The sequence below is a fragment of the Equus asinus genome, chromosome 25 (assembly GCF_041296235.1).
Source record: "Equus asinus isolate D_3611 breed Donkey chromosome 25, EquAss-T2T_v2, whole genome shotgun sequence".
Classification (NCBI taxonomy): domain Eukaryota; kingdom Metazoa; phylum Chordata; class Mammalia; order Perissodactyla; family Equidae; genus Equus; species Equus asinus.
The window spans coordinates 8228138-8299138 of NC_091814.1; positions in this window are offsets into that span (position 1 = coordinate 8228138).

Consider the following 71001-nt stretch of genomic DNA (forward strand, 5'->3'; position numbering starts at 1 on the left):
TCTCTTTTCCATAGGAGAATCGTCATGGTATTTCTCGGCTATCCCCCTTAGACATGCTTATCAGTCCGTTCCCCTTCATTCCAAGTGATTCATTTGGCATTTCTGGAATCACCGTATGTTCTCTAGGCCGAGGTGTGAGTGCTTTCGTGACTCTTGGTTGTTGTCTTTGAATTTGCACCGGTCACTTGAAGGAGTCTTTGCTGTCCTAGCCTGGGTCAAACTAAGCACTGGGAACACGTGGTCATCTGGGTTGGTTTGACATCCTGAGGTCAGAAACTCCAAACTCGAGGTGGTCCTGGCATCCCCCTTCACGGACACAATGTTTCCAAGACAAATTAGACGAATCTGATGAATCCCTCTCTCCAGGAAAGATATTTTTCTGTCTCCTTTCCAGATTTGGGAAGTTTCGAACTTCACCCCTGATCCTGGAACGTTCCCCCAGGTGCCGTCTAGATACGGGCTTACTTTATTTCTATAGGCTGTGCCATTTGTTTGCCTTACATCCTCAGCCCTGGCCTGTTTCTTTTTCTTGAAACAGAATTGTAATGTTCTCATTTTCAGCCCACTTCCTTACATGTGGTGTCAAAACACATAATCCATAATCCTTCTACGGCAAGAGGTAGGGGGAGAGAATTTCGATGGAGGCAAACTGAGCACACTAGCCTGGGAGGGCAGCCTTCACGAAGGAACGAAGCCCTGTGGAAAAGGGTGCTTTTCAGCAACCTTGTAGAGCACTTCCAAACAAAGAGACGTAGCCCAAGCGTGACGGGGCTCCATTCCTTCAAGGCTTCCAAGACATCTCTTGGGACACATTAGCATGTACCCGGTGGGCCCCCGTGACGCCAGAGCTATGGGAAGTGAGACTGATCTGCAAAGAATGCCAGGGGCCTAGGAAAGGAGGCATCGAGTCTTCTCTTCAACGTCCTCAAGACCTCATTCTTGACTTTGGCTTATGCTTAAGGCAGAAGGACCACGTAGGTCTGATAAGGCCCAAGTCCGGCCTCTTGCTTCCAATCAAGTTGCAAGCTTGAATCAGCATGGCCTCCCCATAGACTTGAATAGATGACAACGTTCTCCTCTCGGGGCTTGTCCCTCTATTCTCGCTTCTTGCCAAGGATTCCTTTCTTACCCCTCGAATCAGCGTCTGTTTTATGTCTTCCAGTTTCTGTGTCCGCTTTCTGTTTCTCAAAGCTGTTTCTGGGTATCCCTCCCTGTAATAGCCTAGCCTAGGCCAATCCTCAGTCTGTAACCGTGCGGCCATCTTGGCGGACGTGATCCTCGTGATGTCATAAACAACCTCAAAATTCGAAGTTGTCCTGACAACCTGCGTGCACACAGAGTTTCAGAGCCATCTCAGGCCAGTCCGACTCCTCACCCTTTCCTGGTAGGATAGTTTTCCTTTTTCTCGATTTCTTGTCGGTTTCTGTCTTGCTCCTCGAACTTTGGAAGGCCTGCTACATTCTCTCTAGACACTGGTTTCTGTCCTGTAAGATTATCCTGGGTTTTACCTCTTACATTTTATGTAGATGGCCAAGTGGGTGGACGTTCCCCAGAGAAAGTCCTGGACTCCCTCCCAAGTTGAAGTTGCCCGGGCAGTCCTCTGACGCGCAATGATCGTGCCATCTCCTAGCACTCTGCCGATTCCACCTTGGCAGGTCCCATGTTTTCCTTCCTTCTTCCTCTGGGGAAGTGTACCAGATGCGTTCATGGATTGTAAAAGCCTCACGGTTCTTTTTCTGGTGCATATTGATAACGTGACCTCACCATTGCTACTTAGTTTATGATCCCTGTCCGCACCGTACCATGAAATCTGTATGTCCTAACACTGCTAATGTGATCTGCACCCGTGATGTGAAACAGTGAGGCCTGGGCCGGCCAAGCGGAACGTGGGCACTTACCCGCTCCGCCACAGGGCCGGCCCTGAAGTGGACTTTTGGACCAACCTTTTGCCTGAGCTTGGGAACACGTGGGCCTGTTTGGATTATTCGTGAAGGTGATTAGTAGTAACATCCTGGACGGTAACCTTTTCCGTGGGTGCATGGGTTTAGCAGGCAGCATGTTCTGTGGGTAGTATTCCTCTTCATCTATTTGGAAGGGTCTCCCTTTCTGTAGCATCAGTACGCATTTTGAGGTGATTTTCCAGCCTTGGAAGTTCACCTTCTCTAATCTCTTTCAGCCCCAAAGCTTTATGCCGTCATTCTGGACCCCATTTTGGATTCTTTTTGCTTTTAGGTGAATTTATTGCCGCAACCCTGCATTAGAACATCCTATATCTTTCCGATTTGCATCCTCATCGATGTAGACTTCCGTGTGGCTTACATCATCTTCCCCTGCGTAAGCCTAATAGCAGGCCCTCAGCACACACTTGTGCCTCATCATCTGTTTCACCCTCTCACACCTCCCCGCTTTGTCTCTGGGAACCCCCAATCAAATGTCCCGTGCCACCTGTTCCTGACCGCTTGTTTTTCCTTCTCCTCTTAAGTGAGGTCCTACGGTACTTGCCTTGCTCCCTGGGGCTTGTTTCACTTCCCTAAAACCCTCACAGCCATTCTGGTGGTCACAAGTGGCTGGATTGCATCCTTGGTTCCGGCTGACTGGTATGCCATTGCGTGGCTATAGCCCATCTTCCTTCTGCACTCGTCCCTTGCTGGGCTCCAGGGAGGCTTCCAAGTCTTGGGTAGTGGGAGCGACGCTGTGGTGAACTCAGCGGTGCACATGTCTTTAGGCAGGAGTGTTTCCGAGTTCTTTGGATCAACACGCCGCAGAGGAATAGCTGGATCATATGGGACATGGATTCTTAAAGTTCTGAGGCAGTTCCACACCGCTTGGCGTAGTGGCTGCACCGGTCTGCACTCCCACCAACGGTGCAGGAGGCTTCCCTTCTCTCCACCTCCTCTCTGACACTTGTGGCTTCCTGTCTGCTTCCTTCTAGCCATTCTGACCACAGTGAGCTGCTGTGCCCTTGCAGTTTGCATTTGCATTGGCCTGAGACTTCATGACGGTGAACAAGTGTTCATGCACCCGTTGGCCCTCTTTCGATCTTCTTGGCAGAAATCCCTGTTTCCATCTTCTGCCCAGGTTTTCATTGGCTTGTTGTTTTTTTTTTTTCTTGTGGGGACGTGCGAGTTGATTGCATCTTTGGGCTTTTCACCCCTTGTCCGATGTGTGGTTTGCAAACATCCTCCCCCAGTCGTTGTGCTATCTTTGCATTCAGTCGATGGTTTCCTTCACTGGGCAGAAGCGTCCGCATTTGACGTGGTCCCGTTGGTTTCTTGTTGCCTTGGTTGCCCTGGCCCAGTCGGACTTGCTTCTTCCAAACAGGCGGCTCAGACCGATGGCAAAGAGCACTCTGCCTAGGTCTTCTGCTCCAAGGTTCACGGTTTCAAGTCTGCCATTCAAGGCTTTGATCCATTTCAGGTGGTGTGTGTGCCAGGTGTAACATCATGGTGTACTCTCGTTGTGTTCCATGTGGCTGTGCAGGCTTCCCAGCACCGTTTATGGTAGAGACTCTCCTTTCTCCGCTGTCTCCTCTTGGCTCCCTGGTCGAAAATGGGCTGTCCATGTACGTTTGAGTTGGGCTCTGGGTTCTCGATTCTGTTGCATGGGTCTGTGTGCCTGTTTTGGGGCCCAGACTGTGCCGTCTCGGTACCTAGTGCTTCGTCCTATATGTTGAAATCGGAAAATGTGCCACGTCCTGCTTTTTTCGTTTTCCTGAGGATTCCTTTGCCTAGTCAGGGTCTCTTGTTGCTGGCTGGAAACTTTAGGATGCCCTCTTCTGTCTCTGTGGGAAACATTGCTGCAACTTTGACTGGGATTGCATGGAATCCAGAGATTCCTTGCTCCGGTAGGGACGTTTCCAGTGTGTTGATGCTTCCACTCCTAGATCCTGGAATCTCCTTCTTTCTCCTTGTGTCTTCTTGAACTTCTGTCCCCCAACGTTTGTTAGTGTTCCATTGCCATGGCTTTCACCTGTTTTGCTAAGTTTCTTCATAGAGATCTCATCCTTCTCACTGGCATGCAGTTGTTCACTTTTTCTTTTCAGCTTCAGTTTCTCTATGCTTTGCAACTTTGAATCGGTTTTGTTCTGGCAGAAGTGCATCGCTGAGCTCACATCTGCTGGCAATGCTCCTGTATTTGCTGTGGAAGTCTGGCCCTGTCTAACGTCACTTCCCATCTGCCTCTACACTACCTCGGACGCCTGCCCCAGAATGCCTGAAGCAGTGGTGAGCAGGCTCACCCGAGGGTCCACCCGGCCCACCCCGGGCCACCGACCCAGAAGGTGCGGACCTCACCGCTGCACCACCGGCCGGCCCCTTTCATGTTCCGTTGGCAACCTGCAGTTGAGGGCAATGGGACTTGAATATGCTACTTGAGCCCAACTCTGGCACTGTGTAGATGAGGCCAGGTTGTTTTTCGGGTCCACTGCGATGTCAGAGGATTGGTCATAATCGTGTCTCTGCTGTCCCGGCAAGCTCCACGGACACACGGTTTCCTGGCCCGCTTGGAGCAGTCTCATAACTCCCCCTTCCCACTTAGCCCAGCCTTGACCTTCGCTGCCGTCTTTTGGCTTGTGAATTTCTCTGCCTTTCAAACGTTCCAGCAGAGTCTGTCTAAAGACGGACATCATCTTTCATTGTGGATTATCCAGGGGTGATTTCTGTTCGCCTTCCATTTTCTGGGAGCTTTGTCTCTTTTCCATAGGAGAATCGTCATGGTATTTCTCGGCTATCCCCCTTAGACATGCTTATCAGTCCGTTCCCCTTCATTCCAAGTGATTCATTTGGCATTTCTGGAATCACCGTATGTTCTCTAGGCCGAGGTGTGAGTGCTTTCGTGACTCTTGGTTGTTGTCTTTGAATTTGCACCGGTCACTTGAAGGAGTCTTTGCTGTCCTAGCCTGGGTCAAACTAAGCACTGGGAACACGTGGTCATCTGGGTTGGTTTGACATCCTGAGGTCAGAAACTCCAAACTCGAGGTGGTCCTGGCATCCCCCTTCACGGACACAATGTTTCCAAGACAAATTAGACGAATCTGATGAATCCCTCTCTCCAGGAAAGATATTTTTCTGTCTCCTTTCCGGATTTGGGAAGTTTCGAACTTCACCCCTGATCCTGGAACGTTCCCCCAGGTGCCGTCTAGATACGGGCTTACTTTATTTCTATAGGCTGTGCCATTTGTTTGCCTTACATCCTCAGCCCTGGCCTGTTTCTTTTTCTTGAAACAGAATTGTAATGTTCTCATTTTCAGCCCACTTCCTTACATGTGGTGTCAAAACACATAATCCATAATCCTTCTACGGCAAGAGGTAGGGGGAGAGAATTTCGATGGAGGCAAACTGAGCACACTAGCCTGGGAGGGCAGCCTTCACGAAGGAACGAAGCCCTGTGGAAAAGGGTGCTTTTCAGCAGCCTTGTAGAGCACTTCCAAACAAAGAGACGTAGCCCAAGCGTGACGGGGCTCCATTCCTTCAAGGCTTCCAAGACATCTCTTGGGACACATTAGCATGTACCCGGTGGGCCCCCGTGACGCCAGAGCTATGGGAAGTGAGACTGATCTGCAAAGAATGCCAGGGGCCTAGGAAAGGAGGCATCGAGTCTTCTCTTCAACGTCCTCAAGACCTCATTCTTGACTTTGGCTTATGCTTAAGGCAGAAGGACCACGTAGGTCTGATAAGGCCCAAGTCCGGCCTCTTGCTTCCAATCAAGTTGCAAGCTTGAATCAGCATGGCCTCCCCATAGACTTGAATAGATGACAACGTTCTCCTCTCGGGGCTTGTCCCTCTATTCTCGCTTCTTGCCAAGGATTCCTTTCTTACCCCTCGAATCAGCGTCTGTTTTATGTCTTCCAGTTTCTGTGTCCGCTTTCTGTTTCTCAAAGCTGTTTCTGGGTATCCCTCCCTGTAATAGCCTAGCCTAGGCCAATCCTCAGTCTGTAACCGTGCGGCCATCTTGGCGGACGTGATCCTCGTGATGTCATAAACAACCTCAAAATTCGAAGTTGTCCTGACAACCTGCGTGCACACAGAGTTTCAGAGCCATCTCAGGCCAGTCCGACTCCTCACCCTTTCCTGGTAGGATAGTTTTCCTTTTTCTCGATTTCTTGTCGGTTTCTGTCTTGCTCCTCGAACTTTGGAAGGCCTGCTACATTCTCTCTAGACACTGGTTTCTGTCCTGTAAGATTATCCTGGGTTTTACCTCTTACATTTTATGTAGATGGCCAAGTGGGTGGACGTTCCCCAGAGAAAGTCCTGGACTCCCTCCCAAGTTGAAGTTGCCCGGGCAGTCCTCTGACGCGCAATGATCGTGCCATCTCCTAGCGCTCTGCCGATTCCACCTTGGCAGGTCCCATGTTTTCCTTCCTTCTTCCTCTGGGGAAGTGTACCAGATGCGTTCATGGATTGTAAAAGCCTCACGGTTCTTTTTCTGGTGCGTATTGATAACGTGACCTCACCATTGCTACTTAGTTTACGATCCCTGTCCGCACCGTACCATGAAATCTGTATGTCCTAACACTGCTAATGTGATCTGCACCCGTGATGTGAAACAGTGAGGCCTGGGCCGGCCAAGCGGAACGTGGGCACTTACCCGCTCCGCCACAGGGCCGGCCCTGAAGTGGACTTTTGGACCAACCTTTTGCCTGAGCTTGGGAACACGTGGGCCTGTTTGGATTATTCGTGAAGGTGATTAGTAGTAACATCCTGGACGGTAACCTTTTCCGTGGGTGCATGGGTTTAGCAGGCAGCATGTTCTGTGGGTAGTATTCCTCTTCATCTATTTGGAAGGGTCTCCCTTTCTGTAGCATCAGTACGCATTTTGAGGTGATTTTCCAGCCTTGGAAGTTCACCTTCTCTAATCTCTTTCAGCCCCAAAGCTTTATGCCGTCATTCTGGACCCCATTTTGGATTCTTTTTGCTTTTAGGTGAATTTATTGCCGCAACCCTGCATTAGAACATCCTATATCTTTCCGATTTGCATCCTCATCGATGTAGACTTCCGTGTGGCTTACATCATCTTCCCCTGCGTAAGCCTAATAGCAGGCCCTCAGCACACACTTGTGCCTCATCATCTGTTTCACCCTCTCACACCTCCCCGCTTTGTCTCTGGGAACCCCCAATCAAATGTCCCGTGCCACCTGTTCCTGACCGCTTGTTTTTCCTTCTCCTCTTAAGTGAGGTCCTACGGTACTTGCCTTGCTCCCTGGGGCTTGTTTCACTTCCCTAAAACCCTCACAGCCATTCTGGTGGTCACAAGTGGCTGGATTGCATCCTTGGTTCCGGCTGACTGGTATGCCATTGCGTGGCTATAGCCCATCTTCCTTCTGCACTCGTCCCTTGCTGGGCTCCAGGGAGGCTTCCAAGTCTTGGGTAGTGGGAGCGACGCTGTGGTGAACTCAGCGGTGCACATGTCTTTAGGCAGGAGTGTTTCCGAGTTCTTTGGATCAACACGCCGCAGAGGAATAGCTGGATCATATGGGACATGGATTCTTAAAGTTCTGAGGCAGTTCCACACCGCTTGGCGTAGTGGCTGCACCGGTCTGCACTCCCACCAACGGTGCAGGAGGCTTCCCTTCTCTCCACCTCCTCTCTGACACTTGTGGCTTCCTGTCTGCTTCCTTCTAGCCATTCTGACCACAGTGAGCTGCTGTGCCCTTGCAGTTTGCATTTGCATTGGCCTGAGACTTCATGACGGTGAACAAGTGTTCATGCACCCGTTGGCCCTCTTTCGATCTTCTTGGCAGAAATCTCTGTTTCCATCTTCTGCCCAGGTTTTCATTGGCTTGTTGTTTTTTTTTTTTTCTTGTGGGGACGTGCGAGTTGATTGCATCTTTGGGCTTTTCACCCCTTGTCCGATGTGTGGTTTGCAAGCATCCTCCCCCAGTCGTTGTGCTATCTTTGCATTCAGTCGATGGTTTCCTTCACTGGGCAGAAGCGTCCGCATTTGACGTGGTCCCGTTGGTTTCTTGTTGCCTTGGTTGCCCTGGCCCAGTCGGACTTGCTTCTTCCAAACAGGCGGCTCAGACCGATGGCAAAGAGCACTCTGCCTAGGTCTTCTGCTACAAGGTTCACGGTTTCAAGTCTGCCATTCAAGGCTTTGATCCATTTCAGGTGGTGTGTGTGCCAGGTGTAACATCATGGTGTACTCTCGTTGTGTTCCATGTGGCTGTGCAGGCTTCCCAGCACCGTTTATGGTAGAGACTCTCCTTTCTTCGCTGTCTCCTCTTGGCTCCCTGGTCGAAAATGGGCTGTCCATGTACGTTTGAGTTGGGCTCTGGGTTCTCGATTCTGTTGCATGGGTCTGTGTGCCTGTTTTGGGGCCCAGACTGTGCCGTCTCGGTACCTAGTGCTTCGTCCTATATGTTGAAATCGGAAAATGTGCCACGTCCTGCTTTTTTCGTTTTCCTGAGGATTCCTTTGCCTAGTCAGGGTCTCTTGTTGCTGGCTAGAAACTTTAGGATGCCCTCTTCTGTCTCTGTGGGAAACATTGCTGCAACTTTGACTGGGATTGCATGGAATCCAGAGATTCCTTGCTCCGGTAGGGACGTTTCCAGTGTGTTGATGCTTCCACTCCTAGATCCTGGAATCTCCTTCTTTCTCCTTGTGTCTTCTTGAACTTCTGTCCCCCAACGTTTGTTAGTGTTCCATTGCCATGGCTTTCACCTGTTTTGCTAAGTTTCTTCATAGAGATCTCATCCTTCTCACTGGCATGCAGTTGTTCACTTTTTCTTTTCAGCTTCAGTTTCTCTATGCTTTGCAACTTTGAATCGGTTTTGTTCTGGCAGAAGTGCATCGCTGAGCTCACATCTGCTGGCAATGCTCCTGTATTTGCTGTGGAAGTCTGGCCCTGTCTAACGTCACTTCCCATCTGCCTCTACACTAGCTCGGACGCCTGCCCCAGAATGCCTGAAGCAGTGGTGAGCAGGCTCACCCGAGGGTCCACCCGGCCCACCCCGGGCCACCGACCCAGAAGGTGCGGACCTCACCGCTGCACCACCGGCCGGCCCCTTTCATGTTCCGTTGGCAACCTGCAGTTGAGGGCAATGGGACTTGAATATGCTACTTGAGCCCAACTCTGGCACTGTGTAGATGAGGCCAGGTTGTTTTTCGGGTCCACTGCGATGTCAGAGGATTGGCCATAATCGTGTCTCTGCTGTCCCGGCAAGCTCCACGGACACACGGTTTCCTGGCCCGCTTGGAGCAGTCTCATAACTCCCCCTTCCCACTTAGCCCAGCCTTGACCTTCGCTGCCGTCTTTTGGCTTGTGAATTTCTCTGCCTTTCAAACGTTCCAGCAGAGTCTGTCTAAAGACGGACATCATCTTTCATTGTGGATTATCCAGGGGTGATTTCTGTTCGCCTTCCATTTTCTGGGAGCTTTGTCTCTTTTCCATAGGAGAATCGTCATGGTATTTCTCGGCTATCCCCCTTAGACATGCTTATCAGTCCGTTCCCCTTCATTCCAAGTGATTCATTTGGCATTTCTGGAATCACCGTATGTTCTCTAGGCCGAGGTGTGAGTGCTTTCGTGACTCTTGGTTGTTGTCTTTGAATTTGCACCGGTCACTTGAAGGAGTCTTTGCTGTCCTAGCCTGGGTCAAACTCAGCACTGGGAACACGTGGTCATCTGGGTTGGTTTGACATCCTGAGGTCAGAAACTCCAAACTCGAGGTGGTCCTGGCATCCCCCTTCACGGACACAATGTTTCCAAGACAAATTAGACGAATCTGATGAATCCCTCTCTCCAGGAAAGATATTTTTCTGTCTCCTTTCCGGATTTGGGAAGTTTCGAACTTCACCCCTGATCCTGGAACGTTCCCCCAGGTGCCGTCTAGATACGGGCTTACTTTATTTCTATAGGCTGTGCCATTTGTTTGCCTTACATCCTCAGCCCTGGCCTGTTTCTTTTTCTTGCAACAGAATTGTAATGTTCTCATTTTCAGCCCACTTCCTTACATGTGGTGTCAAAACACATAATCCATAATCCTTCTACGGCAAGAGGTAGGGGGAGAGAATTTCGATGGAGGCAAACTGAGCACACTAGCCTGGGAGGGCAGCCTTCACGAAGGAACGAAGCCCTGTGGAAAAGGGTGCTTTTCAGCAACCTTGTAGAGCACTTCCAAACAAAGAGACGTAGCCCAAGCGTGACGGGGCTCCATTCCTTCAAGGCTTCCAAGACATCTCTTGGGACACATTAGCATGTACCCGGTGGGCCCCCGTGACGCCAGAGCTATGGGAAGTGAGACTGATCTGCAAAGAATGCCAGGGGCCTAGGAAAGGAGGCATCGAGTCTTCTCTTCAACGTCCTCAAGACCTCATTCTTGACTTTGGCTTATGCTTAAGGCAGAAGGACCACGCAGGTCTGATAAGGCCCAAGTCCGGCCTCTTGCTTCCAATCAAGTTGCAAGCTTGAATCAGCATGGCCTCCCCATAGACTTGAATAGATGACAACGTTCTCCTCTCGGGGCTTGTCCCTCTATTCTCGCTTCTTGCCAAGGATTCCTTTCTTACCCCTCGAATCAGCGTCTGTTTTATGTCTTCCAGTTTCTGTGTCCGCTTTCTGTTTCTCAAAGCTGTTTCTGGGTATCCCTCCCTGTAATAGCCTAGCCTAGGCCAATCCTCAGTCTGTAACCGTGCGGCCATCTTGGCGGACGTGATCCTCGTGATGTCATAAACAACCTCAAAATTCGAAGTTGTCCTGACAACCTGCGTGCACACAGAGTTTCAGAGCCATCTCAGGCCAGTCCGACTCCTCACCCTTTCCTGGTAGGATAGTTTTCCTTTTTCTCGATTTCTTGTCGGTTTCTGTCTTGCTCCTCGAACTTTGGAAGGCCTGCTACATTCTCTCTAGACACTGGTTTCTGTCCTGTAAGATTATCCTGGGTTTTACCTCTTACATTTTATGTAGATGGCCAAGTGGGTGGACGTTCCCCAGAGAAAGTCCTGGACTCCCTCCCAAGTTGAAGTTGCCCGGGCAGTCCTCTGACGCGCAATGATCGTGCCATCTCCTAGCGCTCTGCCGATTCCACCTTGGCAGGTCCCATGTTTTCCTTCCTTCTTCCTCTGGGGAAGTGTACCAGATGCGTTCATGGATTGTAAAAGCCTCACGGTTCTTTTTCGGGTGCGTATTGATAACGTGACCTCACCATTGCTACTTAGTTTATGATCCCTGTCCGCACCGTACCATGAAATCTGTATGTCCTAACACTGCTACTGTGATCTGCACCCGTGATGTGAAACAGTGAGGCCTGGGCCGGCCAAGCAGAACGTGGGCACTTACCCGCTCCGCCACAGGGCCGGCCCTGAAGTGGACTTTTGGACCAACCTTTTGCCTGAGCTTGGGAACACGTGGGCCTGTTTGGATTATTCGTGAAGGTGATTAGTAGTAACATCCTGGACGGTAACCTTTTCCGTGGGTGCATGGGTTTAGCAGGCAGCATGTTCTGTGGGTAGTATTCCTCTTCATCTATTTGGAAGGGTCTCCCTTTCTGTAGCATCAGTACGCATTTTGAGGTGATTTTCCAGCCTTGGAAGTTCACCTTCTCTAATCTCTTTCAGCCCCAAAGCTTTATGCCGTCATTCTGGACCCCATTTTGGATTCTTTTTGCTTTTAGGTGAATTTATTGCCGCAACCCTGCATTAGAACATCCTATATCTTTCCGATTTGCATCCTCATCGATGTAGACTTCCGTGTGGCTTACATCATCTTCCCCTGCGTAAGCCTAATAGCAGGCCCTCACCACACACTTGTGCCTCATCATCTGTTTCACCCTCTCACACCTCCCCGCTTTGTCTCTGGGAACCCCCAATCAAATGTCCCGTGCCACCTGTTCCTGACCGCTTGTTTTTCCTTCTCCTCTTAAGTGAGGTCCTACGGTACTTGCCTTGCTCCCTGGGGCTTGTTTCACTTCCCTAAAACCCTCACAGCCATTCTGGTGGTCACAAGTGGCTGGATTGCATCCTTGGTTCCGGCTGACTGGTATGCCATTGCGTGGCTATAGCCCATCTTCCTTCTGCACTCGTCCCTTGCTGGGCTCCAGGGAGGCTTCCAAGTCTTGGGTAGTGGGAGCGACGCTGTGGTGAACTCAGCGGTGCACATGTCTTTAGGCAGGAGTGTTTCCGAGTTCTTTGGATCAACACGCTGCAGAGGAATAGCTGGATCATATGGGACATGGATTCTTAAAGTTCTGAGGCAGTTCCACACCGCTTGGCGTAGTGGCTGCACCGGTCTGCACTCCCACCAACGGTGCAGGAGGCTTCCCTTCTCTCCACCTCCTCTCTGACACTTGTGGCTTCCTGTCTGCTTCCTTCTAGCCATTCTGACCACAGTGAGCTGCTGTGCCCTTGCAGTTTGCATTTGCATTGGCCTGAGACTTCATGACGGTGAACAAGTGTTCATGCACCCGTTGGCCCTCTTTCGATCTTCTTGGCAGAAATCTCTGTTTCCATCTTCTGCCCAGGTTTTCATTGGCTTGTTGTTTTTTTTTTTCTTGTGGGGACGTGCGAGTTGATTGCATCTTTGGGCTTTTCACCCCTTGTCCGATGTGTGGTTTGCAAACATCCTCCCCCAGTCGTTGTGCTATCTTTGCATTCAGTCGATGGTTTCCTTCAGTGGGCAGAAGCGTCCACATTTGACGTGGTCCCGTTGGTTTCTTGTTGCCTTGGTTGCCCTGGCCCAGTCGGACTTGCTTCTTCCAAACAGGCGGCTCAGACCGATGGCAAAGAGCACTCTGCCTAGGTCTTCTGCTACAAGGTTCACGGTTTCAAGTCTGCCATTCAAGGCTTTGATCCATTTCAGGTGGTGTGTGTGCCAGGTGTAACATCATGGTGTACTCTCGTTGTGTTCCATGTGGCTGTGCAGGCTTCCCAGCACCGTTTATGGTAGAGACTCTCCTTTCTCCGCTGTCTCCTCTTGGCTCCCTGGTCGAAAATGGGCTGTCCATGTACGTTTGAGTTGGGCTCTGGGTTCTCGATTCTGTTGCATGGGTCTGTGTGCCTGTTTTGGGGCCCAGACTGTGCCGTCTCGGTACCTAGTGCTTCGTCCTATATGTTGAAATCGGAAAGTGTGCCACGTCCTGCTTTTTTCGTTTTCCTGAGGATTCCTTTGCCTAGTCAGGGTCTCTTGTTGCTGGCTAGAAACTTTAGGATGCCCTCTTCTGTCTCTGTGGGAAACATTGCTGCAACTTTGACTGGGATTGCATGGAATCCAGAGATTCCTTGCTCCGGTAGGGACGTTTCCAGTGTGTTGATGCTTCCACTCCTAGATCCTGGAATCTCCTTCTTTCTCCTTGTGTCTTCTTGAACTTCTGTCCCCCAACGTTTGTTAGTGTTCCATTGCCATGGCTTTCACCTGTTTTGCTAAGTTTCTTCATAGAGATCTCATCCTTCTCACTGGCATGCAGTTGTTCACTTTTTCTTTTCAGCTTCAGTTTCTCTATGCTTTGCAACTTTGAATCGGTTTTGTTCTGGCAGAAGTGCATCGCTGAGCTCACATCTGCTGGCAATGCTCCTGTATTTGCTGTGGAAGTCTGGCCCTGTCTAACGTCACTTCCCATCTGCCTCTACACTAGCTCGGACGCCTGCCCCAGAATGCCTGAAGCAGTGGTGAGCAGGCTCACCCGAGGGTCCACCCGGCCCACCCCGGGCCACCGACCCAGAAGGTGCGGACCTCACCGCTGCACCACCGGCCGGCCCCTTTCATGTTCCGTTGGCAACCTGCAGTTGAGGGCAATGGGACTTGAATATGCTACTTGAGCCCAACTCTGGCACTGTGTAGATGAGGCCAGGTTGTTTTTCGGGTCCACTGCGATGTCAGAGGATTGGTCATAATCGTGTCTCTGCTGTCCCGGCAAGCTCCACGGACACACGGTTTCCTGGCCCGCTTGGAGCAGTCTCATAACTCCCCCTTCCCACTTAGCCCAGCCTTGACCTTCGCTGCCGTCTTTTGGCTTGTGAATTTCTCTGCCTTTCAAACGTTCCAGCAGAGTCTGTCTAAAGACGGACATCATCTTTCATTGTGGATTATCCAGGGGTGATTTCTGTTCGCCTTCCATTTTCTGGGAGCTTTGTCTCTTTTCCATAGGAGAATCGTCATGGTATTTCTCGGCTATCCCCCTTAGACATGCTTATCAGTCCGTTCCCCTTCATTCCAAGTGATTCATTTGGCATTTCTGGAATCACCGTATGTTCTCTAGGCCGAGGTGTGAGTGCTTTCGTGACTCTTGGTTGTTGTCTTTGAATTTGCACCGGTCACTTGAAGGAGTCTTTGCTGTCCTAGCCTGGGTCAAACTAAGCACTGGGAACACGTGGTCATCTGGGTTGGTTTGACATCCTGAGGTCAGAAACTCCAAACTCGAGGTGGTCCTGGCATCCCCCTTCATGGACACAATGTTTCCAAGACAAATTAGACGAATCTGATGAATCCCTCTCTCCAGGAAAGATATTTTTCTGTCTCCTTTCCGGATTTGGGAAGTTTCGAACTTCACCCCTGATCCTGGAACGTTCCCCCAGGTGCCGTCTAGATACGGGCTTACTTTATTTCTATAGGCTGTGCCATTTGTTTGCCTTACATCCTCAGCCCTGGCCTGTTTCTTTTTCTTGAAACAGAATTGTAATGTTCTCATTTTCAGCCCACTTCCTTACATGTGGTGTCAAAACACATAATCCATAATCCTTCTACGGCAAGAGGTAGGGGGAGAGAATTTCGATGGAGGCAAACTGAGCACACTAGCCTGGGAGGGCAGCCTTCACGAAGGAACGAAGCCCTGTGGAAAAGGGTGCTTTTCAGCAACCTTGTAGAGCACTTCCAAACAAAGAGACGTAGCCCAAGCGTGACGGGGCTCCATTCCTTCAAGGCTTCCAAGACATCTCTTGGGACACATTAGCATGTACCCGGTGGGCCCCCGTGACGCCAGAGCTATGGGAAGTGAGACTGATCTGCAAAGAATGCCAGGGGCCTAGGAAAGGAGGCATCGAGTCTTCTCTTCAACGTCCTCAAGACCTCATTCTTGACTTTGGCTTATGCTTAAGGCAGAAGGACCACGTAGGTCTGATAAGGCCCAAGTCCGGCCTCTTGCTTCCAATCAAGTTGCAAGCTTGAATCAGCATGGCCTCCCCATAGACTTGAATAGATGACAACGTTCTCCTCTCGGGGCTTGTCCCTCTATTCTCGCTTCTTGCCAAGGATTCCTTTCTTACCCCTCGAATCAGCGTCTGTTTTATGTCTTCCAGTTTCTGTGTCCGCTTTCTGTTTCTCAAAGCTGTTTCTGGGTATCCCTCCCTGTAATAGCCTAGCCTAGGCCAATCCTCGGTCTGTAACCGTGCGGCCATCTTGGCGGACGTGATCCTCGTGATGTCATAAACAACCTCAAAATTCGAAGTTGTCCTGACAACCTGCGTGCACACAGAGTTTCAGAGCCATCTCAGGCCAGTCCGACTCCTCACCCTTTCCTGGTAGGATAGTTTTCCTTTTTCTCGATTTCTTGTCGGTTTCTGTCTTGCTCCTCGAACTTTGGAAGGCCTGCTACATTCTCTCTAGACACTGGTTTCTGTCCTGTAAGATTATCCTGGGTTTTACCTCTTACATTTTATGTAGATGGCCAAGTGGGTGGACGTTCCCCAGAGAAAGTCCTGGACTCCCTCCCAAGTTGAAGTTGCCCGGGCAGTCCTCTGACGCGCAATGATCGTGCCATCTCCTAGCACTCTGCCGATTCCACCTTGGCAGGTCCCATGTTTTCCTTCCTTCTTCCTCTGGGGAAGTGTACCAGATGCGTTCATGGATTGTAAAAGCCTCACGGTTCTTTTTCGGGTGCGTATTGATAACGTGACCTCACCATTGCTACTTAGTTTATGATCCCTGTCCGCACCGTACCATGAAATCTGTATGTCCTAACACTGCTAATGTGATCTGCACCCGTGATGTGAAACAGTGAGGCCTGGGCCGGCCAAGCGGAACGTGGGCACTTACCCGCTCCGCCACAGGGCCGGCCCTGAAGTGGACTTTTGGACCAACCTTTTGCCTGAGCTTGGGAACACGTGGGCCTGTTTGGATTATTCGTGAAGGTGATTAGTAGTAACATCCTGGACGGTAACCTTTTCCGTGGGTGCATGGGTTTAGCAGGCAGCATGTTCTGTGGGTAGTATTCCTCTTCATCTATTTGGAAGGGTCTCCCTTTCTGTAGCATCAGTACGCATTTTGAGGTGATTTTCCAGCCTTGGAAGTTCACCTTCTCTAATCTCTTTCAGCCCCAAAGCTTTATGCCGTCATTCTGGACCCCATTTTGGATTCTTTTTGCTTTTAGGTGAATTTATTGCCGCAACCCTGCATTAGAACATCCTATATCTTTCCGATTTGCATCCTCATCGATGTAGACTTCCGTGTGGCTTACATCATCTTCCCCTGCGTAAGCCTAATAGCAGGCCCTCAGCACACACTTGTGCCTCATCATCTGTTTCACCCTCTCACACCTCCCCGCTTTGTCTCTGGGAACCCCCAATCAAATGTCCCGTGCCACCTGTTCCTGACCGCTTGTTTTTCCTTCTCCTCTTAAGTGAGGTCCTACGGTACTTGCCTTGCTCCCTGGGGCTTGTTTCACTTCCCTAAAACCCTCACAGCCATTCTGGTGGTCACAAGTGGCTGGATTGCATCCTTGGTTCCGGCTGACTGGTATGCCATTGCGTGGCTATAGCCCATCTTCCTTCTGCACTCGTCCCTTGCTGGGCTCCAGGGAGGCTTCCAAGTCTTGGGTAGTGGGAGCGACGCTGTGGTGAACTCAGCGGTGCACATGTCTTTAGGCAGGAGTGTTTCCGAGTTCTTTGGATCAACACGCCGCAGAGGAATAGCTGGATCATATGGGACATGGATTCTTAAAGTTCTGAGGCAGTTCCACACCGCTTGGCGTAGTGGCTGCACCGGTCTGCACTCCCACCAACGGTGCAGGAGGCTTCCCTTCTCTCCACCTCCTCTCTGACAGTTGTGGCTTCCTGTCTGCTTCCTTATAGCCATTCTGACCACAGTGAGCTGCTGTGCCCTTGCAGTTTGCATTTGCATTGGCCTGAGACTTCATGACGGTGAACAAGTGTTCATGCACCCGTTGGCCCTCTTTCGATCTTCTTGGCAGAAATCTCTGTTTCCATCTTCTGCCCAGGTTTTCATTGGCTTGTTGTTTTTTTTTTTTTCTTGTGGGGACGTGCGAGTTGATTGCATCTTTGGGCTTTTCACCCCTTGTCCGATGTGTGGTTTGCAAACATCCTCCCCCAGTCGTTGTGCTATCTTTGCATTCAGTCGATGGTTTCCTTCACTGGGCAGAAGCGTCCGCATTTGACGTGGTCCCGTTGGTTTCTTGTTGCCTTGGTTGCCCTGGCCCAGTCGGACTTGCTTCTTCCAAACAGGCGGCTCAGACCGATGGCAAAGAGCACTCTGCCTAGGTCTTCTGCTCCAAGGTTCACGGTTTCAAGTCTGCCATTCAAGGCTTTGATCCATTTCAGGTGGTGTGTGTGCCAGGTGTAACATCATGGTGTACTCTCGTTGTGTTCCATGTGGCTGTGCAGGCTTCCCAGCACCGTTTATGGTAGAGACTCTCCTTTCTCCGCTGTCTCCTCTTGGCTCCCTGGTCGAAAATGGGCTGTCCATGTACGTTTGAGTTGGGCTCTGGGTTCTCGATTCTGTTGCATGGGTCTGTGTGCCTGGTTTGGGGCCCAGACTGTGCCGTCTCGGTACCTAGTGCTTCGTCCTATATGTTGAAATCGGAAAGTGTGCCACGTCCTGCTTTTTTCGTTTTCCTGAGGATTCCTTTGCCTAGTCAGGGTCTCTTGTTGCTGGCTAGAAACTTTAGGATGCCCTCTTCTGTCTCTGTGGGAAACATTGCTGCAACTTTGACTGGGATTGCATGGAATCCAGAGATTCCTTGCTCCGGTAGGGACGTTTCCAGTGTGTTGATGCTTCCACTCCTAGATCCTGGAATCTCCTTCTTTCTCCTTGTGTCTTCTTGAACTTCTGTCCCCCAACGTTTGTTAGTGTTCCATTGCCATGGCTTTCACCTGTTTTGCTAAGTTTCTTCATAGAGATCTCATCCTTCTCACTGGCATGCAGTTGTTCACTTTTTCTTTTCAGCTTCAGTTTCTCTATGCTTTGCAACTTTGAATCGGTTTTGTTCTGGCAGAAGTGCATCGCTGAGCTCACATCTGCTGGCAATGCTCCTGTATTTGCTGTGGAAGTCTGGCCCTGTCTAACGTCACTTCCCATCTGCCTCTACACTACCTCGGACGCCTGCCCCAGAATGCCTGAAGCAGTGGTGAGCAGGCTCACCCGAGGGTCCACCCGGCCCACCCCGGGCCACCGACCCAGAAGGTGCGGACCTCACCGCTGCACCACCGGCCGGCCCCTTTCATGTTCCGTTGGCAACCTGCAGTTGAGGGCAATGGGACTTGAATATGCTACTTGAGCCCAACTCTGGCACTGTGTAGATGAGGCCAGGTTGTTTTTCGGGTCCACTGCGATGTCAGAGGATTGGTCATAATCGTGTCTCTGCTGTCCCGGCAAGCTCCACGGACACACGGTTTCCTGGCCCGCTTGGAGCAGTCTCATAACTCCCCCTTCCCACTTAGCCCAGCCTTGACCTTCGCTGCCGTCTTTTGGCTTGTGAATTTCTCTGCCTTTCAAACGTTCCAGCAGAGTCTGTCTAAAGACGGACATCATCTTTCATTGTGGATTATCCAGGGGTGATTTCTGTTCGCCTTCCATTTTCTGGGAGCTTTGTCTCTTTTCCATAGGAGAATCGTCATGGTATTTCTCGGCTATCCCCCTTAGACATGCTTATCAGTCCGTTCCCCTTCATTCCAAGTGATTCATTTGGCATTTCTGGAATCACCGTATGTTCTCTAGGCCGAGGTGTGAGTGCTTTCGTGACTCTTGGTTGTTGTCTTTGAATTTGCACCGGTCACTTGAAGGAGTCTTTGCTGTCCTAGCCTGGGTCAAACTCAGCACTGGGAACACGTGGTCATCTGGGTTGGTTTGACATCCTGAGGTCAGAAACTCCAAACTCGAGGTGGTCCTGGCATCCCCCTTCACGGACACAATGTTTCCAAGACAAATTAGACGAATCTGATGAATCCCTCTCTCCAGGAAAGATATTTTTCTGTCTCCTTTCCGGATTTGGGAAGTTTCGAACTTCACCCCTGATCCTGGAACGTTCCCCCAGGTGCCGTCTAGATACGGGCTTACTTTATTTCTATAGGCTGTGCCATTTGTTTGCCTTACATCCTCAGCCCTGGCCTGTTTCTTTTTCTTGCAACAGAATTGTAATGTTCTCATTTTCAGCCCACTTCCTTACATGTGGTGTCAAAACACATAATCCATAATCCTTCTACGGCAAGAGGTAGGGGGAGAGAATTTCGATGGAGGCAAACTGAGCACACTAGCCTGGGAGGGCAGCCTTCACGAAGGAACGAAGCCCTGTGGAAAAGGGTGCTTTTCAGCAGCCTTGTAGAGCACTTCCAAACAAAGAGACGTAGCCCAAGCGTGACGGGGCTCCATTCCTTCAAGGCTTCCAAGACATCTCTTGGGACACATTAGCATGTACCCGGTGGGCCCCCGTGACGCCAGAGCTATGGGAAGTGAGACTGATCTGCAAAGAATGCCAGGGGCCTAGGAAAGGAGGCATCGAGTCTTCTCTTCAACGTCCTCAAGACCTCATTCTTGACTTTGGCTTATGCTTAAGGCAGAAGGACCACGTAGGTCTGATAAGGCCCAAGTCCGGCCTCTTGCTTCCAATCAAGTTGCAAGCTTGAATCAGCATGGCCTCCCCATAGACTTGAATAGATGACAACGTTCTCCTCTCGGGGCTTGTCCCTCTATTCTCGCTTCTTGCCAAGGATTCCTTTCTTACCCCTCGAATCAGCGTCTGTTTTATGTCTTCCAGTTTCTGTGTCCGCTTTCTGTTTCTCAAAGCTGTTTCTGGGTATCCCTCCCTGTAATAGCCTAGCCTAGGCCAATCCTCGGTCTGTAACCGTGCGGCCATCTTGGCGGACGTGATCCTCGTGATGTCATAAACAACCTCAAAATTCGAAGTTGTCCTGACAACCTGCGTGCACACAGAGTTTCAGAGCCATCTCAGGCCAGTCCGACTCCTCACCCTTTCCTGGTAGGATAGTTTTCCTTTTTCTCGATTTCTTGTCGGTTTCTGTCTTGCTCCTCGAACTTTGGAAGGCCTGCTACATTCTCTCTAGACACTGGTTTCTGTCCTGTAAGATTATCCTGGGTTTTACCTCTTACATTTTATGTAGATGGCCAAGTGGGTGGACGTTCCCCAGAGAAAGTCCTGGACTCCCTCCCAAGTTGAAGTTGCCCGGGCAGTCCTCTGACGCGCAATGATCGTGCCATCTCCTAGCACTCTGCCGATTCCACCTTGGCAGGTCCCATGTTTTCCTTCCTTCTTCCTCTGGGGAAGTGTACCAGATGCGTTCATGGATTGTAAAAGCCTCACGGTTCTTTTTCGGGTGCGTATTGATAACGTGACCTCACCATTGCTACTTAGTTTATGATCCCTGTCCGCACCGTACCATGAAATCTGTATGTCCTAACACTGCTAATGTGATATGCACCCGTGATGTGAAACAGTGAGGCCTGGGCCGGCCAAGCGGAACGTGGGCACTTACCCGCTCCGCCACAGGGCCGGCCCTGAAGTGGACTTTTGGACCAACCTTTTGCCTGAGCTTGGGAACACGTGGGCCTGTTTGGATTATTCGTGAAGGTGATTAGTAGTAACATCCTGGACGGTAACCTTTTCCGTGGGTGCATGGGTTTAGCAGGCAGCATGTTCTGTGGGTAGTATTCCTCTTCATCTATTTGGAAGGGTCTCCCTTTCTGTAGCATCAGTACGCATTTTGAGGTGATTTTCCAGCCTTGGAAGTTCACCTTCTCTAATCTCTTTCAGCCCCAAAGCTTTATGCCGTCATTCTGGACCCCATTTTGGATTCTTTTTGCTTTTAGGTGAATTTATTGCCGCAACCCTGCATTAGAACATCCTATATCTTTCCGATTTGCATCCTCATCGATGTAGACTTCCGTGTGGCTTACATCATCTTCCCCTGCATAAGCCTAATAGCAGGCCCTCAGCACACACTTGTGCCTCATCATCTGTTTCACCCTCTCACACCTCCCCGCTTTGTCTCTGGGAACCCCCAATCAAATGTCCCGTGCCACCTGTTCCTGACCGCTTGTTTTTCCTTCTCCTCTTAAGTGAGGTCCTACGGTACTTGCCTTGCTCCCTGGGGCTTGTTTCACTTCCCTAAAACCCTCACAGCCATTCTGGTGGTCACAAGTGGCTGGATTGCATCCTTGGTTCCGGCTGACTGGTATGCCATTGCGTGGCTATAGCCCATCTTCCTTCTGCACTCGTCCCTTGCTGGGCTCCAGGGAGGCTTCCAAGTCTTGGGTAGTGGGAGCGACGCTGTGGTGAACTCAGCGGTGCACATGTCTTTAGGCAGGAGTGTTTCCGAGTTCTTTGGATCAACACGCCGCAGAGGAATAGCTGGATCATATGGGACATGGATTCTTAAAGTTCTGAGGCAGTTCCACACCGCTTGGCGTAGTGGCTGCACCGGTCTGCACTCCCACCAACGGTGCAGGAGGCTTCCCTTCTCTCCACCTCCTCTCTGACACTTGTGGCTTCCTGTCTGCTTCCTTCTAGCCATTCTGACCACAGTGAGCTGCTGTGCCCTTGCAGTTTGCATTTGCATTGGCCTGAGACTTCATGACGGTGAACAAGTGTTCATGCACCCGTTGGCCCTCTTTCGATCTTCTTGGCAGAAATCTCTGTTTCCATCTTCTGCCCAGGTTTTCATTGGCTTGTTGTTTTTTTTTTTTCTTGTGGGGACGTGCGAGTTGATTGCATCTTTGGGCTTTTCACCCCTTGTCCGATGTGTGGTTTGCAAACATCCTCCCCCAGTCGTTGTGCTATCTTTGCATTCAGTCGATGGTTTCCTTCACTGGGCAGAAGCGTCCGCATTTGACGTGGTCCCGTTGGTTTCTTGTTGCCTTGGTTGCCCTGGCCCAGTCGGACTTGCTTCTTCCAAACAGGCGGCTCAGACCGATGGCAAAGAGCACTCTGCCTAGGTCTTCTGCTCCAAGGTTCACGGTTTCAAGTCTGCCATTCAAGGCTTTGATCCATTTCAGGTGGTGTGTGTGCCAGGTGTAACATCATGGTGTACTCTCGTTGTGTTCCATGTGGCTGTGCAGGCTTCCCAGCACCGTTTATGGTAGAGACCCTCCTTTCTCCGCTGTCTCCTCTTGGCTCCCTGGTCGAAAATGGGCTGTCCATGTACGTTTGAGTTGGGCTCTGGGTTCTCGATTCTGTTGCATGGGTCTGTGTGCCTGTTTTGGGGCCCAGACTGTGCCGTCTCGGTACCTAGTGCTTCGTCCTATATGTTGAAATCGGAAAGTGTGCCACGTCCTGCTTTTTTCGTTTTCCTGAGGATTCCTTTGCCTAGTCAGGGTCTCTTGTTGCTGGCTAGAAACTTTAGGATGCCCTCTTCTGTCTCTGTGGGAAACATTGCTGCAACTTTGACTGGGATTGCATGGAATCCAGAGATTCCTTGCTCCGGTAGGGACGTTTCCAGTGTGTTGATGCTTCCACTCCTAGATCCTGGAATCTCCTTCTTTCTCCTTGTGTCTTCTTGAACTTCTGTCCCCCAACGTTTGTTAGTGTTCCATTGCCATGGCTTTCACCTGTTTTGCTAAGTTTCTTCATAGAGATCTCATCCTTCTCACTGGCATGCAGTTGTTCACTTTTTCTTTTCAGCTTCAGTTTCTCTATGCTTTGCAACTTTGAATCGGTTTTGTTCTGGCAGAAGTGCATCGCTGAGCTCACATCTGCTGGCAATGCTCCTGTATTTGCTGTGGAAGTCTGGCCCTGTCTAACGTCACTTCCCATCTGCCTCTACACTACCTCGGACGCCTGCCCCAGAATGCCTGAAGCAGTGGTGAGCAGGCTCACCCGAGGGTCCACCCGGCCCACCCCGGGCCACCGACCCAGAAGGTGCGGACCTCACCGCTGCACCACCGGCCGGCCCCTTTCATGTTCCGTTGGCAACCTGCAGTTGAGGGCAATGGGACTTGAATATGCTACTTGAGCCCAACTCTGGCACTGTGTAGATGAGGCCAGGTTGTTTTTCGGGTCCACTGCGATGTCAGAGGATTGGTCATAATCGTGTCTCTGCTGTCCCGGCAAGCTCCACGGACACACGGTTTCCTGGCCCGCTTGGAGCAGTCTCATAACTCCCCCTTCCCACTTAGCCCAGCCTTGACCTTCGCTGCCGTCTTTTGGCTTGTGAATTTCTCTGCCTTTCAAACGTTCCAGCAGAGTCTGTCTAAAGACGGACATCATCTTTCATTGTGGATTATCCAGGGGTGATTTCTGTTCGCCTTCCATTTTCTGGGAGCTTTGTCTCTTTTCCATAGGAGAATCGTCATGGTATTTCTCGGCTATCCCCCTTAGACATGCTTATCAGTCCGTTCCCCTTCATGCCAAGTGATTCATTTGGCATTTCTGGAATCACCGTATGTTCTCTAGGCCGAGGTGTGAGTGCTTTCGTGACTCTTGGTTGTTGTCTTTGAATTTGCACCGGTCACTTGAAGGAGTCTTTGCTGTCCTAGCCTGGGTCAAACTCAGCACTGGGAACACGTGGTCATCTGGGTTGGTTTGACATCCTGAGGTCAGAAACTCCAAACTCGAGGTGGTCCTGGCATCCCCCTTCACGGACACAATGTTTCCAAGACAAATTAGACGAATCTGATGAATCCCTCTCTCCAGGAAAGATATTTTTCTGTCTCCTTTCCGGATTTGGGAAGTTTCGAACTTCACCCCTGATCCTGGAACGTTCCCCCAGGTGCCGTCTAGATACGGGCTTACTTTATTTCTATAGGCTGTGCCATTTGTTTGCCTTACATCCTCAGCCCTGGCCTGTTTCTTTTTCTTGAAACAGAATTGTAATGTTCTCATTTTCAGCCCACTTCCTTACATGTGGTGTCAAAACACATAATCCATAATCCTTCTACGGCAAGAGGTAGGGGGAGAGAATTTCGATGGAGGCAAACTGAGCACACTAGCCTGGGAGGGCAGCCTTCACGAAGGAACGAAGCCCTGTGGAAAAGGGTGCTTTTCAGCAACCTTGTAGAGCACTTCCAAACAAAGAGACGTAGCCCAAGCGTGACGGGGCTCCATTCCTTCAAGGCTTCCAAGACATCTCTTGGGACACATTAGCATGTACCCGGTGGGCCCCCGTGACGCCAGAGCTATGGGAAGTGAGACTGATCTGCAAAGAATGCCAGGGGCCTAGGAAAGGAGGCATCGAGTCTTCTCTTCAACGTCCTCAAGACCTCATTCTTGACTTTGGCTTATGCTTAAGGCAGAAGGACCACGTAGGTCTGATAAGGCCCAAGTCCGGCCTCTTGCTTCCAATCAAGTTGCAAGCTTGAATCAGCATGGCCTCCCCATAGACTTGAATAGATGACAACGTTCTCCTCTCGGGGCTTGTCCCTCTATTCTCGCTTCTTGCCAAGGATTCCTTTCTTACCCCTCGAATCAGCGTCTGTTTTATGTCTTCCAGTTTCTGTGTCCGCTTTCTGTTTCTCAAAGCTGTTTCTGGGTATCCCTCCCTGTAATAGCCTAGCCTAGGCCAATCCTCGGTCTGTAACCGTGCGGCCATCTTGGCGGACGTGATCCTCGTGATGTCATAAACAACCTCAAAATTCGAAGTTGTCCTGACAACCTGCGTGCACACAGAGTTTCAGAGCCATCTCAGGCCAGTCCGACTCCTCACCCTTTCCTGGTAGGATAGTTTTCCTTTTTCTCGATTTCTTGTCGGTTTCTGTCTTGCTCCTCGAACTTTGGAAGGCCTGCTACATTCTCTCTAGACACTGGTTTCTGTCCTGTAAGATTATCCTGGGTTTTACCTCTTACATTTTATGTAGATGGCCAAGTGGGTGGACGTTCCCCAGAGAAAGTCCTGGACTCCCTCCCAAGTTGAAGTTGCCCGGGCAGTCCTCTGACGCGCAATGATCGTGCCATCTCCTAGCACTCTGCCGATTCCACCTTGGCAGGTCCCATGTTTTCCTTCCTTCTTCCTCTGGGGAAGTGTACCAGATGCGTTCATGGATTGTAAAAGCCTCACGGTTCTTTTTCGGGTGCGTATTGATAACGTGACCTCACCATTGCTACTTAGTTTATGATCCCTGTCCGCACCGTACCATGAAATCTGTATGTCCTAACACTGCTAATGTGATATGCACCCGTGATGTGAAACAGTGAGGCCTGGGCCGGCCAAGCGGAACGTGGGCACTTACCCGCTCCGCCACAGGGCCGGCCCTGAAGTGGACTTTTGGACCAACCTTTTGCCTGAGCTTGGGAACACGTGGGCCTGTTTGGATTATTCGTGAAGGTGATTAGTAGTAACATCCTGGACGGTAACCTTTTCCGTGGGTGCATGGGTTTAGCAGGCAGCATGTTCTGTGGGTAGTATTCCTCTTCATCTATTTGGAAGGGTCTCCCTTTCTGTAGCATCAGTACGCATTTTGAGGTGATTTTCCAGCCTTGGAAGTTCACCTTCTCTAATCTCTTTCAGCCCCAAAGCTTTATGCCGTCATTCTGGACCCCATTTTGGATTCTTTTTGCTTTTAGGTGAATTTATTGCCGCAACCCTGCATTAGAACATCCTATATCTTTCCGATTTGCATCCTCATCGATGTAGACTTCCGTGTGGCTTACATCATCTTCCCCTGCGTAAGCCTAATAGCAGGCCCTCAGCACACACTTGTGCCTCATCATCTGTTTCACCCTCTCACACCTCCCCGCTTTGTCTCTGGGAACCCCCAATCAAATGTCCCGTGCCACCTGTTCCTGACCGCTTGTTTTTCCTTCTCCTCTTAAGTGAGGTCCTACGGTACTTGCCTTGCTCCCTGGGGCTTGTTTCACTTCCCTAAAACCCTCACAGCCATTCTGGTGGTCACAAGTGGCTGGATTGCATCCTTGGTTCCGGCTGACTGGTATGCCATTGCGTGGCTATAGCCCATCTTCCTTCTGCACTCGTCCCTTGCTGGGCTCCAGGGAGGCTTCCAAGTCTTGGGTAGTGGGAGCGACGCTGTGGTGAACTCAGCGGTGCACATGTCTTTAGGCAGGAGTGTTTCCGAGTTCTTTGGATCAACACGCCGCAGAGGAATAGCTGGATCATATGGGACATGGATTCTTAAAGTTCTGAGGCAGTTCCACACCGCTTGGCGTAGTGGCTGCACCGGTCTGCACTCCCACCAACGGTGCAGGAGGCTTCCCTTCTCTCCACCTCCTCTCTGACACTTGTGGCTTCCTGTCTGCTTCCTTCTAGCCATTCTGACCACAGTGAGCTGCTGTGCCCTTGCAGTTTGCATTTGCATTGGCCTGAGACTTCATGACGGTGAACAAGTGTTCATGCACCCGTTGGCCCTCTTTCGATCTTCTTGGCAGAAATCTCTGTTTCCATCTTCTGCCCAGGTTTTCATTGGCTTGTTGTTTTTTTTTTTTCTTGTGGGGACGTGCGAGTTGATTGCATCTTTGGGCTTTTCACCCCTTGTCCGATGTGTGGTTTGCAAACATCCTCCCCCAGTCGTTGTGCTATCTTTGCATTCAGTCGATGGTTTCCTTCACTGGGCAGAAGCGTCCGCATTTGACGTGGTCCCGTTGGTTTCTTGTTGCCTTGGTTGCCCTGGCCCAGTCGGACTTGCTTCTTCCAAACAGGCGGCTCAGACCGATGGCAAAGAGCACTCTGCCTAGGTCTTCTGCTCCAAGGTTCACGGTTTCAAGTCTGCCATTCAAGGCTTTGATCCATTTCAGGTGGTGTGTGTGCCAGGTGTAACATCATGGTGTACTCTCGTTGTGTTCCATGTGGCTGTGCAGGCTTCCCAGCACCGTTTATGGTAGAGACCCTCCTTTCTCCGCTGTCTCCTCTTGGCTCCCTGGTCGAAAATGGGCTGTCCATGTACGTTTGAGTTGGGCTCTGGGTTCTCGATTCTGTTGCATGGGTCTGTGTGCCTGTTTTGGGGCCCAGACTGTGCCGTCTCGGTACCTAGTGCTTCGTCCTATATGTTGAAATCGGAAAGTGTGCCACGTCCTGCTTTTTTCGTTTTCCTGAGGATTCCTTTGCCTAGTCAGGGTCTCTTGTTGCTGGCTAGAAACTTTAGGATGCCCTCTTCTGTCTCTGTGGGAAACATTGCTGCAACTTTGACTGGGATTGCATGGAATCCAGAGATTCCTTGCTCCGGTAGGGACGTTTCCAGTGTGTTGATGCTTCCACTCCTAGATCCTGGAATCTCCTTCTTTCTCCTTGTGTCTTCTTGAACTTCTGTCCCCCAACGTTTGTTAGTGTTCCATTGCCATGGCTTTCACCTGTTTTGCTAAGTTTCTTCATAGAGATCTCATCCTTCTCACTGGCATGCAGTTGTTCACTTTTTCTTTTCAGCTTCAGTTTCTCTATGCTTTGCAACTTTGAATCGGTTTTGTTCTGGCAGAAGTGCATCGCTGAGCTCACATCTGCTGGCAATGCTCCTGTATTTGCTGTGGAAGTCTGGCCCTGTCTAACGTCACTTCCCATCTGCCTCTACACTACCTCGGACGCCTGCCCCAGAATGCCTGAAGCAGTGGTGAGCAGGCTCACCCGAGGGTCCACCCGGCCCACCCCGGGCCACCGACCCAGAAGGTGCGGACCTCACCGCTGCACCACCGGCCGGCCCCTTTCATGTTCCGTTGGCAACCTGCAGTTGAGGGCAATGGGACTTGAATATGCTACTTGAGCCCAACTCTGGCACTGTGTAGATGAGGCCAGGTTGTTTTTCGGGTCCACTGCGATGTCAGAGGATTGGTCATAATCGTGTCTCTGCTGTCCCGGCAAGCTCCACGGACACACGGTTTCCTGGCCCGCTTGGAGCAGTCTCATAACTCCCCCTTCCCACTTAGCCCAGCCTTGACCTTCGCTGCCGTCTTTTGGCTTGTGAATTTCTCTGCCTTTCAAACGTTCCAGCAGAGTCTGTCTAAAGACGGACATCATCTTTCATTGTGGATTATCCAGGGGTGATTTCTGTTCGCCTTCCATTTTCTGGGAGCTTTGTCTCTTTTCCATAGGAGAATCGTCATGGTATTTCTCGGCTATCCCCCTTAGACATGCTTATCAGTCCGTTCCCCTTCATTCCAAGTGATTCATTTGGCATTTCTGGAATCACCGTATGTTCTCTAGGCCGAGGTGTGAGTGCTTTCGTGACTCTTGGTTGTTGTCTTTGAATTTGCACCGGTCACTTGAAGGAGTCTTTGCTGTCCTAGCCTGGGTCAAACTAAGCACTGGGAACACGTGGTCATCTGGGTTGGTTTGACATCCTGAGGTCAGAAACTCCAAACTCGAGGTGGTCCTGGCATCCCCCTTCACGGACACAATGTTTCCAAGACAAATTAGACGAATCTGATGAATCCCTCTCTCCAGGAAAGATATTTTTCTGTCTCCTTTCCGGATTTGGGAAGTTTCGAACTTCACCCCTGATCCTGGAACGTTCCCCCAGGTGCCGTCTAGATACGGGCTTACTTTATTTCTATAGGCTGTGCCATTTGTTTGCCTTACATCCTCAGCCCTGGCCTGTTTCTTTTTCTTGAAACAGAATTGTAATGTTCTCATTTTCAGCCCACTTCCTTACATGTGGTGTCAAAACACATAATCCATAATCCTTCTACGGCAAGAGGTAGGGGGAGAGAATTTCGATGGAGGCAAACTGAGCACACTAGCCTGGGAGGGCAGCCTTCACGAAGGAACGAAGCCCTGTGGAAAAGGGTGCTTTTCAGCAACCTTGTAGAGCACTTCCAAACAAAGAGACGTAGCCCAAGCGTGACGGGGCTCCATTCCTTCAAGGCTTCCAAGACATCTCTTGGGACACATTAGCATGTACCCGGTGGGCCCCCGTGACGCCAGAGCTATGGGAAGTGAGACTGATCTGCAAAGAATGCCAGGGGCCTAGGAAAGGAGGCATCGAGTCTTCTCTTCAACGTCCTCAAGACCTCATTCTTGACTTTGGCTTATGCTTAAGGCAGAAGGACCACGTAGGTCTGATAAGGCCCAAGTCCGGCCTCTTGCTTCCAATCAAGTTGCAAGCTTGAATCAGCATGGCCTCCCCATAGACTTGAATAGATGACAACGTTCTCCTCTCGGGGCTTGTCCCTCTATTCTCGCTTCTTGCCAAGGATTCCTTTCTTACCCCTCGAATCAGCGTCTGTTTTATGTCTTCCAGTTTCTGTGTCCGCTTTCTGTTTCTCAAAGCTGTTTCTGGGTATCCCTCCCTGTAATAGCCTAGCCTAGGCCAATCCTCGGTCTGTAACCGTGCGGCCATCTTGGCGGACGTGATCCTCGTGATGTCATAAACAACCTCAAAATTCGAAGTTGTCCTGACAACCTGCGTGCACACAGAGTTTCAGAGCCATCTCAGGCCAGTCTGACTCCTCACCCTTTCCTGGTAGGATAGTTTTCCTTTTTCTCGATTTCTTGTCGGTTTCTGTCTTGCTCCTCGAACTTTGGAAGGCCTGCTACATTCTCTCTAGACACTGGTTTCTGTCCTGTAAGATTATCCTGGGTTTTACCTCTTACATTTTATGTAGATGGCCAAGTGGGTGGACGTTCCCCAGAGAAAGTCCTGGACTCCCTCCCAAGTTGAAGTTGCCCGGGCAGTCCTCTGACGCGCAATGATCGTGCCATCTCCTAGCACTCTGCCGATTCCACCTTGGCAGGTCCCATGTTTTCCTTCCTTCTTCCTCTGGGGAAGTGTACCAGATGCGTTCATGGATTGTAAAAGCCTCACGGTTCTTTTTCGGGTGCGTATTGATAACGTGACCTCACCATTGCTACTTAGTTTATGATCCCTGTCCGCACCGTACCATGAAATCTGTATGTCCTAACACTGCTAATGTGATATGCACCCGTGATGTGAAACAGTGAGGCCTGGGCCGGCCAAGCGGAACGTGGGCACTTACCCGCTCCGCCACAGGGCCGGCCCTGAAGTGGACTTTTGGACCAACCTTTTGCCTGAGCTTGGGAACACGTGGGCCTGTTTGGATTATTCGTGAAGGTGATTAGTAGTAACATCCTGGACGGTAACCTTTTCCGTGGGTGCATGGGTTTAGCAGGCAGCATGTTCTGTGGGTAGTATTCCTCTTCATCTATTTGGAAGGGTCTCCCTTTCTGTAGCATCAGTACGCATTTTGAGGTGATTTTCCAGCCTTGGAAGTTCACCTTCTCTAATCTCTTTCAGCCCCAAAGCTTTATGCCGTCATTCTGGACCCCATTTTGGATTCTTTTTGCTTTTAGGTGAATTTATTGCCGCAACCCTGCATTAGAACATCCTATATCTTTCCGATTTGCATCCTCATCGATGTAGACTTCCGTGTGGCTTACATCATCTTCCCCTGCGTAAGCCTAATAGCAGGCCCTCAGCACACACTTGTGCCTCATCATCTGTTTCACCCTCTCACACCTCCCCGCTTTGTCTCTGGGAACCCCCAATCAAATGTCCCGTGCCACCTGTTCCTGACCGCTTGTTTTTCCTTCTCCTCTTAAGTGAGGTCCTACGGTACTTGCCTTGCTCCCTGGGGCTTGTTTCACTTCCCTAAAACCCTCACAGCCATTCTGGTGGTCACAAGTGGCTGGATTGCATCCTTGGTTCCGGCTGACTGGTATGCCATTGCGTGGCTATAGCCCATCTTCCTTCTGCACTCGTCCCTTGCTGGGCTCCAGGGAGGCTTCCAAGTCTTGGGTAGTGGGAGCGACGCTGTGGTGAACTCAGCGGTGCACATGTCTTTAGGCAGGAGTGTTTCCGAGTTCTTTGGATCAACACGCCGCAGAGGAATAGCTGGATCATATGGGACATGGATTCTTAAAGTTCTGAGGCAGTTCCACACCGCTTGGCGTAGTGGCTGCACCGGTCTGCACTCCCACCAACGGTGCAGGAGGCTTCCCTTCTCTCCACCTCCTCTCTGACACTTGTGGCTTCCTGTCTGCTTCCTTCTAGCCATTCTGACCACAGTGAGCTGCTGTGCCCTTGCAGTTTGCATTTGCATTGGCCTGAGACTTCATGACGGTGAACAAGTGTTCATGCACCCGTTGGCCCTCTTTCGATCTTCTTGGCAGAAATCTCTGTTTCCATCTTCTGCCCAGGTTTTCATTGGCTTGTTGTTTTTTTTTTTTCTTGTGGGGACGTGCGAGTTGATTGCATCTTTGGGCTTTTCACCCCTTGTCCGATGTGTGGTTTGCAAACATCCTCCCCCAGTCGTTGTGCTATCTTTGCATTCAGTCGATGGTTTCCTTCACTGGGCAGAAGCGTCCGCATTTGACGTGGTCCCGTTGGTTTCTTGTTGCCTTGGTTGCCCTGGCCCAGTCGGACTTGCTTCTTCCAAACAGGCGGCTCAGACCGATGGCAAAGAGCACTCTGCCTAGGTCTTCTGCTACAAGGTTCACGGTTTCAAGTCTGCCATTCAAGGCTTTGATCCATTTCAGGTGGTGTGTGTGCCAGGTGTAACATCATGGTGTACTCTCGTTGTGTTCCATGTGGCTGTGCAGGCTTCCCAGCACCGTTTATGGTAGAGACCCTCCTTTCTCCGCTGTCTCCTCTTGGCTCCCTGGTCGAAAATGGGCTGTCCATGTACGTTTGAGTTGGGCTCTGGGTTCTCGATTCTGTTGCATGGGTCTGTGTGCCTGTTTTGGGGCCCAGACTGTGCCGTCTCGGTACCTAGTGCTTCGTCCTATATGTTGAAATCGGAAAGTGTGCCACGTCCTGCTTTTTTCGTTTTCCTGAGGATTCCTTTGCCTAGTCAGGGTCTCTTGTTGCTGGCTAGAAACTTTAGGATGCCCTCTTCTGTCTCTGTGGGAAACATTGCTGCAACTTTGACTGGGATTGCATGGAATCCAGAGATTCCTTGCTCCGGTAGGGACGTTTCCAGTGTGTTGATGCTTCCACTCCTAGATCCTGGAATCTCCTTCTTTCTCCTTGTGTCTTCTTGAACTTCTGTCCCCCAACGTTTGTTAGTGTTCCATTGCCATGGCTTTCACCTGTTTTGCTAAGTTTCTTCATAGAGATCTCATCCTTCTCACTGGCATGCAGTTGTTCACTTTTTCTTTTCAGCTTCAGTTTCTCTATGCTTTGCAACTTTGAATCGGTTTTGTTCTGGCAGAAGTGCATCGCTGAGCTCACATCTGCTGGCAATGCTCCTGTATTTGCTGTGGAAGTCTGGCCCTGTCTAACGTCACTTCCCATCTGCCTCTACACTACCTCGGACGCCTGCCCCAGAATGCCTGAAGCAGTGGTGAGCAGGCTCACCCGAGGGTCCACCCGGCCCACCCCGGGCCACCGACCCAGAAGGTGCGGACCTCACCGCTGCACCACCGGCCGGCCCCTTTCATGTTCCGTTGGCAACCTGCAGTTGAGGGCACTGGGACTTGAATATGCTACTTGAGCCCAACTCTGGCACTGTGTAGATGAGGCCAGGTTGTTTTTCGGGTCCACTGCGATGTCAGAGGATTGGTCATAATCGTGTCTCTGCTGTCCCGGCAAGCTCCACGGACACACGGTTTCCTGGCCCGCTTGGAGCAGTCTCATAACTCCCCCTTCCCACTTAGCCCAGCCTTGACCTTCGCTGCCGTCTTTTGGCTTGTGAATTTCTCTGCCTTTCAAACGTTCCAGCAGAGTCTGTCTAAAGACGGACATCATCTTTCATTGTGGATTATCCAGGGGTGATTTCTGTTCGCCTTCCATTTTCTGGGAGCTTTGTCTCTTTTCCATAGGAGAATCGTCATGGTATTTCTCGGCTATCCCCCTTAGACATGCTTATCAGTCCGTTCCCCTTCATTCCAAGTGATTCATTTGGCATTTCTGGAATCACCGTATGTTCTCTAGGCCGAGGTGTGAGTGCTTTCGTGACTCTTGGTTGTTGTCTTTGAATTTTCACCGGTCACTTGAAGGAGTCTTTGCTGTCCTAGCCTGGGTCAAACTCAGCACTGGGAACACGTGGTCATCTGGGTTGGTTTGACATCCTGAGGTCAGAAACTCCAAACTCGAGGTGGTCCTGGCATCCCCCTTCACGGACACAATGTTTCCAAGACAAATTAGACGAATCTGATGAATCCCTCTCTCCAGGAAAGATATTTTTCTGTCTCCTTTCCGGATTTGGGAAGTTTCGAACTTCACCCCTGATCCTGGAACGTTCCCCCAGGTGCCGTCTAGATACGGGCTTACTTTATTTCTATAGGCTGTGCCATTTGTTTGCCTTACATCCTCAGCCCTGGCCTGTTTCTTTTTCTTGAAACAGAATTGTAATGTTCTCATTTTCAGCCCACTTCCTTACATGTGGTGTCAAAACACATAATCCATAATCCTTCTACGGCAAGAGGTAGGGGGAGAGAATTTCGATGGAGGCAAACTGAGCACACTAGCCTGGGAGGGCAGCCTTCACGAAGGAACGAAGCCCTGTGGAAAAGGGTGCTTTTCAGCAACCTTGTAGAGCACTTCCAAACAAAGAGACGTAGCCCAAGCGTGACGGGGCTCCATTCCTTCAAGGCTTCCAAGACATCTCTTGGGACACATTAGCATGTACCCGGTGGGCCCCCGTGACGCCAGAGCTATGGGAAGTGAGACTGATCTGCAAAGAATGCCAGGGGCCTAGGAAAGGAGGCATCGAGTCTTCTCTTCAACGTCCTCAAGACCTCATTCTTGACTTTGGCTTATGCTTAAGGCAGAAGGACCACGTAGGTCTGATAAGGCCCAAGTCCGGCCTCTTGCTTCCAATCAAGTTGCAAGCTTGAATCAGCATGGCCTCCCCATAGACTTGAATAGATGACAACGTTCTCCTCTCGGGGCTTGTCCCTCTATTCTCGCTTCTTGCCAAGGATTCCTTTCTTACCCCTCGAATCAGCGTCTGTTTTATGTCTTCCAGTTTCTGTGTCCGCTTTCTGTTTCTCAAAGCTGTTTCTGGGTATCCCTCCCTGTAATAGCCTAGCCTAGGCCAATCCTCAGTCTGTAACCGTGCGGCCATCTTGGCGGACGTGATCCTCGTGATGTCATAAACAACCTCAAAATTCGAAGTTGTCCTGACAACCTGCGTGCACACAGAGTTTCAGAGCCATCTCAGGCCAGTCCGACTCCTCACCCTTTCCTGGTAGGATAGTTTTCCTTTTTCTCGATTTCTTGTCGGTTTCTGTCTTGCTCCTCGAACTTTGGAAGGCCTGCTACATTCTCTCTAGACACTGGTTTCTGTCCTGTAAGATTATCCTGGGTTTTACCTCTTACATTTTATGTAGATGGCCAAGTGGGTGGACGTTCCCCAGAGAAAGTCCTGGACTCCCTCCCAAGTTGAAGTTGCCCGGGCAGTCCTCTGACGCGCAATGATCGTGCCATCTCCTAGCACTCTGCCGATTCCACCTTGGCAGGTCCCATGTTTTCCTTCCTTCTTCCTCTGGGGAAGTGTACCAGATGCGTTCATGGATTGTAAAAGCCTCACGGTTCTTTTTCTGGTGCGTATTGATAACGTGACCTCACCATTGCTACTTAGTTTACGATCCCTGTCCGCACCGTACCATGAAATCTGTATGTCCTAACACTGCTAATGTGATCTGCACCCGTGATGTGAAACAGTGAGGCCTGGGCCGGCCAAGCGGAACGTGGGCACTTACCCGCTCCGCCACAGGGCCGGCCCTGAAGTGGACTTTTGGACCAACCTTTTGCCTGAGCTTGGGAACACGTGGGCCTGTTTGGATTATTCGTGAAGGTGATTAGTAGTAACATCCTGGACGGTAACCTTTTCCGTGGGTGCATGGGTTTAGCAGGCAGCATGTTCTGTGGGTAGTATTCCTCTTCATCTATTTGGAAGGGTCTCCCTTTCTGTAGCATCAGTACGCATTTTGAGGTGATTTTCCAGCCTTGGAAGTTCACCTTCTCTAATCTCTTTCAGCCCCAAAGCTTTATGCCGTCATTCTGGACCCCATTTTGGATTTTTTTTTGCTTTTAGGTGAATTTATTGCCGCAACCCTGCATTAGAACATCCTATATCTTTCCGATTTGCATCCTCATCGATGTAGACTTCCGTGTGGCTTACATCATCTTCCCCTGCGTAAGCCTAATAGCAGGCCCTCACCACACACTTGTGCCTCATCATCTGTTTCACCCTCTCACACCTCCCCGCTTTGTCTCTGGGAACCCCCAATCAAATGTCCCGTGCCACCTGTTCCTGACCGCTTGTTTTTCCTTCTCCTCTTAAGTGAGGTCCTACGGTACTTGCCTTGCTCCCTGGGGCTTGTTTCACTTCCCTAAAACCCTCACAGCCATTCTGGTGGTCACAAGTGGCTGGATTGCATCCTTGGTTCCGGCTGACTGGTATGCCATTGCGTGGCTATAGCCCATCTTCCTTCTGCACTCGTCCCTTGCTGGGCTCCAGGGAGGCTTCCAAGTCTTGGGTAGTGGGAGCGACGCTGTGGTGAACTCAGCGGTGCACATGTCTTTAGGCAGGAGTGTTTCCGAGTTCTTTGGATCAACACGCCGCAGAGGAATAGCTGGATCATATGGGACATGGATTCTTAAAGTTCTGAGGCAGTTCCACACCGCTTGGCGTAGTGGCTGCACCGGTCTGCACTCCCACCAACGGTGCAGGAGGCTTCCCTTCTCTCCACCTCCTCTCTGACACTTGTGGCTTCCTGTCTGCTTCCTTCTAGCCATTCTGACCACAGTGAGCTGCTGTGCCCTTGCAGTTTGCATTTGCATTGGCCTGAGACTTCATGACGGTGAACAAGTGTTCATGCACCCGTTGGCCCTCTTTCGATCTTCTTGGCAGAAATCTCTGTTTCCATCTTCTGCCCAGGTTTTCATTGGCTTGTTGTTTTTTTTTTTTTCTTGTGGGGACGTGCGAGTTGATTGCATCTTTGGGCTTTTCACCCCTTGTCCGATGTGTGGTTTGCAAACATCCTCCCCCAGTCGTTGTGCTATCTTTGCATTCAGTCGATGGTTTCCTTCACTGGGCAGAAGCGTCCGCATTTGACGTGGTCCCGTTGGTTTCTTGTTGCCTTGGTTGCCCTGGCCCAGTCGGACTTGCTTCTTCCAAACAGGCGGCTCAGACCGATGGCAAAGAGCACTCTGCCTAGGTCTTCTGCTCCAAGGTTCACGGTTTCAAGTCTGCCATTCAAGGCTTTGATCCATTTCAGGTGGTGTGTGTGCCAGGTGTAACATCATGGTGTACTCTCGTTGTGTTCCATGTGGCTGTGCAGGCTTCCCAGCACCGTTTATGGTAGAGACTCTCCTTTCTCCGCTGTCTCCTCTTGGCTCCCTGGTCGAAAATGGGCTGTCCATGTACGTTTGAGTTGGGCTCTGGGTTCTCGATTCTGTTGCATGGGTCTGTGTGCCTGTTTTGGGGCCCAGACTGTGCCGTCTCGGTACCTAGTGCTTCGTCCTATATGTTGAAATCGGAAAGTGTGCCACGTCCTGCTTTTTTCGTTTTCCTGAGGATTCCTTTGCCTAGTCAGGGTCTCTTGTTGCTGGCTAGAAACTTTAGGATGCCCTCTTCTGTCTCTGTGGGAAACATTGCTGCAACTTTGACTGGGATTGCATGGAATCCAGAGATTCCTTGCTCCGGTAGGGACGTTTCCAGTGTGTTGATGCTTCCACTCCTAGATCCTGGAATCTCCTTCTTTCTCCTTGTGTCTTCTTGAACTTCTGTCCCCCAACGTTTGTTAGTGTTCCATTGCCATGGCTTTCACCTGTTTTGCTAAGTTTCTTCATAGAGATCTCATCCTTCTCACTGGCATGCAGTTGTTCACTTTTTCTTTTCAGCTTCAGTTTCTCTATGCTTTGCAACTTTGAATCGGTTTTGTTCTGGCAGAAGTGCATCGCTGAGCTCACATCTGCTGGCAATGCTCCTGTATTTGCTGTGGAAGTCTGGCCCTGTCTAACGTCACTTCCCATCTGCCTCTACACTACCTCGGACGCCTGCCCCAGAATGCCTGAAGCAGTGGTGAGCAGGCTCACCCGAGGGTCCACCCGGCCCACCCCGGGCCACCGACCCAGAAGGTGCGGACCTCACCGCTGCACCACCGGCCGGCCCCTTTCATGTTCCGTTGGCAACCTGCAGTTGAGGGCAATGGGACTTGAATATGCTACTTGAGCCCAACTCTGGCACTGTGTAGATGAGGCCAGGTTGTTTTTCGGGTCCACTGCGATGTCAGAGGATTGGTCATAATCGTGTCTCTGCTGTCCCGGCAAGCTCCACGGACACACGGTTTCCTGGCCCGCTTGGAGCAGTCTCATAACTCCCCCTTCCCACTTAGCCCAGCCTTGACCTTCGCTGCCGTCTTTTGGCTTGTGAATTTCTCTGCCTTTCAAACGTTCCAGCAGAGTCTGTCTAAAGACGGACATCATCTTTCATTGTGGATTATCCAGGGGTGATTTCTGTTCGCCTTCCATTTTCTGGGAGCTTTGTCTCTTTTCCATAGGAGAATCGTCATGGTATTTCTCGGCTATCCCCCTTAGACATGCTTATCAGTCCGTTCCCCTTCATTCCAAGTGATTCATTTGGCATTTCTGGAATCACCGTATGTTCTCTAGGCCGAGGTGTGAGTGCTTTCGTGACTCTTGGTTGTTGTCTTTGAATTTGCACCGGTCACTTGAAGGAGTCTTTGCTGTCCTAGCCTGGGTCAAACTCAGCACTGGGAACACGTGGTCATCTGGGTTGGTTTGACATCCTGAGGTCAGAAACTCCAAACTCGAGGTGGTCCTGGCATCCCCCTTCACGGACACAATGTTTCCAAGACAAATTAGATGAATCTGATGAATCCCTCTCTCCAGGAAAGATATTTTTCTGTCTCCTTTCCGGATTTGGGAAGTTTCGAACTTCACCCCTGATCCTGGAACGTTCCCCCAGGTGCCGTCTAGATACGGGCTTACTTTATTTCTATAGGCTGTGCCATTTGTTTGCCTTACATCCTCAGCCCTGGCCTGTTTCTTTTTCTTGAAACAGAATTGTAATGTTCTCATTTTCAGCCCACTTCCTTACATGTGGTGTCAAAACACATAATCCATAATCCTTCTACGGCAAGAGGTAGGGGGAGAGAATTTCGATGGAGGCAAACTGAGCACACTAGCCTGGGAGGGCAGCCTTCACGAAGGAACGAAGCCCTGTGGAAAAGGGTGCTTTTCAGCAACCTTGTAGAGCACTTCCAAACAAAGAGACGTAGCCCAAGCGTGACGGGGCTCCATTCCTTCAAGGCTTCCAAGACATCTCTTGGGACACATTAGCATGTACCCGGTGGGCCCCCGTGACGCCAGAGCTATGGGAAGTGAGACTGATCTGCAAAGAATGCCAGGGGCCTAGGAAAGGAGGCATCGAGTCTTCTCTTCAACGTCCTCAAGACCTCATTCTTGACTTTGGCTTATGCTTAAGGCAGAAGGACCACGTAGGTCTGATAAGGCCCAAGTCCGGCCTCTTGCTTCCAATCAAGTTGCAAGCTTGAATCAGCATGGCCTCCCCATAGACTTGAATAGATGACAACGTTCTCCTCTCGGGGCTTGTCCCTCTATTCTCGCTTCTTGCCAAGGATTCCTTTCTTACCCCTCGAATCAGCGTCTGTTTTATGTCTTCCAGTTTCTGTGTCCGCTTTCTGTTTCTCAAAGCTGTTTCTGGGTATCCCTCCCTGTAATAGCCTAGCCTAGGCCAATCCTCAGTCTGTAACCGTGCGGCCATCTTGGCGGACGTGATCCTCGTGATGTCATAAACAACCTCAAAATTCGAAGTTGTCCTGACAACCTGCGTGCACACAGAGTTTCAGAGCCATCTCAGGCCAGTCCGACTCCTCACCCTTTCCTGGTAGGATAGTTTTCCTTTTTCTCGATTTCTTGTCGGTTTCTGTCTTGCTCCTCGAACTTTGGAAGGCCTGCTACATTCTCTCTAGACACTGGTTTCTGTCCTGTAAGATTATCCTGGGTTTTACCTCTTACATTTTATGTAGATGGCCAAGTGGGTGGACGTTCCCCAGAGAAAGCCCTGGACTCCCTCCCAAGTTGAAGTTGCCCGGGCAGTCCTCTGACGCGCAATGATCGTGCCATCTCCTAGCACTCTGCCGATTCCACCTTGGCAGGTCCCATGTTTTCCTTCCTTCTTCCTCTGGGGAAGTGTACCAGATGCGTTCATGGATTGTAAAAGCCTCACGGTTCTTTTTCGGGTGCGTATTGATAACGTGACCTCACCATTGCTACTTAGTTTATGATCCCTGTCCGCACCGTACCATGAAATCTGTATGTCCTAACACTGCTAATGTGATATGCACCCGTGATGTGAAACAGTGAGGCCTGGGCCGGCCAAGCGGAACGTGGGCACTTACCCGCTCCGCCACAGGGCCGGCCCTGAAGTGGACTTTTGGACCAACCTTTTGCCTGAGCTTGGGAACACGTGGGCCTGTTTGGATTATTCGTGAAGGTGATTAGTAGTAACATCCTGGACGGTAACCTTTTCCGTGGGTGCATGGGTTTAGCAGGCAGCATGTTCTGTGGGTAGTATTCCTCTTCATCTATTTGGAAGGGTCTCCCTTTCTGTAGCATCAGTACGCATTTTGAGGTGATTTTCCAGCCTTGGAAGTTCACCTTCTCTAATCTCTTTCAGCCCCAAAGCTTTATGCCGTCATTCTGGACCCCATTTTGGATTCTTTTTGCTTTTAGGTGAATTTATTGCCGCAACCCTGCATTAGAACATCCTATATCTTTCCGATTTGCATCCTCATCGATGTAGACTTCCGTGTGGCTTACATCATCTTCCCCTGCGTAAGCCTAATAGCAGGCCCTCAGCACACACTTGTGCCTCATCATCTGTTTCACCCTCTCACACCTCCCCGCTTTGTCTCTGGGAACCCCCAATCAAATGTCCCGTGCCACCTGTTCCTGACCGCTTGTTTTTCCTTCTCCTCTTAAGTGAGGTCCTACGGTACTTGCCTTGCTCCCTGGGGCTTGTTTCACTTCCCTGAAACCCTCACAGCCATTCTGGTGGTCACAAGTGGCTGGATTGCATCCTTGGTTCCGGCTGACTGGTATGCCATTGCGTGGCTATAGCCCATCTTCCTTCTGCACTCGTCCCTTGCTGGGCTCCAGGGAGGCTTCCAAGTCTTGGGTAGTGGGAGCGACGCTGTGGTGAACTCAGCGGTGCACATGTCTTTAGGCAGGAGTGTTTCCGAGTTCTTTGGATCAACACGCCGCAGAGGAATAGCTGGATCATATGGGACATGGATTCTTAAAGTTTTGAGGCAGTTCCACACCGCTTGGCGTAGTGGCTGCACCGGTCTGCACTCCCACCAACGGTGCAGGAGGCTTCCCTTCTCTCCACCTCCTCTCTGACACTTGTGGCTTCCTGTCTGCTTCCTTCTAGCCATTCTGACCACAGTGAGCTGCTGTGCCCTTGCAGTTTGCATTTGCATTGGCCTGAGACTTCATGACGGTGAACAAGTGTTCATGCACCCGTTGGCCCTCTTTCGATCTTCTTGGCAGAAATCTCTGTTTCCATCTTCTGCCCAGGTTTTCATTGGCTTGTTGTTTTTTTTTTTTCTTGTGGGGACGTGCGAGTTGATTGCATCTTTGGGCTTTTCACCCCTTGTCCGATGTGTGGTTTGCAAACATCCTCCCCCAGTCGTTGTGCTATCTTTGCATTCAGTCGATGGTTTCCTTCACTGGGCAGAAGCGTCCGCATTTGACGTGGTCCCGTTGGTTTCTTGTTGCCTTGGTTGCCCTGGCCCAGTCGGACTTGCTTCTTCCAAACAGGCGGCTCAGACCGATGGCAAAGAGCACTCTGCCTAGGTCTTCTGCTACAAGGTTCACGGTTTCAAGTCTGCCATTCAAGGCTTTGATCCATTTCAGGTGGTGTGTGTGCCAGGTGTAACATCATGGTGTACTCTCGTTGTGTTCCAGGTGGCTGTGCAGGCTTCCCAGCACCGTTTATGGTAGAGACTCTCCTTTCTCCGCTGTCTCCTCTTGGCTCCCTGGTCGAAAATGGGCTGTCCATGTACGTTTGAGTTGGGCTCTGGGTTCTCGATTCTGTTGCATGGGTCTGTGTGCCTGTTTTGGGGCCCAGACTGTGCCGTCTCGGTACCTAGTGCTTCGTCCTATATGTTGAAATCGGAAAGTGTGCCACGTCCTGCTTTTTTCGTTTTCCTGAGGATTCCTTTGCCTAGTCAGGGTCTCTTGTTGCTGGCTAGAAACTTTAGGATGCCCTCTTCTGTCTCTGTGGGAAACATTGCTGCAACTTTGACTGGGATTGCATGGAATCCAGAGATTCCTTGCTCCGGTAGGGACGTTTCCAGTGTGTTGATGCTTCCACTCCTAGATCCTGGAATCTCCTTCTTTCTCCTTGTGTCTTCTTGAACTTCTGTCCCCCAACGTTTGTTAGTGTTCCATTGCCATGGCTTTCACCTGTTTTGCTAAGTTTCTTCATAGAGATCTCATCCTTCTCACTGGCATGCAGTTGTTCACTTTTTCTTTTCGGCTTCAGTTTCTCTATGCTTTGCAACTTTGAATCGGTTTTGTTCTGGCAGAAGTGCATCGCTGAGCTCACATCTGCTGGCAATGCTCCTGTATTTGCTGTGGAAGTCTGGCCCTGTCTAACGTCACTTCCCATCTGCCTCTACACTACCTCGGACGCCTGCCCCAGAATGCCTGAAGCAGTGGTGAGCAGGCTCACCCGAGGGTCCACCCGGCCCACCCCGGGCCACCGACCCAGAAGGTGCGGACCTCACCGCTGCACCACCGGCCGGCCCCTTTCATGTTCCGTTGGCAACCTGCAGTTGAGGGCAATGGGACTTGAATATGCTACTTGAGCCCAACTCTGGCACTGTGTAGATGAGGCCAGGTTGTTTTTCGGGTCCACTGCGATGTCAGAGGATTGGTCATAATCGTGTCTCTGCTGTCCCGGCAAGCTCCACGGACACACGGTTTCCTGGCCCGCTTGGAGCAGTCTCATAACTCCCCCTTCCCACTTAGCCCAGCCTTGACCTTCGCTGCCGTCTTTTGGCTTGTGAATTTCTCTGCCTTTCAAACGTTCCAGCAGAGTCTGTCTAAAGACGGACATCATCTTTCATTGTGGATTATCCAGGGGTGATTTCTGTTCGCCTTCCATTTTCTGGGAGCTTTGTCTCTTTTCCATAGGAGAATCGTCATGGTATTTCTCGGCTATCCCCCTTAGACATGCTTATCAGTCCGTTCCCCTTCATTCCAAGTGATTCATTTGGCATTTCTGGAATCACCGTATGTTCTCTAGGCCGAGGTGTGAGTGCTTTCGTGACTCTTGGTTGTTGTCTTTGAATTTGCACCGGTCACTTGAAGGAGTCTTTGCTGTCCTAGCCTGGGTCAAACTCAGCACTGGGAACACGTGGTCATCTGGGTTGGTTTGACATCCTGAGGTCAGAAACTCCAAACTCGAGGTGGTCCTGGCATCCCCCTTCACGGACACAATGTTTCCAAGACAAATTAGATGAATCTGATGAATCCCTCTCTCCAGGAAAGATATTTTTCTGTCTCCTTTCCGGATTTGGGAAGTTTCGAACTTCACCCCTGATCCTGGAACGTTCCCCCAGGTGCCGTCTAGATACGGGCTTACTTTATTTCTATAGGCTGTGCCATTTGTTTGCCTTACATCCTCAGCCCTGGCCTGTTTCTTTTTCTTGAAACAGAATTGTAATGTTCTCATTTTCAGCCCACTTCCTTACATGTGGTGTCAAAACACATAATCCATAATCCTTCTACGGCAAGAGGTAGGGGGAGAGAATTTCGATGGAGGCAAACTGAGCACACTAGCCTGGGAGGGCAGCCTTCACGAAGGAACGAAGCCCTGTGGAAAAGGGTGCTTTTCAGCAACCTTGTAGAGCACTTCCAAACAAAGAGACGTAGCCCAAGCGTGACGGGGCTCCATTCCTTCAAGGCTTCCAAGACATCTCTTGGGACACATTAGCATGTACCCGGTGGGCCCCCGTGACGCCAGAGCTATGGGAAGTGAGACTGATCTGCAAAGAATGCCAGGGGCCTAGGAAAGGAGGCATCGAGTCTTCTCTTCAACGTCCTCAAGACCTCATTCTTGACTTTGGCTTATGCTTAAGGCAGAAGGACCACGTAGGTCTGATAAGGCCCAAGTCCGGCCTCTTGCTTCCAATCAAGTTGCAAGCTTGAATCAGCATGGCCTCCCCATAGACTTGAATAGATGACAACGTTCTCCTCTCGGGGCTTGTCCCTCTATTCTCGCTTCTTGCCAAGGATTCCTTTCTTACCCCTCGAATCAGCGTCTGTTTTATGTCTTCCAGTTTCTGTGTCCGCTTTCTGTTTCTCAAAGCTGTTTCTGGGTATCCCTCCCTGTAATAGCCTAGCCTAGGCCAATCCTCAGTCTGTAACCGTGCGGCCATCTTGGCGGACGTGATCCTCGTGATGTCATAAACAACCTCAAAATTCGAAGTTGTCCTGACAACCTGCGTGCACACAGAGTTTCAGAGCCATCTCAGGCCAGTCCGACTCCTCACCCTTTCCTGGTAGGATAGTTTTCCTTTTTCTCGATTTCTTGTCGGTTTCTGTCTTGCTCCTCGAACTTTGGAAGGCCTGCTACATTCTCTCTAGACACTGGTTTCTGTCCTGTAAGATTATCCTGGGTTTTACCTCTTACATTTTATGTAGATGGCCAAGTGGGTGGACGTTCCCCAGAGAAAGCCCTGGACTCCCTCCCAAGTTGAAGTTGCCCGGGCAGTCCTCTGACGCGCAATGATCGTGCCATCTCCTAGCACTCTGCCGATTCCACCTTGGCAGGTCCCATGTTTTCCTTCCTTCTTCCTCTGGGGAAGTGTACCAGATGCGTTCATGGATTGTAAAAGCCTCACGGTTCTTTTTCTGGTGCGTATTGATAACGTGACCTCACCATTGCTACTTAGTTTATGATCCCTGTCCGCACCGTACCATGAAATCTGTATGTCCTAACACTGCTAATGTGATATGCACCCGTGATGTGAAACAGTGAGGCCTGGGCCGGCCAAGCGGAACGTGGGCACTTACCCGCTCCGCCACAGGGCCGGCCCTGAAGTGGACTTTTGGACCAACCTTTTGCCTGAGCTTGGGAACACGTGGGCCTGTTTGGATTATTCGTGAAGGTGATTAGTAGTAACATCCTGGACGGTAACCTTTTCCGTGGGTGCATGGGTTTAGCAGGCAGCATGTTCTGTGGGTAGTATTCCTCTTCATCTATTTGGAAGGGTCTCCCTTTCTGTAGCATCAGTACGCATTTTGAGGTGATTTTCCAGCCTTGGAAGTTCACCTTCTCTAATCTCTTTCAGCCCCAAAGCTTTATGCCGTCATTCTGGACCCCATTTTGGATTCTTTTTGCTTTTAGGTGAATTTATTGCCGCAACCCTGCATTAGAACATCCTATATCTTTCCGATTTGCATCCTCATCGATGTAGACTTCCGTGTGGCTTACATCATCTTCCCCTGCGTAAGCCTAATAGCAGGCCCTCAGCACACACTTGTGCCTCATCATCTGTTTCACCCTCTCACACCTCCCCGCTTTGTCTCTGGGAACCCCCAATCAAATGTCCCGTGCCACCTGTTCCTGACCGCTTGTTTTTCCTTCTCCTCTTAAGTGAGGTCCTACGGTACTTGCCTTGCTCCCTGGGGCTTGTTTCACTTCCCTGAAACCCTCACAGCCATTCTGGTGGTCACAAGTGGCTGGATTGCATCCTTGGTTCCGGCTGACTGGTATGCCATTGCGTGGCTATAGCCCATCTTCCTTCTGCACTCGTCCCTTGCTGGGCTCCAGGGAGGCTTCCAAGTCTTGGGTAGTGGGAGCGACGCTGTGGTGAACTCAGCGGTGCACATGTCTTTAGGCAGGAGTGTTTCCGAGTTCTTTGGATCAACACGCCGCAGAGGAATAGCTGGATCATATGGGACATGGATTCTTAAAGTTTTGAGGCAGTTCCACACCGCTTGGCGTAGTGGCTGCACCGGTCTGCACTCCCACCAACGGTGCAGGAGGCTTCCCTTCTCTCCACCTCCTCTCTGACACTTGTGGCTTCCTGTCTGCTTCCTTCTAGCCATTCTGACCACAGTGAGCTGCTGTGCCCTTGCAGTTTGCATTTGCATTGGCCTGAGACTTCATGACGGTGAACAAGTGTTCATGCACCCGTTGGCCCTCTTTCGATCTTCTTGGCAGAAATCTCTGTTTCCATCTTCTGCCCAGGTTTTCATTGGCTTGTTGTTTTTTTTTTTTCTTGTGGGGACGTGCGAGTTGATTGCATCTTTGGGCTTTTCACCCCTTGTCCGATGTGTGGTTTGCAAACATCCTCCCCCAGTCGTTGTGCTATCTTTGCATTCAGTCGATGGTTTCCTTCACTGGGCAGAAGCGTCCGCATTTGACGTGGTCCCGTTGGTTTCTTGTTGCCTTGGTTGCCCTGGCCCAGTCGGACTTGCTTCTTCCAAACAGGCGGCTCAGACCGATGGCAAAGAGCACTCTGCCTAGGTCTTCTGCTCCAAGGTTCACGGTTTCAAGTCTGCCATTCAAGGCTTTGATCCATTTCAGGTGGTGTGTGTGCCAGGTGTAACATCATGGTGTACTCTCGTTGTGTTCCATGTGGCTGTGCAGGCTTCCCAGCACCGTTTATGGTAGAGACCCTCCTTTCTCCGCTGTCTCCTCTTGGCTCCCTGGTCGAAAATGGGCTGTCCATGTACGTTTGAGTTGGGCTCTGGGTTCTCGATTCTGTTGCATGGGTCTGTGTGCCTGTTTTGGGGCCCAGACTGTGCCGTCTCGGTACCTAGTGCTTCGTCCTATATGTTGAAATCGGAAAGTGTGCCACGTCCTGCTTTTTTCGTTTTCCTGAGGATTCCTTTGCCTAGTCAGGGTCTCTTGTTGCTGGCTAGAAACTTTAGGATGCCCTCTTCTGTCTCTGTGGGAAACATTGCTGCAACTTTGACTGGGATTGCATGGAATCCAGAGATTCCTTGCTCCGGTAGGGACGTTTCCAGTGTGTTGATGCTTCCACTCCTAGATCCTGGAATCTCCTTCTTTCTCCTTGTGTCTTCTTGAACTTCTGTCCCCCAACGTTTGTTAGTGTTCCATTGCCATGGCTTTCACCTGTTTTGCTAAGTTTCTTCATAGAGATCTCATCCTTCTCACTGGCATGCAGTTGTTCACTTTTTCTTTTCAGCTTCAGTTTCTCTATGCTTTGCAACTTTGAATCGGTTTTGTTCTGGCAGAAGTGCATCGCTGAGCTCACATCTGCTGGCAATGCTCCTGTATTTGCTGTGGAAGTCTGGCCCTGTCTAACGTCACTTCCCATCTGCCTCTACACTACCTCGGACGCCTGCCCCAGAATGCCTGAAGCAGTGGTGAGCAGGCTCACCCGAGGGTCCACCCGGCCCACCCCGGGCCACCGACCCAGAAGGTGCGGACCTCACCGCTGCACCACCGGCCGGCCCCTTTCATGTTCCATTGGCAACCTGCAGTTGAGGGCAATGGGACTTGAATATGCTACTTGAGCCCAACTCTGGCACTGTGTAGATGAGGCCAGGTTGTTTTTCGGGTCTACTGCGATGTCAGAGGATTGGTCATAATCGTGTCTCTGCTGTCCCGGCAAGCTCCACGGACACACGGTTTCCTGGCCCGCTTGGAGCAGTCTCATAACTCCCCCTTCCCACTTAGCCCAGCCTTGACCTTCGCTGCCGTCTTTTGGCTTGTGAATTTCTCTGCCTTTCAAACGTTCCAGCAGAGTCTGTCTAAAGACGGACATCATCTTTCATTGTGGATTATCCAGGGGTGATTTCTGTTCGCCTTCCATTTTCTGGGAGCTTTGTCTCTTTTCCATAGGAGAATCGTCATGGTATTTCTCGGCTATCCCCCTTAGACATGCTTATCAGTCCGTTCCCCTTCATTCCAAGTGATTCATTTGGCATTTCTGGAATCACCGTATGTTCTCTAGGCCGAGGTGTGAGTGCTTTCGTGACTCTTGGTTGTTGTCTTTGAATTTGCACCGGTCACTTGAAGGAGTCTTTGCTGTCCTAGCCTGGGTCAAACTAAGCACTGGGAACACGTGGTCATCTGGGTTGGTTTGACATCCTGAGGTCAGAAACTCCAAACTCGCGGTGGTCCTGGCATCCCCCTTCACGGACACAATGTTTCCAAGACAAATTAGACGAATCTGATGAATCCCTCTCTCCAGGAAAGATATTTTTCTGTCTCCTTTCCGGATTTGGGAAGTTTCGAACTTCACCCCTGATCCTGGAACGTTCCCCCAGGTGCCGTCTAGATACGGGCTTACTTTATTTCTATAGGCTGTGCCATTTGTTTGCCTTACATCCTCAGCCCTGGCCTGTTTCTTTTTCTTGCAACAGAATTGTAATGTTCTCATTTTCAGCCCACTTCCTTACATGTGGTGTCAAAACACATAATCCATAATCCTTCTACGGCAAGAGGTAGGGGGAGAGAATTTCGATGGAGGCAAACTGAGCACACTAGCCTGGGAGGGCAGCCTTCACGAAGGAACGAAGCCCTGTGGAAAAGGGTGCTTTTCAGCAGCCTTGTAGAGCACTTCCAAACAAAGAGACGTAGCCCAAGCGTGACGGGGCTCCATTCCTTCAAGGCTTCCAAGACATCTCTTGGGACACATTAGCATGTACCCGGTGGGCCCCCGTGACGCCAGAGCTATGGGAAGTGAGACTGATCTGCAAAGAATGCCAGGGGCCTAGGAAAGGAGGCATCGAGTCTTCTCTTCAACGTCCTCAAGACCTCATTCTTGACTTTGGCTTATGCTTAAGGCAGAAGGACCACGTAGGTCTGATAAGGCCCAAGTCCGGCCTCTTGCTTCCAATCAAGTTGCAAGCTTGAATCAGCATGGCCTCCCCATAGACTTGAATAGATGACAACGTTCTCCTCTCGGGGCTTGTCCCTCTATTCTCGCTTCTTGCCAAGGATTCCTTTCTTACCCCTCGAATCAGCGTCTGTTTTATGTCTTCCAGTTTCTGTGTCCGCTTTCTGTTTCTCAAAGCTGTTTCTGGGTATCCCTCCCTGTAATAGCCTAGCCTAGGCCAATCCTCAGTCTGTAACCGTGCGGCCATCTTGGCGGACGTGATCCTCGTGATGTCATAAACAACCTCAAAATTCGAAGTTGTCCTGACAACCTGCGTGCACACAGAGTTTCAGAGCCATCTCAGGCCAGTCCGACTCCTCACCCTTTCCTGGTAGGATAGTTTTCCTTTTTCTCGATTTCTTGTCGGTTTCTGTCTTGCTCCTCGAACTTTGGAAGGCCTGCTACATCCTCTCTAGACACTGGTTTCTGTCCTGTAAGATTATCCTGGGTTTTACCTCTTACATTTTATGTAGATGGCCAAGTGGGTGGACGCTCCCCAGAGAAAGTCCTGGACTCCCTCCCAAGTTGAAGTTGCCCGGGCAGTCCTCTGATGCGCAATGATCGTGCCATCTCCTAGCACTCTGCCGATTCCACCTTGGCAGGTCCCATGTTTTCCTTCCTTCTTCCTCTGGGGAAGTGTACCAGATGCGTTCATGGATTGTAAAAGCCTCACGGTTCTTTTTCGGGTGCGTATTGATAAGGTGACCTCCCCATTGCTACTTAGTTTATGATCCCTGTCCGCACCGTACCATGAAATCTGTATGTCCTAACACTGCTAATGTGATCTGCACCCGTGATGTGAAACAGTGAGGCCTGGGCCGGCCAAGCGGAACGTGGGCACTTACCCGCTCCGCCACAGGGCCGGCCCTGAATTGGACTTTTGGAGCAACCTTTTGCCTGAGCTTGGGAACACGTGGGCCTGTTTGGATTATTCGTGAAGGTGATTAGTAGTAACGTCCTGGACGGTAACCTTTTCCGTGGGTGCATGGGTTTAGCAGGCAGCATGTTCTGTGGGTAGTATTCCTCTTCATCTATTTGGAAGGGTCTCCCTTTCTGTAGCATCAGTACGCATTTTGAGGTGATTTTCCAGCCTTGGAAGTTCACCTTCTCTAATCTCTTTCAGCCCCAAAGCTTTATGCCGTCATTCTGGACCCCATTTTGGATTCTTTTTGCTTTTAGGTGAATTTATTGCCGCAACCCTGCGTTAGAACATCCTATATCTTTCCGATTTGCATCCTCATCGATGTAGACTTCCGTGTGGCTTACATCATCTTCCCCTGCGTAAGCCTAATAGCAGGCCCTCAGCACACACTTGTGCCTCATCATCTGTTTCACCCTCTCACACCTCCCCGCTTTGTCTCTGGGAACCCCCAATCAAATGTCCCGTGCCACCTGTTCCTGACCGCTTGTTTTTCCTTCTCCTCTTAAGTGAGGTCCTACGGTACTTGCCTTGCTCCCTGGGGCTTGTTTCACTTCCCTAAAACCCTCACAGCCATTCTGGTGGTCACAAGTGGCTGGATTGCATCCTTGGTTCCGGCTGACTGGTATGCCATTGCGTGGCTATAGCCCATCTTCCTTCTGCACTCGTCCCTTGCTGGGCTCCAGGGAGGCTTCCAAGTCTTGGGTAGTGGGAGCGACGCTGTGGTGAACTCAGCGGTGCACATGTCTTTAGGCAGGAGTGTTTCCGAGTTCTTTGGATCAACACGCCGCAGAGGAATAGCTGGATCATATGGGACATGGATTCTTAAAGTTTTGAGGCAGTTCCACACCGCTTGGCGTAGTGGCTGCACCGGTCTGCACTCCCACCAACGGTGCAGGAGGCTTCCCTTCTCTCCACCTCCTCTCTGACACTTGTGGCTTCCTGTCTGCTTCCTTCTAGCCATTCTGACCACAGTGAGCTGCTGTGCCCTTGCAGTTTGCATTTGCATTGGCCTGAGACTTCATGACGGTGAACAAGTGTTCATGCACCCGTTGGCCCTCTTTCGATCTTCTTGGCAGAAATCTCTGTTTCCATCTTCTGCCCAGGTTTTCATTGGCTTGTTGTTTTTTTTTTTTTCTTGTGGGGACGTGCGAGTTGATTGCATCTTTGGGCTTTTCACCCCTTGTCCGATGTGTGGTTTGCAAACATCCTCCCCCAGTCGTTGTGCTATCTTTGCATTCAGTCGATGGTTTCCTTCACTGGGCAGAAGCGTCCGCATTTGACGTGGTCCCGTTGGTTTCTTGTTGCCTTGGTTGCCCTGGCCCAGTCGGACTTGCTTCTTCCAAACAGGCGGCTCAGACCGATGGCAAAGAGCACTCTGCCTAGGTCTTCTGCTCCAAGGTTCACGGTTTCAAGTCTGGCATTCAAGGCTTTGATCCATTTCAGGTGGTGTGTGTGCCAGGTGTAACATCATGGTGTACTCTCGTTGTGTTCCATGTGGCTGTGCAGGCTTCCCAGCACCGTTTATGGTAGAGACCCTCCTTTCTCCGCTGTCTCCTCTTGGCTCCCTGGTCGAAAATGGGCTGTCCATGTACGTTTGAGTTGGGCTCTGGGTTCTCGATTCTGTTGCATGGGTCTGTGTGCCTGTTTTGGGGCCCAGACTGTGCCGTCTCGGTACCTAGTGCTTCGTCCTATATGTTGAAATCGGAAAGTGTGCCACGTCCTGCTTTTTTCGTTTTCCTGAGGATTCCTTTGCCTAGTCAGGGTCTCTTGTTGCTGGCTAGAAACTTTAGGATGCCCTCTTCTGTCTCTGTGGGAAACATTGCTGCAACTTTGACTGGGATTGCATGGAATCCAGAGATTCCTTGCTCCGGTAGGGACGTTTCCAGTGTGTTGATGCTTCCACTCCTAGATCCTGGAATCTCCTTCTTTCTCCTTGTGTCTTCTTGAACTTCTGTCCCCCAACGTTTGTTAGTGTTCCATTGCCATGGCTTTCACCTGTTTTGCTAAGTTTCTTCATAGAGATCTCATCCTTCTCACTGGCATGCAGTTGTTCACTTTTTCTTTTCAGCTTCAGTTTCTCTATGCTTTGCAACTTTGAATCGGTTTTGTTCTGGCAGAAGTGCATCGCTGAGCTCACATCTGCTGGCAATGCTCCTGTATTTGCTGTGGAAGTCTGGCCCTGTCTAACGTCACTTCCCATCTGCCTCTACACTACCTCGGACGCCTGCCCCAGAATGCCTGAAGCAGTGGTGAGCAGGCTCACCCGAGGGTCCACCCGGCCCACCCCGGGCCACCGACCCAGAAGGTGCGGACCTCACCGCTGCACCACCGGCCGGCCCCTTTCATGTTCCATTGGCAACCTGCAGTTGAGGGCAATGGGACTTGAATATGCTACTTGAGCCCAACTCTGGCACTGTGTAGATGAGGCCAGGTTGTTTTTCGGGTCCACTGCGATGTCAGAGGATTGGTCATAATCGTGTCTCTGCTGTCCCGGCAAGCTCCACGGACACACGGTTTCCTGGCCCGCTTGGAGCAGTCTCATAACTCCCCCTTCCCACTTAGCCCAGCCTTGACCTTCGCTGCCGTCTTTTGGCTTGTGAATTTCTCTGCCTTTCAAACGTTCCAGCAGAGTCTGTCTAAAGACGGACATCATCTTTCATTGTGGATTATCCAGGGGTGATTTCTGTTCGCCTTCCATTTTCTGGGAGCTTTGTCTCTTTTCCATAGGAGAATCGTCATGGTATTTCTCGGCTATCCCCCTTAGACATGCTTATCAGTCCGTTCCCCTTCATTCCAAGTGATTCATTTGGCATTTCTGGAATCACCGTATGTTCTCTAGGCCGAGGTGTGAGTGCTTTCGTGACTCTTGGTTGTTGTCTTTGAATTTGCACCGGTCACTTGAAGGAGTCTTTGCTGTCCTAGCCTGGGTCAAACTCAGCACTGGGAACACGTGGTCATCTGGGTTGGTTTGACATCCTGAGGTCAGAAACTCCAAACTCGAGGTGGTCCTGGCATCCCCCTTCACGGACACAATGTTTCCAAGACAAATTAGACGAATCTGATGAATCCCTCTCTCCAGGAAAGATATTTTTCTGTCTCCTTTCCGGATTTGGGAAGTTTCGAACTTCACCCCTGATCCTGGAACGTTCCCCCAGGTGCCGTCTAGATACGGGCTTACTTTATTTCTATAGGCTGTGCCATTTGTTTGCCTTACATCCTCAGCCCTGGCCTGTTTCTTTTTCTTGCAACAGAATTGTAATGTTCTCATTTTCAGCCCACTTCCTTACATGTGGTGTCAAAACACATAATCCATAATCCTTCTACGGCAAGAGGTAGGGGGAGAGAATTTCGATGGAGGCAAACTGAGCACACTAGCCTGGGCGGGCAGCCTTCACGAAGGAACGAAGCCCTGTGGAAAAGGGTGCTTTTCAGCAACCTTGTAGAGCACTTCCAAACAAAGAGACGTAGCCCAAGCGTGACGGGGCTCCATTCCTTCAAGGCTTCCAAGACATCTCTTGGGACACATTAGCATGTACCCGGTGGGCCCCCGTGACGCCAGAGCTATGGAAAGTGAGACTGATCTGCAAAGAATGCCAGGGGCCTAGGAAAGGAGGCATCGAGTCTTCTCTTCAACGTCCTCAAGACCTCATTCTTGACTTTGGCTTATGCTTAAGGCAGAAGGTCCACGTAGGTCTGATAAGGCCCAAGTCCGGCCTCTTGCTTCCAATCAAGTCGCAAGCTTGAATCAGCATGGCCTCCCCATAGACTTGAATTGATGACAACGTTCTCCTCTCGGGGCTAGTCCCTCTATTCACGCTTCTTGCCAAGGATTCCTTTCTTACCCCTCGAATCAGCGTCTGTTTTATGTCTTCCAGTTTCTGTGTCCGCTTTCTGTTTCTCAAAGCTGTTTCTGGGTATCCCTCCCTGTAATAGCCTAGCCTAGGCCAATCCTCAGTCTGTAACCGTGCGGCCATCTTGGCGGACATGATCCTCGTGATGTCATAAACAACCTCAAAATTCGAAGTTGTCCTGACAACCTGCGTGCACACAGAGTTTCAGAGCCATCTCAGGCCAGTCTGACTCCTCACCCTTTCCTGGTAGGATAGTTTTCCTTTTTCTCGATTTCTTGTCGGTTTCTGTCTTGCTCCTCGAACTTTGGAAGGCCTGCTACATTCTCTCTAGACACTGGTTTCTGTCCTGTAAGATTATCCTGGGTTTTACCTCTTACATTTTATGTAGATGGCCAAGTGGGTGGACGTTCCCCAGAGAAAGTCCTGGACTCCCTCCCAAGTTGAAGTTGCCCGGGCAGTCCTCTGACGCGCAATGATCGTGCCATCTCCTAGCACTCTGCCGATTCCACCTTGGCAGGTCCCATGTTTTCCTTCCTTCTTCCTCTGGGGAAGTGTACCAGATGCGTTCATGGATTGTAAAAGCCTCACGGTTCTTTTTCTGGTGCGTATTGATCACGTGACCTCACCATTGCTACTTAGTTTATGATCCCTGTCCGCACCGTACCATGAAATCTGTATGTCCTAACACTGCTAATGTGATCTGCACCCGTGATGTGAAACAGTGAGGCCTGGGCCGGCCAAGCGGAACGTGGGCACTTACCCGCTCCGCCACAGGGCCGGCCCTGAAGTGGACTTTTGGACCAACCTTTTGCCTGAGCTTGGGAACACGTGGGCCTCTTTGGATTATTCGTGAAGGTGATTAGTAGTAACATCCTGGACGGTAACCTTTTCCGTGGGTGCATGGGTTTAGCAGGCAGCATGTTCTGTGGGTAGTATTCCTCTTCATCTATTTGGAAGGGTCTCCCTTTCTGTAGCATCAGTACGCATTTTGAGGTGATTTTCCAGCCTTGGAAGTTCACCTTCTCTAATCTCTTTCAGCCCCAAAGCTTTATGCCGTCATTCTGGACCCCATTTTGGATTTTTTTTTGCTTTTAGGTGAATTTATTGCCGCAACCCTGCATTAGAACATCCTATATCTTTCCGATTTGCATCCTCATCGATGTAGACTTCCGTGTGGCTTACATCATCTTCCCCTGCGTAAGCCTAATAGCAGGCCCTCACCACACACTTGTGCCTCATCATCTGTTTCACCCTCTCACACCTCCCCGCTTTGTCTCTGGGAACCCCCAATCAAATGTCCCGTGCCACCTGTTCCTGACCGCTTGTTTTTCCTTCTCCTCTTAAGTGAGGTCCTACGGTACTTGCCTTGCTCCCTGGGGCTTGTTTCACTTCCCTAAAACCCTCACAGCCATTCTGGTGGTCACAAGTGGCTGGATTGCATCCTTGGTTCCGGCTGACTGGTATGCCATTGCGTGGCTATAGCCCATCTTCCTTCTGCACTCGTCCCTTGCTGGGCTCCAGGGAGGCTTCCAAGTCTTGGGTAGTGGGAGCGACGCTGTGGTGAACTCAGCGGTGCACATGTCTTTAGGCAGGAGTGTTTCCGAGTTCTTTGGATCAACACGCCGCAGAGGAATAGCTGGATCATATGGGACATGGATTCTTAAAGTTCTGAGGCAGTTCCACACCGCTTGGCGTAGTGGCTGCACCGGTCTGCACTCCCACCAACGGTGCAGGAGGCTTCCCTTCTCTCCACCTCCTCTCTGACACTTGTGGCTTCCTGTCTGCTTCCTTCTAGCCATTCTGACCACAGTGAGCTGCTGTGCCCTTGCAGTTTGCATTTGCATTGGCCTGAGACTTCATGACGGTGAACAAGTGTTCATGCACCCGTTGGCCCTCTTTCAATCTTCTTGGCAGAAATCTCTGTTTCCATCTTCTGCCCAGGTTTTCATTGGCTTGTTGTTTTTTTTTTTTCTTGTGGGGACGTGCGAGTTGATTGCATCTTTGGGCTTTTCACCCCTTGTCCGATGTGTGGTTTGCAAACATCCTCCCCCAGTCGTTGTGCTATCTTTGCATTCAGTCGATGGTTTCCTTCACTGGGCAGAAGCGTCCGCATTTGACGTGGTCCCGTTGGTTTCTTGTTGCCTTGGTTGCCCTGGCCCAGTCGGACTTGCTTCTTCCAAACAGGCGGCTCAGACCGATGGCAAAGAGCACTCTGCCTAGGTCTTCTGCTCCAAGGTTCACGGTTTCAAGTCTGCCATTCAAGGCTTTGATCCATTTCAGGTGGTGTGTGTGCCAGGTGTAACATCATGGTGTACTCTCGTTGTGTTCCAGGTGGCTGTGCAGGCTTCCCAGCACCGTTTATGGTAGAGACTCTCCTTTCTCCGCTGTCTCCTCTTGGCTCCCTGGTCGAAAATGGGCTGTCCATGTACGTTTGAGTTGGGCTCTGGGTTCTCGATTCTGTTGCATGGGTCTGTGTGCCTGTTTTGGGGCCCAGACTGTGCCGTCTCGGTACCTAGTGCTTCGTCCTATATGTTGAAATCGGAAAGTGTGCCACGTCCTGCTTTTTTCGTTTTCCTGAGGATTCCTTTGCCTAGTCAGGGTCTCTTGTTGCTGGCTAGAAACTTTAGGATGCCCTCTTCTGTCTCTGTGGGAAACATTGCTGCAACTTTGACTGGGATTGCATGGAATCCAGAGATTCCTTGCTCCGGTAGGGACGTTTCCAGTGTGTTGATGCTTCCACTCCTAGATCCTGGAATCTCCTTCTTTCTCCTTGTGTCTTCTTGAACTTCTGTCCCCCAACGTTTGTTAGTGTTCCATTGCCATGGCTTTCACCTGTTTTGCTAAGTTTCTTCATAGAGATCTCATCCTTCTCACTGGCATGCAGTTGTTCACTTTTTCTTTTCGGCTTCAGTTTCTCTATGCTTTGCAACTTTGAATCGGTTTTGTTCTGGCAGAAGTGCATCGCTGAGCTCACATCTGCTGGCAATGCTCCTGTATTTGCTGTGGAAGTCTGGCCCTGTCTAACGTCACTTCCCATCTGCCTCTACACTACCTCGGACGCCTGCCCCAGAATGCCTGAAGCAGTGGTGAGCAGGCTCACCCGAGGGTCCACCCGGCCCACCCCGGGCCACCGACCCAGAAGGTGCGGACCTCACCGCTGCACCACCGGCCGGCCCCTTTCATGTTCCGTTGGCAACCTGCAGTTGAGGGCAATGGGACTTGAATATGCTACTTGAGCCCAACTCTGGCACTGTGTAGATGAGGCCAGGTTGTTTTTCGGGTCCACTGCGATGTCAGAGGATTGGTCATAATCGTGTCTCTGCTGTCCCGGCAAGCTCCACGGACACACGGTTTCCTGGCCCGCTTGGAGCAGTCTCATAACTCCCCCTTCCCACTTAGCCCAGCCTTGACCTTCGCTGCCGTCTTTTGGCTTGTGAATTTCTCTGCCTTTCAAACGTTCCAGCAGAGTCTGTCTAAAGACGGACATCATCTTTCATTGTGGATTATCCAGGGGTGATTTCTGTTCGCCTTCCATTTTCTGGGACCTTTGTCTCTTTTCCATAGGAGAATCGTCATGGTATTTCTCGGCTATCCCCCTTAGACATGCTTATCAGTCCATTCCCCTTCATTCCAAGTGATTCATTTGGCATTTCTGGAATCACCGTATGTTCTCTAGGCCGAGGTGTGAGTGCTTTCGTGACTCTTGGTTGTTGTCTTTGAATTTGCACCGGTCACTTGAAGGAGTCTTTGCTGTCCTAGCCTGGGTCAAACTCAGCACTGGGAACACGTGGTCATCTGGGTTGGTTTGACATCCTGAGGTCAGAAACTCCAAACTCGAGGTGGTCCTGGCATCCCCCTTCACGGACACAATGTTTCCAAGACAAATTAGACGAATCTGATGAATCCCTCTCTCCAGGAAAGATATTTTTCTGTCTCCTTTCCGGATTTGGGAAGTTTCGAACTTCACCCCTGATCCTGGAACGTTCCCCCAGGTGCCGTCTAGATACGGGCTTACTTTATTTCTATAGGCTGTGCCATTTGTTTGCCTTACATCCTCAGCCCTGGCCTGTTTCTTTTTCTTGAAACAGAATTGTAATGTTCTCATTTTCAGCCCACTTCCTTACATGTGGTGTCAAAACACATAATCCATAATCCTTCTACGGCAAGAGGTAGGGGGAGAGAATTTCGATGGAGGCAAACTGAGCACACTAGCCTGGGAGGGCAGCCTTCACGAAGGAACGAAGCCCTGTGGAAAAGGGTGCTTTTCAGCAACCTTGTAGAGCACTTCCAAACAAAGAGACGTAGCCCAAGCGTGACGGGGCTCCATTCCTTCAAGGCTTCCAAGACATCTCTTGGGACACATTAGCATGTACCCGGTGGGCCCCCGTGACGCCAGAGCTATGGGAAGTGAGACTGATCTGCAAAGAATGCCAGGGGCCTAGGAAAGGAGGCATCGAGTCTTCTCTTCAACGTCCTCAAGACCTCATTCTTGACTTTGGCTTATGCTTAAGGCAGAAGGACCACGCAGGTCTGATAAGGCCCAAGTCCGGCCTCTTGCTTCCAATCAAGTTGCAAGCTTGAATCAGCATGGCCTCCCCATAGACTTGAATAGATGACAACGTTCTCCTCTCGGGGCTTGTCCCTCTATTCTCGCTTCTTGCCAAGGATTCCTTTCTTACCCCTCGAATCAGCGTCTGTTTTATGTCTTCCAGTTTCTGTGTCCGCTTTCTGTTTCTCAAAGCTGTTTCTGGGTATCCCTCCCTGTAATAGCCTAGCCTAGGCCAATCCTCAGTCTGTAACCGTGCGGCCATCTTGGCGGACGTGATCCTCGTGATGTCATAAACAACCTCAAAATTCGAAGTTGTCCTGACAACCTGCGTGCACACAGAGTTTCAGAGCCATCTCAGGCCAGTCCGACTCCTCACCCTTTCCTGGTAGGATAGTTTTCCTTTTTCTCGATTTCTTGTCGGTTTCTGTCTTGCTCCTCGAACTTTGGAAGGCCTGCTACATTCTCTCTAGACACTGGTTTCTGTCCTGTAAGATTATCCTGGGTTTTACCTCTTACATTTTATGTAGATGGCCAAGTGGGTGGACGTTCCCCAGAGAAAGTCCTGGACTCCCTCCCAAGTTGAAGTTGCCCGGGCAGTCCTCTGACGCGCAATGATCGTGCCATCTCCTAGCACTCTGCCGATTCCACCTTGGCAGGTCCCATGTTTTCCTTCCTTCTTCCTCTGGGGAAGTGTACCAGATGCGTTCATGGATTGTAAAAGCCTCACGGTTCTTTTTCTGGTGCGTATTGATCACGTGACCTCACCATTGCTACTTAGTTTATGATCCCTGTCCGCACCGTACCATGAAATCTGTATGTCCTAACACTGCTAATGTGATCTGCACCCGTGATGTGAAACAGTGAGGCCTGGGCCGGCCAAGCGGAACGTGGGCACTTACCCGCTCCGCCACAGGGCCGGCCCTGAAGTGGACTTTTGGACCAACCTTTTGCCTGAGCTTGGGAACACGTGGGCCTCTTTGGATTATTCGTGAAGGTGATTAGTAGTAACATCCTGGACGGTAACCTTTTCCGTGGGTGCATGGGTTTAGCAGGCAGCATGTTCTGTGGGTAGTATTCCTCTTCATCTATTTGGAAGGGTCTCCCTTTCTGTAGCATCAGTACGCATTTTGAGGTGATTTTCCAGCCTTGGAAGTTCACCTTCTCTAATCTCTTTCAGCCCCAAAGCTTTATGCCGTCATTCTGGACCCCATTTTGGATTTTTTTTTGCTTTTAGGTGAATTTATTGCCGCAACCCTGCATTAGAACATCCTATATCTTTCCGATTTGCATCCTCATCGATGTAGACTTCCGTGTGGCTTACATCATCTTCCCCTGCGTAAGCCTAATAGCAGGCCCTCACCACACACTTGTGCCTCATCATCTGTTTCACCCTCTCACACCTCCCCGCTTTGTCTCTGGGAACCCCCAATCAAATGTCCCGTGCCACCTGTTCCTGACCGCTTGTTTTTCCTTCTCCTCTTAAGTGAGGTCCTACGGTACTTGCCTTGCTCCCTGGGGCTTGTTTCACTTCCCTAAAACCCTCACAGCCATTCTGGTGGTCACAAGTGGCTGGATTGCATCCTTGGTTCCGGCTGACTGGTATGCCATTGCGTGGCTATAGCCCATCTTCCTTCTGCACTCGTCCCTTGCTGGGCTCCAGGGAGGCTTCCAAGTCTTGGGTAGTGGGAGCGACGCTGTGGTGAACTCAGCGGTGCACATGTCTTTAGGCAGGAGTGTTTCCGAGTTCTTTGGATCAACACGCCGCAGAGGAATAGCTGGATCATATGGGACATGGATTCTTAAAGTTCTGAGGCAGTTCCACACCGCTTGGCGTAGTGGCTGCACCGGTCTGCACTCCCACCAACGGTGCAGGAGGCTTCCCTTCTCTCCACCTCCTCTCTGACACTTGTGGCTTCCTGTCTGCTTCCTTCTAGCCATTCTGACCACAGTGAGCTGCTGTGCCCTTGCAGTTTGCATTTGCATTGGCCTGAGACTTCATGACGGTGAACAAGTGTTCATGCACCCGTTGGCCCTCTTTCGATCTTCTTGGCAGAAATCTCTGTTTCCATCTTCTGCCCAGGTTTTCATTGGCTTGTTGTTTTTTTTTTTTCTTGTGGGGACGTGCGAGTTGATTGCATCTTTGGGCTTTTCACCCCTTGTCCGATGTGTGGTTTGCAAACATCCTCCCCCAGTCGTTGTGCTATCTTTGCATTCAGTCGATGGTTTCCTTCACTGGGCAGAAGCGTCCGCATTTGACGTGGTCCCGTTGGTTTCTTGTTGCCTTGGTTGCCCTGGCCCAGTCGGACTTGCTTCTTCCAAACAGGCGGCTCAGACCGATGGCAAAGAGCACTCTGCCTAGGTCTTCTGCTCCAAGGTTCACGGTTTCAAGTCTGCCATTCAAGGCTTTGATCCATTTCAGGTGGTGTGTGTGCCAGGTGTAACATCATGGTGTACTCTCGTTGTGTTCCAGGTGGCTGTGCAGGCTTCCCAGCACCGTTTATGGTAGAGACTCTCCTTTCTCCGCTGTCTCCTCTTGGCTCCCTGGTCGAAAATGGGCTGTCCATGTACGTTTGAGTTGGGCTCTGGGTTCTCGATTCTGTTGCATGGGTCTGTGTGCCTGTTTTGGGGCCCAGACTGTGCCGTCTCGGTACCTAGTGCTTCGTCCTATATGTTGAAATCGGAAAGTGTGCCACGTCCTGCTTTTTTCGTTTTCCTGAGGATTCCTTTGCCTAGTCAGGGTCTCTTGTTGCTGGCTAGAAACTTTAGGATGCCCTCTTCTGTCTCTGTGGGAAACATTGCTGCAACTTTGACTGGGATTGCATGGAATCCAGAGATTCCTTGCTCCGGTAGGGACGTTTCCAGTGTGTTGATGCTTCCACTCCTAGATCCTGGAATCTCCTTCTTTCTCCTTGTGTCTTCTTGAACTTCTGTCCCCCAACGTTTGTTAGTGTTCCATTGCCATGGCTTTCACCTGTTTTGCTAAGTTTCTTCATAGAGATCTCATCCTTCTCACTGGCATGCAGTTGTTCACTTTTTCTTTTCGGCTTCAGTTTCTCTATGCTTTGCAACTTTGAATCGGTTTTGTTCTGGCAGAAGTGCATCGCTGAGCTCACATCTGCTGGCAATGCTCCTGTATTTGCTGTGGAAGTCTGGCCCTGTCTAACGTCACTTCCCATCTGCCTCTACACTACCTCGGACGCCTGCCCCAGAATGCCTGAAGCAGTGGTGAGCAGGCTCACCCGAGGGTCCACCCGGCCCACCCCGGGCCACCGACCCAGAAGGTGCGGACCTCACCGCTGCACCACCGGCCGGCCCCTTTCATGTTCCGTTGGCAACCTGCAGTTGAGGGCAATGGGACTTGAATATGCTACTTGAGCCCAACTCTGGCACTGTGTAGATGAGGCCAGGTTGTTTTTCGGGTCCACTGCGATGTCAGAGGATTGGTCATAATCGTGTCTCTGCTGTCCCGGCAAGCTCCACGGACACACGGTTTCCTGGCCCGCTTGGAGCAGTCTCATAACTCCCCCTTCCCACTTAGCCCAGCCTTGACCTTCGCTGCCGTCTTTTGGCTTGTGAATTTCTCTGCCTTTCAAACGTTCCAGCAGAGTCTGTCTAAAGACGGACATCATCTTTCATTGTGGATTATCCAGGGGTGATTTCTGTTCGCCTTCCATTTTCTGGGACCTTTGTCTCTTTTCCATAGGAGAATCGTCATGGTATTTCTCGGCTATCCCCCTTAGACATGCTTATCAGTCCGTTCCCCTTCATTCCAAGTGATTCATTTGGCATTTCTGGAATCACCGTATGTTCTCTAGGCCGAGGTGTGAGTGCTTTCGTGACTCTTGGTTGTTGTCTTTGAATTTGCACCGGTCACTTGAAGGAGTCTTTGCTGTCCTAGCCTGGGTCAAACTCAGCACTGGGAACACGTGGTCATCTGGGTTGGTTTGACATCCTGAGGTCAGAAACTCCAAACTCGAGGTGGTCCTGGCATCCCCCTTCACGGACACAATGTTTCCAAGACAAATTAGACGAATCTGATGAATCCCTCTCTCCAGGAAAGATATTTTTCTGTCTCCTTTCCGGATTTGGGAAGTTTCGAACTTCACCCCTGATCCTGGAACGTTCCCCCAGGTGCCGTCTAGATACGGGCTTACTTTATTTCTATAGGCTGTGCCATTTGTTTGCCTTACATCCTCAGCCCTGGCCTGTTTCTTTTTCTTGCAACAGAATTGTAATGTTCTCATTTTCAGCCCACTTCCTTACATGTGGTGTCAAAACACATAATCCATAATCCTTCTACGGCAAGAGGTAGGGGGAGAGAATTTCGATGGAGGCAAACTGAGCACACTAGCCTGGGAGGGCAGCCTTCACGAAGGAACGAAGCCCTGTGGAAAAGGGTGCTTTTCAGCAACCTTGTAGAGCACTTCCAAACAAAGAGACGTAGCCCAAGCGTGACGGGGCTCCATTCCTTCAAGGCTTCCAAGACATCTCTTGGGACACATTAGCATGTACCCGGTGGGCCCCCGTGACGCCAGAGCTATGGGAAGTGAGACTGATCTGCAAAGAATGCCAGGGGCCTAGGAAAGGAGGCATCGAGTCTTCTCTTCAACGTCCTCAAGACCTCATTCTTGACTTTGGCTTATGCTTAAGGCAGAAGGACCACGCAGGTCTGATAAGGCCCAAGTCCGGCCTCTTGCTTCCAATCAAGTTGCAAGCTTGAATCAGCATGGCCTCCCCATAGACTTGAATAGATGACAACGTTCTCCTCTCGGGGCTTGTCCCTCTATTCTCGCTTCTTGCCAAGGATTCCTTTCTTACCCCTCGAATCAGCGTCTGTTTTATGTCTTCCAGTTTCTGTGTCCGCTTTCTGTTTCTCAAAGCTGTTTCTGGGTATCCCTCCCTGTAATAGCCTAGCCTAGGCCAATCCTCAGTCTGTAACCGTGCGGCCATCTTGGCGGACGTGATCCTCGTGATGTCATAAACAACCTCAAAATTCGAAGTTGTCCTGACAACCTGCGTGCACACAGAGTTTCAGAGCCATCTCAGGCCAGTCCGACTCCTCACCCTTTCCTGGTAGGATAGTTTTCCTTTTTCTCGATTTCTTGTCGGTTTCTGTCTTGCTCCTCGAACTTTGGAAGGCCTGCTACATTCTCTCTAGACACTGGTTTCTGTCCTGTAAGATTATCCTGGGTTTTACCTCTTACATTTTATGTAGATGGCCAAGTGGGTGGACGTTCCCCAGAGAAAGTCCTGGACTCCCTCCCAAGTTGAAGTTGCCCGGGCAGTCCTCTGACGCGCAATGATCGTGCCATCTCCTAGCACTCTGCCGATTCCACCTTGGCAGGTCCCATGTTTTCCTTCCTTCTTCCTCTGGGGAAGTGTACCAGATGCGTTCATGGATTGTAAAAGCCTCACGGTTCTTTTTCTGGTGCGTATTGATCACGTGACCTCACCATTGCTACTTAGTTTATGATCCCTGTCCGCACCGTACCATGAAATCTGTATGTCCTAACACTGCTAATGTGATCTGCACCCGTGATGTGAAACAGTGAGGCCTGGGCCGGCCAAGCGGAACGTGGGCACTTACCCGCTCCGCCACAGGGCCGGCCCTGAAGTGGACTTTTGGACCAACCTTTTGCCTGAGCTTGGGAACACGTGGGCCTGTTTGGATTATTCGTGAAGGTGATTAGTAGTAACGTCCTGGACGGTAACCTTTTCCGTGGGTGCATGGGTTTAGCAGGCAGCATGTTCTGTGGGTAGTATTCCTCTTCATCTATTTGGAAGGGTCTCCCTTTCTGTAGCATCAGTACGCATTTTGAGGTGATTTTCCAGCCTTGGAAGTTCACCTTCTCTAATCTCTTTCAGCCCCAAAGCTTTATGCCGTCATTCTGGACCCCATTTTGGATTTTTTTTGCTTTTAGGTGAATTTATTGCCGCAACCCTGCGTTAGAACATCCTATATCTTTCCGATTTGCATCCTCATCGATGTAGACTTCCGTGTGGCTTACATCATCTTCCCCTGCGTAAGCCTAATAGCAGGCCCTCACCACACACTTGTGCCTCATCATCTGTTTCACCCTCTCACACCTCCCCGCTTTGTCTCTGGGAACCCCCAATCAAATGTCCCGTGCCACCTGTTCCTGACCGCTTGTTTTTCCTTCTCCTCTTAAGTGAGGTCCTACGGTACTTGCCTTGCTCCCTGGGGCTTGTTTCACTTCCCTAAAACCCTCACAGCCATTCTGGTGGTCACAAGTGGCTGGATTGCATCCTTGGTTCCGGCTGACTGGTATGCCATTGCGTGGCTATAGCCCATCTTCCTTCTGCACTCGTCCCTTGCTGGGCTCCAGGGAGGCTTCCAAGTCTTGGGTAGTGGGAGCGACGCTGTGGTGAACTCAGCGGTGCACATGTCTTTAGGCAGGAGTGTTTCCGAGTTCTTTGGATCAACACGCCGCAGAGGAATAGCTGGATCATATGGGACATGGATTCTTAAAGTTCTGAGGCAGTTCCACACCGCTTGGCGTAGTGGCTGCACCGGTCTGCACTCCCACCAACGGTGCAGGAGGCTTCCCTTCTCTCCACCTCCTCTCTGACACTTGTGGCTTCCTGTCTGCTTCCTTCTAGCCATTCTGACCACAGTGAGCTGCTGTGCCCTTGCAGTTTGCATTTGCATTGGCCTGAGACTTCATGACGGTGAACAAGTGTTCATGCACCCGTTGGCCCTCTTTCGATCTTCTTGGCAGAAATCTCTGTTTCCATCTTCTGCCCAGGTTTTCATTGGCTTGTTGTTTTTTTTTTTTCTTGTGGGGACGTGCGAGTTGATTGCATCTTTGGGCTTTTCACCCCTTGTCCGATGTGTGGTTTGCAAACATCCTCCCCCAGTCGTTGTGCTATCTTTGCATTCAGTCGATGGTTTCCTTCACTGGGCAGAAGCGTCCGCATTTGACGTGGTCCCGTTGGTTTCTTGTTGCCTTGGTTGCCCTGGCCCAGTCGGACTTGCTTCTTCCAAACAGGCGGCTCAGACCGATGGCAAAGAGCACTCTGCCTAGGTCTTCTGCTACAAGGTTCACGGTTTCAAGTCTGCCATTCAAGGCTTTGATCCATTTCAGGTGGTGTGTGTGCCAGGTGTAACATCATGGTGTACTCTCGTTGTGTTCCAGGTGGCTGTGCAGGCTTCCCAGCACCGTTTATGGTAGAGACTCTCCTTTCTCCGCTGTCTCCTCTTGGCTCCCTGGTCGAAAATGGGCTGTCCATGTACGTTTGAGTTGGGCTCTGGGTTCTCGATTCTGTTGCATGGGTCTGTGTGCCTGTTTTGGGGCCCAGACTGTGCCGTCTCGGTACCTAGTGCTTCGTCCTATATGTTGAAATCGGAAAGTGTGCCACGTCCTGCTTTTTTCGTTTTCCTGAGGATTCCTTTGCCTAGTCAGGGTCTCTTGTTGCTGGCTAGAAACTTTAGGATGCCCTCTTCTGTCTCTGTGGGAAACATTGCTGCAACTTTGACTGGGATTGCATGGAATCCAGAGATTCCTTGCTCCGGTAGGGACGTTTCCAGTGTGTTGATGCTTCCACTCCTAGATCCTGGAATCTCCTTCTTTCTCCTTGTGTCTTCTTGAACTTCTGTCCCCCAACGTTTGTTAGTGTTCCATTGCCATGGCTTTCACCTGTTTTGCTAAGTTTCTTCATAGAGATCTCATCCTTCTCACTGGCATGCAGTTGTTCACTTTTTCTTTTCGGCTTCAGTTTCTCTATGCTTTGCAACTTTGAATCGGTTTTGTTCTGGCAGAAGTGCATCGCTGAGCTCACATCTGCTGGCAATGCTCCTGTATTTGCTGTGGAAGTCTGGCCCTGTCTAACGTCACTTCCCATCTGCCTCTACACTACCTCGGACGCCTGCCCCAGAATGCCTGAAGCAGTGGTGAGCAGGCTCACCCGAGGGTCCACCCGGCCCACCCCGGGCCACCGACCCAGAAGGTGCGGACCTCACCGCTGCACCACCGGCCGGCCCCTTTCATGTTCCGTTGGCAACCTGCAGTTGAGGGCAATGGGACTTGAATATGCTACTTGAGCCCAACTCTGGCACTGTGTAGATGAGGCCAGGTTGTTTTTCGGGTCCACTGCGATGTCAGAGGATTGGTCATAATCGTGTCTCTGCTGTCCCGGCAAGCTCCACGGACACACGGTTTCCTGGCCCGCTTGGAGCAGTCTCATAACTCCCCCTTCCCACTTAGCCCAGCCTTGACCTTCGCTGCCGTCTTTTGGCTTGTGAATTTCTCTGCCTTTCAAACGTTCCAGCAGAGTCTGTCTAAAGACGGACATCATCTTTCATTGTGGATTATCCAGGGGTGATTTCTGTTCGCCTTCCATTTTCTGGGACCTTTGTCTCTTTTCCATAGGAGAATCGTCATGGTATTTCTCGGCTATCCCCCTTAGACATGCTTATCAGTCCGTTCCCCTTCATTCCAAGTGATTCATTTGGCATTTCTGGAATCACCGTATGTTCTCTAGGCCGAGGTGTGAGTGCTTTCGTGACTCTTGGTTGTTGTCTTTGAATTTGCACCGGTCACTTGAAGGAGTCTTTGCTGTCCTAGCCTGGGTCAAACTCAGCACTGGGAACACGTGGTCATCTGGGTTGGTTTGACATCCTGAGGTCAGAAACTCCAAACTCGAGGTGGTCCTGGCATCCCCCTTCACGGACACAATGTTTCCAAGACAAATTAGACGAATCTGATGAATCCCTCTCTCCAGGAAAGATATTTTTCTGTCTCCTTTCCGGATTTGGGAAGTTTCGAACTTCACCCCTGATCCTGGAACGTTCCCCCAGGTGCCGTCTAGATACGGGCTTACTTTATTTCTATAGGCTGTGCCATTTGTTTGCCTTACATCCTCAGCCCTGGCCTGTTTCTTTTTCTTGAAACAGAATTGTAATGTTCTCATTTTCAGCCCACTTCCTTACATGTGGTGTCAAAACACATAATCCATAATCCTTCTACGGCAAGAGGTAGGGGGAGAGAATTTCGATGGAGGCAAACTGAGCACACTAGCCTGGGAGGGCAGCCTTCACGAAGGAACGAAGCCCTGTGGAAAAGGGTGCTTTTCAGCAACCTTGTAGAGCACTTCCAAACAAAGAGACGTAGCCCAAGCGTGACGGGGCTCCATTCCTTCAAGGCTTCCAAGACATCTCTTGGGACACATTAGCATGTACCCGGTGGGCCCCCGTGACGCCAGAGCTATGGGAAGTGAGACTGATCTGCAAAGAATGCCAGGGGCCTAGGAAAGGAGGCATCGAGTCTTCTCTTCAACGTCCTCAAGACCTCATTCTTGACTTTGGCTTATGCTTAAGGCAGAAGGACCACGTAGGTCTGATAAGGCCCAAGTCCGGCCTCTTGCTTCCAATCAAGTTGCAAGCTTGAATCAGCATGGCCTCCCCATAGACTTGAATAGATGACAACGTTCTCCTCTCGGGGCTTGTCCCTCTATTCTCGCTTCTTGCCAAGGATTCCTTTCTTACCCCTCGAATCAGCGTCTGTTTTATGTCTTCCAGTTTCTGTGTCCGCTTTCTGTTTCTCAAAGCTGTTTCTGGGTATCCCTCCCTGTAATAGCCTAGCCTAGGCCAATCCTCAGTCTGTAACCGTGCGGCCATCTTGGCGGACGTGATCCTCGTGATGTCATAAACAACCTCAAAATTCGAAGTTGTCCTGACAACCTGCGTGCACACAGAGTTTCAGAGCCATCTCAGGCCAGTCCGACTCCTCACCCTTTCCTGGTAGGATAGTTTTCCTTTTTCTCGATTTCTTGTCGGTTTCTGTCTTGCTCCTCGAACTTTGGAAGGCCTGCTACATTCTCTCTAGACACTGGTTTCTGTCCTGTAAGATTATCCTGGGTTTTACCTCTTACATTTTATGTAGATGGCCAAGTGGGTGGACGTTCCCCAGAGAAAGTCCTGGACTCCCTCCCAAGTTGAAGTTGCCCGGGCAGTCCTCTGACGCGCAATGATCGTGCCATCTCCTAGCACTCTGCCGATTCCACCTTGGCAGGTCCCATGCTTTCCTTCCTTCTTCCTCTGGGGAAGTGTACCAGATGCGTTCATGGATTGTAAAAGCCTCACGGTTCTTTTTCTGGTGCGTATTGATCACGTGACCTCACCATTGCTACTTAGTTTATGATCCCTGTCCGCACCGTACCATGAAATCTGTATGTCCTAACACTGCTAATGTGATCTGCACCCGTGATGTGAAACAGTGAGGCCTGGGCCGGCCAAGCGGAACGTGGGCACTTACCCGCTCCGCCACAGGGCCGGCCCTGAAGTGGACTTTTGGACCAACCTTTTGCCTGAGCTTGGGAACACGTGGGCCTGTTTGGATTATTCGTGAAGGTGATTAGTAGTAACGTCCTGGACGGTAACCTTTTCCGTGGGTGCATGGGTTTAGCAGGCAGCATGTTCTGTGGGTAGTATTCCTCTTCATCTATTTGGAAGGGTCTCCCTTTCTGTAGCATCAGTACGCATTTTGAGGTGTTTTTCCAGCCTTGGAAGTTCACCTTCTCTAATCTCTTTCAGCCCCAAAGCTTTATGCCGTCATTCTGGACCCCATTTTGGATTTTTTTTGCTTTTAGGTGAATTTATTGCCGCAACCCTGCGTTAGAACATCCTATATCTTTCCGATTTGCATCCTCATCGATGTAGACTTCCGTGTGGCTTACATCATCTTCCCCTGCGTAAGCCTAATAGCAGGCCCTCAGCACACACTTGTGCCTCATCATCTGTTTCACCCTCTCACACCTCCCCGCTTTGTCTCTGGGAACCCCCAATCAAATGTCCCGTGCCACCTGTTCCTGACCGCTTGTTTTTCCTTCTCCTCTTAAGTGAGGTCCTACGGTACTTGCCTTGCTCCCTGGGGCTTGTTTCACTTCCCTAAAACCCTCACAGCCATTCTGGTGGTCACAAGTGGCTGGATTGCATCCTTGGTTCCGGCTGACTGGTATGCCATTGCGTGGCTATAGCCCATCTTCCTTCTGCACTCGTCCCTTGCTGGGCTCCAGGGAGGCTTCCAAGTCTTGGGTAGTGGGAGCGACGCTGTGGTGAACTCAGCGGTGCACATGTCTTTAGGCAGGAGTGTTTCCGAGTTCTTTGGATCAACACGCCGCAGAGGAATAGCTGGATCATATGGGACATGGATTCTTAAAGTTCTGAGGCAGTTCCACACCGCTTGGCGTAGTGGCTGCACCGGTCTGCACTCCCACCAACGGTGCAGGAGGCTTCCCTTCTCTCCACCTCCTCTCTGACACTTGTGGCTTCCTGTCTGCTTCCTTCTAGCCATTCTGACCACAGTGAGCTGCTGTGCCCTTGCAGTTTGCATTTGCATTGGCCTGAGACTTCATGACGGTGAACAAGTGTTCATGCACCCATTGGCCCTCTTTCGATCTTCTTGGCAGAAATCTCTGTTTCCATCTTCTGCCCAGGTTTTCATTGGCTTGTTGTTTTTTTTTTTTTCTTGTGGGGACGTGCGAGTTGATTGCATCTTTGGGCTTTTCACCCCTTGTCCGATGTGTGGTTTGCAAACATCCTCCCCCAGTCGTTGTGCTATCTTTGCATTCAGTCGATGGTTTCCTTCACTGGGCAGAAGCGTCCGCATTTGACGTGGTCCCGTTGGTTTCTTGTTGCCTTGGTTGCCCTGGCCCAGTCGGACTTGCTTCTTCCAAACAGGCGGCTCAGACCGATGGCAAAGAGCACTCTGCCTAGGTCTTCTGCTCCAAGGTTCACGGTTTCAAGTCTGCCATTCAAGGCTTTGATCCATTTCAGGTGGTGTGTGTGCCAGGTGTAACATCATGGTGTACTCTCGTTGTGTTCCAGGTGGCTGTGCAGGCTTCCCAGCACCGTTTATGGTAGAGACTCTCCTTTCTCCGCTGTCTCCTCTTGGCTCCCTGGTCGAAAATGGGCTGTCCATGTACGTTTGAGTTGGGCTCTGGGTTCTCGATTCTGTTGCATGGGTCTGTGTGCCTGTTTTGGGGCCCAGACTGTGCCGTCTCGGTACCTAGTGCTTCGTCCTATATGTTGAAATCGGAAAGTGTGCCACGTCCTGCTTTTTTCGTTTTCCTGAGGATTCCTTTGCCTAGTCAGGGTCTCTTGTTGCTGGCTAGAAACTTTAGGATGCCCTCTTCTGTCTCTGTGGGAAACATTGCTGCAACTTTGACTGGGATTGCATGGAATCCAGAGATTCCTTGCTCCGGTAGGGACGTTTCCAGTGTGTTGATGCTTCCACTCCTAGATCCTGGAATCTCCTTCTTTCTCCTTGTGTCTTCTTGAACTTCTGTCCCCCAACGTTTGTTAGTGTTCCATTGCCATGGCTTTCACCTATTTTGCTAAGTTTCTTCATAGAGATCTCATCCTTCTCACTGGCATGCAGTTGTTCACTTTTTCTTTTCGGCTTCAGTTTCTCTATGCTTTGCAACTTTGAATCGGTTTTGTTCTGGCAGAAGTGCATCGCTGAGCTCACATCTGCTGGCAATGCTCCTGTATTTGCTGTGGAAGTCTGGCCCTGTCTAACGTCACTTCCCATCTGCCTCTACACTACCTCGGACGCCTGCCCCAGAATGCCTGAAGCAGTGGTGAGCAGGCTCACCCGAGGGTCCACCCGGCCCACCCCGGGCCACCGACCCAGAAGGTGCGGACCTCACCGCTGCACCACCGGCCGGCCCCTTTCATGTTCCGTTGGCAACCTGCAGTTGAGGGCAATGGGACTTGAATATGCTACTTGAGCCCAACTCTGGCACTGTGTAGATGAGGCCAGGTTGTTTTTCGGGTCCACTGCGATGTCAGAGGATTGGTCATAATCGTGTCTCTGCTGTCCCGGCAAGCTCCACGGACACACGGTTTCCTGGCCCGCTTGGAGCAGTCTCATAACTCCCCCTTCCCACTTAGCCCAGCCTTGACCTTCGCTGCCGTCTTTTGGCTTGTGAATTTCTCTGCCTTTCAAACGTTCCAGCAGAGTCTGTCTAAAGACGGACATCATCTTTCATTGTGGATTATCCAGGGGTGATTTCTGTTCGCCTTCCATTTTCTGGGACCTTTGTCTCTTTTCCATAGGAGAATCGTCATGGTATTTCTCGGCTATCCCCCTTAGACATGCTTATCAGTCCGTTCCCCTTCATTCCAAGTGATTCATTTGGCATTTCTGGAATCACCGTATGTTCTCTAGGCCGAGGTGTGAGTGCTTTCGTGACTCTTGGTTGTTGTCTTTGAATTTGCACCGGTCACTTGAAGGAGTCTTTGCTGTCCTAGCCTGGGTCAAACTCAGCACTGGGAACACGTGGTCATCTGGGTTGGTTTGACATCCTGAGGTCAGAAACTCCAAACTCGAGGTGGTCCTGGCATCCCCCTTCACGGACACAATGTTTCCAAGACAAATTAGACGAATCTGATGAATCCCTCTCTCCAGGAAAGATATTTTTCTGTCTCCTTTCCGGATTTGGGAAGTTTCGAACTTCACCCCTGATCCTGGAACGTTCCCCCAGGTGCCGTCTAGATACGGGCTTACTTTATTTCTATAGGCTGTGCCATTTGTTTGCCTTACATCCTCAGCCCTGGCCTGTTTCTTTTTCTTGAAACAGAATTGTAATGTTCTCATTTTCAGCCCACTTCCTTACATGTGGTGTCAAAACACATAATCCATAATCCTTCTACGGCAAGAGGTAGGGGGAGAGAATTTCGATGGAGGCAAACTGAGCACACTAGCCTGGGAGGGCAGCCTTCACGAAGGAA